The 71,941-nt window shown below is 41.7% G+C and overlaps 3 protein-coding genes and 1 pseudogene across 7 annotated transcripts in view; 3 read left to right on the forward strand and 1 right to left on the reverse strand.

Annotated features, from left to right (window-relative positions):
* Positions 1-1,669, forward strand: part of LOC135116074 (uncharacterized) — a 32,645-nt gene extending 30,976 nt beyond the window's left edge. The window contains exons 26-28 of the mRNA XM_064033285.1: positions 144-262; positions 360-500; positions 596-1,669. Of these exons, the coding sequence (XP_063889355.1) occupies positions 144-262; positions 360-500; positions 596-774 (439 nt within the window). The 3' untranslated portion in view covers positions 775-1,669. The remainder of the gene's footprint in view (positions 1-143; positions 263-359; positions 501-595) is intronic.
* Positions 1,670-27,742: 26,073 nt separating this feature from the next.
* LOC135116227 (cytochrome P450 2C15-like) lies at positions 27,743-41,021 on the forward strand. Of its 4 annotated transcripts, none has more exons than XM_064033584.1 (12): positions 27,750-27,807; positions 28,983-29,171; positions 31,731-31,859; positions 32,011-32,134; positions 32,722-32,852; positions 33,402-33,571; positions 34,055-34,285; positions 38,245-38,350; positions 38,706-38,886; positions 39,684-39,802; positions 39,901-40,041; positions 40,505-41,021. In XM_064033584.1, exons 3-12 carry the CDS (start codon positions 31,733-31,735, stop codon positions 40,687-40,689), a joined length of 1,515 nt encoding a protein of 504 aa, XP_063889654.1. In that variant the 5' UTR covers positions 27,750-27,807; positions 28,983-29,171; positions 31,731-31,732; the 3' UTR covers positions 40,690-41,021. The 4 variants fall into 4 exon arrangements, with proteins under 4 accessions (XP_063889653.1, XP_063889654.1, XP_063889655.1 ...); XM_064033585.1 differs by having other exon boundaries at positions 28,983-29,115; XM_064033583.1 differs by lacking the exon at positions 28,983-29,171 and having other exon boundaries at positions 27,743-27,807.
* Positions 41,022-41,160: 139 nt separating this feature from the next.
* LOC135116075 (cytochrome P450 2C15-like) lies at positions 41,161-54,693 on the reverse strand (annotated as a pseudogene).
* A 2,389-nt stretch (positions 54,694-57,082) lies between these two features.
* LOC135116226 (cytochrome P450 2C15-like) overlaps positions 57,083-71,941 on the forward strand; it is an 18,715-nt gene continuing 3,856 nt past the window's right edge. Inside the window, exons 1-6 of one of the 2 annotated variants that reach the window (XM_064033581.1) lie at positions 57,083-57,399; positions 64,483-64,611; positions 64,760-64,883; positions 65,539-65,669; positions 66,216-66,385; positions 66,843-67,073. In XM_064033581.1, the coding sequence (XP_063889651.1) occupies positions 57,378-57,399; positions 64,483-64,611; positions 64,760-64,883; positions 65,539-65,669; positions 66,216-66,385; positions 66,843-67,073 (807 nt within the window). In that variant the 5' untranslated portion in view covers positions 57,083-57,377. The remainder of the gene's footprint in view (positions 57,400-64,482; positions 64,612-64,759; positions 64,884-65,538; positions 65,670-66,215; positions 66,386-66,842; positions 67,074-71,941) is intronic. The other variant, XM_064033582.1, reaches the window with a different exon arrangement.

The following is a 71,941-nucleotide window of genomic DNA, read 5'->3' on the forward strand; positions in this document are numbered from 1 at the left end:
GAGTGGATACAGATTAAAATTAGTTGTACCTGTCTGTCCCGACAAGGACTAGTGATCCGCCAAAACCGCTGCCCACTGCGCCTATGAGGCATCACCGCGAGGGTTTCATTCACTTCCTTTGGTAACAGTTTTTTTCTCCGCAGGTTGCCTTACGTGCAGGCCACCATTCATGAGGTGCAGAGAGTACTCAGCCTAGCTAAGTTTGCCGTCCCGCATATGACCAGTGAGGACTGCAAACTTGGCGGCTACGACATCCCCAAAGGTAGTGTATTGCCTGATGGCCGAATGCTGTCTGATATAAACACCAGGAGTGAGAGGACGAAAGCTGCATCCCACTGACCCTCTCGTCTACTCTACAGGAACCTGGCTCATGGCGAATCTGGACGACGCCCTCAAAAATTCTGAGTATTGGAAGAACGCTCGGGAGTTCGATCCTCAAAACTTCCTTGATGAAAATGGGAAGTACAAGAGGAACAATGCCTTCATGCCCTTCGGAGTGGGTGAGTGTCCGATGTGAGGCTGCTCGACAGGGTAAAAGATGGTTAATAAATTCAGTCTTATTTTAATGATTGGATAACATGAATGACTCCTTCAGGTAAACGTGCGTGCGCCGGAGAGCCCCTGGCCAGGCTGGAGCTCTTCCTATTCTTCACTCACCTGTTTCAGCGGTTCACCTTCACACTGGTGGAGGAACAAAAGCCAATTATAGAAACGAACCCAACTTTTAACGCTGCACCAGAATACACTGCCAGTGTAAAGTGCCGTCCTAAATAAGCCTTGATGCGACCAAAGTAAGCAGGATACCCTCATAAATGTAATTGTCTTGTAATAAGCTTGAAGATAGACTAAGGCACATTTAGGCAGTGTAGTTCATTAGTAATAATATATGTTACTGATATCTCATGGTTATTTGGTATCTATTGATCTTTTATATTTATATTCTGTAGTTTCGTTTACTTATTAACTTTTGTCAAGAAAATTAGGGTGAATGTACTCCTATGAATAGAGACAAGTAAAATATTTTGTGTCATCTGTAATCAAGTATGAAAAACTGTTACACACTAAACCAGCATTTCATGTGAAATAACATACAATACACGAAGGTAGCTTTAGTCCCACAAATGCCATGCACATCTTCCATCCTCTCACACCCTACAAAAAAAAAAAAAATCACATGACACACTTTCCTTCACAGGCACGGAATAAATGTTTTGCCGAGTGTACTGGGAGATACGCGTATACAGCGTTGTTGTTCAATCATCAAATCGAAAGCCATTAAAAAAAAAATTTTAAAAATGACATAGTTGTATATAACAACTTATAATTTTTAAATAATTAAAGCAAAGGACTACAATATGAGCGAGAGAGGGAGATCATCATGTGCCTGAAGACTGTGAATGTGACAGCAATGCGGGACAGGAACAACCAACATCCTGAGTATCAAGTTAGGCAGGATTCTTATGTTCTTATGTTCTTAAGTGGCAAGAAGTCAATTTGCCCAATTCCATTTTTTATGCTTTCTGGGAGGCCTTAAACAAAACGTGCTCCTTGAGTTGTATGTGTCGCCGCGACGCAAGATCGGCGTTAGCTGACTGTCAATAGTCTTGTATCTGTCCCTCGAGGCTTAAAAAAACCTTCCTCTGGACACACGTAAAACATAACACCTAAAGTTAAGTTTTTTTTCTTTTTATTATGTAAGAGGGTCACTGGCCAAGAGAAGCAAAACCGGAGGAAAAAAATCACACTTAGGCGCTAGTCCAAGAAGAGACGTCAAGAGAGTCATCGAAAATTGAAGGATAAGTGTCTTGAAACCTCCCTCTTGAAAGAGTTCAAGTCATAGGAATGAGGAAATACAGAAGCAGGCAGGGAGTTCCAGAGTTTACCAGAGAAAGAGATGAATGATTGAGAATACTGGTTAACTCTTGCATTAGAGAGGTGGACGGAATAGGGATGAGAGAAAAAAGAGTCTTGTGCAGCGAGGCCGCGGGAGGAGAGGAGGCATGCAGTTAGCAAGATCAGAAAACACAGTTAGCATGAAAATAGCGGTAGAAGATAGCAAGAGATGCAACATTGCGGCGATGAGAAAGAGGCTGAAGACAGTTAGTTACAGGAGAGGAATTGATAAGACGAAAAGCTTTTGATTCCGCTTTGCCTAAAATGGCAGTACGAGTGGAACACCCCATACATGTGAAGCATACTCCATACATGAGTGGATAAGGCTCCTGTACAGAGTTAGCATTTAGGGGGAGGGGAGTGAGAAAAACTGGCAGAGACGATTCAGAATACCTAACTTCATAGAAGTTGTTTCCAGTTTAGATTGTAAGTAAAGGACAGACTGACGATGTTCAATGTAGAAGATGGGGACAGTTGAGTGAGTATATATATATATATATATATATATATATATATATATATATATATATATATATATATATATATATATATATATATATATATATATATATATATATATATACCTTTTTTATGTAGGAGGCACACTGGCCAAGGGCAACAAAAATCCAATAAATAAAAAAAAGCCCTCTAAGATGCCAGTCCCATAAAAGGGACCAAAGCGGTAGTCAAAAATTGAAGGATAAGTGTCTTGAAACCTCCCTCTTGAAGGAATTCAAGTCATAGGAAGGTGGAAATACAGAAGCAGACAGGGAGTTCCAAAGTTTACCAGAGAAAGGGATGAATGATTGAAAATACTGGTTAACTCTTGCATTAGAGAGGTGGACAGAATAGGGATAAGAGAAAGAAGAAAGTCCTGTGCAGCGAGGCCGCGGGAGGGGAGGCATGCAGTTAGCAAGATCAGAAGAGCAGTTAGCATGAAAATAGCGGTAGAAGACAGTTAGAGATGCAACATTGCGGCGATGAGAGAGAAGCTGAAGATGGTCAGTTTGAGGAGAGGAATTGATGAGACGAAAAGCTTTTGATTCCACCCTGTCTAGAAGAGCAGTATGAGTGGAACCCCCCCAGACATGTGAAGCATACTCCATACATGGACGGAAAAGGCCTTTGTACAATTAGCAGCTGAGGGGGAGAGAAAAACTGGCGGAGACGTCTCAGAATGCCTAACTTCATAGAAGCTGTTTTAGCTAGAAATCAGACGTGAAGTTTCCAGTTCAGATTATAAGTAAAGGACAGACCAAGGATGTTCAGTGTAGAAGAGGAGGACAGTTGAGTGTCATTGAAGAAGAGATAATAGTTGTCTGGAAGGTTGTGTCGAGTTGATAAATGGAGGAATTGAGTTTTTGAGGCATTGAACAATACCAAATTTGCTCTGCCCCAGTCAGACATTTTAGAAAGATCAGAAGTCAGGCGTTCTGTGGCTTCCCTACGTGGTCATGTTTACTTCCTGAAGGGTTGGACGTCTATGAAAAGACGTGGAAAGGTGTATGTTGGTATCATCAGCGTAGGAGTGGACAGGACAAGAAGTTTGGCTTAGAAGATCATTGATGAATAATAGAAAGCGAGTGGTTAACAGGATAGAACCCTGAGGAACACCACTGTTAATAGATTTAGGAGAAGAACAGTGACTGTCTACCACAGCAACAACAGAACGGTCAGAAAGGAAACTTGAGATGAAGTTACAAAGAGAAGGATAGAAGCCGTAGGAGGGTAGTTTAGAAATCAAAGCTTTGTGCCAGACTCTATCAAAAGCTTTTGATATGTCCAAGGCAACAGCGAAAGTTTCACCAAAATCTCTAAAAGAGGATGACCACGAGTCAGTAAGGAAAGCCAGAAGATCACCAGTAAAGCGGCCTTGACGGAACCCATACTGGCGATCAGATAGAAGGTTGTGAAGTGATAGATGTTTAAAAATCTTCCTGTTGAGGATAGATTCAAAAACTTTAGATAGGCAGGAAATTAAAGCAATAGAACGGTAGTTTCAGGGATCAGAACGGTCACCTTTTTTAGGAACAGGCTGAATGTAGGCAAGCTTCCAGCAAGAAGGAAAGGTAGATGTTGACAGACAGAGGTGAAAGAGTTTGACTAGGTGGAAGGTGGAAGCACGGAGGCACAGTTTCGGTGAACAATAGGAGGGACCCCATCAGATCCAAAAGCCTTCTGAGGGTTTAGGCCAGCGAGGGCATGGAAAATCATTACGAAGAATTATAATAGGTAGCATGAAGTAGTCAGAGGGTGGAGGAGAGGGAGGAACAAGCCCAGAATCGTCCAAGGTAGAGTTTTTAGCAAAGGTTTGAGCGAAGAGTTCAGCTTTAGAAATAGATGTGATAGCAGTGGTGTCATCTGCTTGAAATAAAGGAGGAAAAGAAGAAGAAGCAAAGTTATTGGAGATATTTTTGGCTTGATGCCAGAAGTTACGAGGGGAGTTAGATCTTGAAAGATTTTGACACTTTCTGTTAATGAAGGAGTTTTTGGCTAGTTGGAAGACAGACTTGGCATGGTTCCGGGCAGAAATATAAAGTGCATGAGATTCTGGTGATGGAAGGCTTAAGCACCTTTTGTGGGCCACCTCTCTCTCATGTATAGCACGAGAACAAGCTGTGTTAAACCAAGGTTTGGAAGGTTCAGGTCGAGAAAAAGAGTGAGGAATGTACTAGTAGAGGCAAAACGCCAGTGACACCTTCGCTTAGGGGGATACTGAGGAGGGATTGGAGCAATAGGACAAGATACAGATATGAGATTGTGGTCGGAGGAGCCCAACCGAGAAGAAAGGGTGACAGCATAAGCAGAAGGATTAGAGGTCAGGAAAAGGTCAAGAATGTTGGGCATATCTCCAAGACGGTCAGGAATACGAGTGGGGCGCTGCACCAATTGCTCTAGGTCATGGAGGATAGCAAAGTTGAAGGCTAGTTCACCAGGATGGTCAATGAAGGGAGAGGAAAGCCAAAGCTGGTGGTGAACATTGAAGTCTCCAAGAATGGAGATCTCTGCAAAAGGGAAGAGAGTCAGAATGTGTTCCATTTTGGAAGTTAAGTAGTGTGTGTGTGTATATATATATATATATATATATATATATATATATATATATATATATATATATATATATATATATATATATATATATATATATATAAGGATAAACATTTGAGAACTGACAGCCTATAAACATACAAAATTATTTATTTAGAAATAAACACAAAGGCGAACAACACACAGAAACAAGTAAAATGTTAATCACTCGTCAGTGGTTCTTAACGAGTGAAGGTGGGTAGCGGACACACTCCCGGGGGACGTGAGCACTGGACGGGAGAGAAAAAAATCACGGAAAATCACGGATTCACTGGCTGTTAGTACAAGGGAGATGTAGCTGTTATGTCCTCCGGGATATTCTCCCCTTGTAGGAAAATTAAGAAAAGGAGTAGAAGGAGAAGAAAGAGAAGGAGGAGAAGGAGGAGAAGGAAGGAGAGAAAGAAGAAGAGGAAAAGGAAGAGAAGGAGGAAAAGGAAGAAAAGGAGGAGAGAGAGAGAGAGAGAGAGAGAGAGAGAGAGAGAGAGAGAGAGAGAGAGAGAGAGAGAGAGAGAGAGAGAGAGAGAGAGAGAGAGAGAGAGAGAGAGAGATTCCCCTCTTGTAGGAGGAGAAGGAAGAAGAGGAGTTACATATAGTTACATAGAAAAACAGGCCACAGCATATCTTGCGGTCCTCACGAGGTGACCTGACCTTGGACGACTAAGGTGATAGTAGAAGAAAGGAACAGGAAAGCAGAAGGCTCTCTCCCCACTCTCCACTCCCTCCAATATAAGCAGTACAGGAAAACAGGTCGGAAAGAAATACCTTACGTGGTTAAAGAAGAAAAAAAACCGAAGGAAATTTTATAAGAAAGAAAGAAAATAGATGAATTGAGGTGCCTCCTTTTCCTGAAGGCAAGGAAGTTAATCACTAACAAAGAAACGCTGTTAGACGCGGATTGCAAGCAAGATATTTATCAAGACCGAATTTAAAAGTCTCAACGGTGTTGCAGTCTATCACGTCTCGAGGAATCCCATTCCATAGATATACTACTCGATGGATTTTTTTTTTTTTTATTTATTTATTTTTTTATTTATTTATTTATTTTTTTTTTTTTTTATTCGTTAGAGTTGAAGGGCTTCTCAATAATTATGCAACCGTTTCCTCGCGTGTAATTTGAAGAGTCTATCGTGAAATATTTACTGCAGTCCATGCTATCAATGCCTTTGATGGTTTTAAACTGAATCAAGTCGCCTCTTAGTCTTCTTTATTTTGATAGGAATAGATTTCATTCTTTAAGACGCTCTTCGTATGATTTGTTTCTTAGGTTTGGTATCATTTTTGTTACTCTACGCTGAAGTCTTTCTAATTTATCAATGTCTTTTTGGTAGTAGGGGCATCATGATTTAACGCAATATTCCAAAAGATGACGGATTAAAGACTTATACAAAGTGAGGATTGTCTCCTTTGATTTATAATCAAAAGATCTGCCGACTAAGCCAATTATTCGCTTTCTTTACGACTTCTGAACATTGTTGGCTAGGTTTTAAGCTACTCGATGTTGTCACTCCTAAATCAGTTTCGTTGTCAACACTTTTAAGTTGGGTACCATTTGAAAATATACTTTGATTTATCGTTTTTATACCCTATATGAAGCACTTTGCACTTATCTTCATTAAAGCTCATTTGTCAAGTTTGCCCCCCTCTGTCAATTTATCGAGATTTTTCTGCATTTCTATTACTTGTTCGTTAAAGATTAAGGAATTCGCTATTTTAGTGTCATTAGCAAACTTCGATATTATACTGGTAACGATTAACGATCTATGTCGTTAATATAAACAAAGAAGAGAACAGGTCCTAAGACTGATCCCTGTGGTACCCCGCTGATTACGTTAGTCCACTTGGATGCTTTTCCATTTATTTTTATTCTTTGTTTACGGTTGTTTAGCCAGTTTTCAACCGATCGCAACACGTCACCTTGGATACCATGTGATTTTCGTCTAATCAGTAAACGTTTGTGGGGGATTTTGTCGAAGGCTTTTTGAAAATCAAGATATATTATATCTACCGCTTTACTCTTGTCATACTGGTTTAGAATATCATAGAAGAAGTCTAAGAGGTTCGTCAAACAAAAACTTTTGTTCCGGAAGCCGCGCTGAGTAATTTCAGGTAAGTTGTTTTCTTCTAAGTGATTAACGAGTCTATCTCTCATTAGTGCCTCAAGCATTTTGCATACAACTGAGGTTAAGCTAATTCGCCGGTAATTACATGGTAAAGATTTATTGCATTTTTTTTTAAATCGGAGTTAACGTTAGCAAGCTTCCATTCATCAGGCATTGTACAGGACTGCAAGGATTTATTGAACAATACAGTTAGTGGCTTAACTTATTCGGATTTCGCTTGTTTTAAGATGCGGGATGAGATCGCGTCAGGCCCGGGTGACTTGCTAACTTTAAGTTTATCGATGCATTTTGACACGTCACTTTCTGTTATATTGGTGCTGCTTAGGACGTCGTTGTTATTACTTTGAACTGCTGTGTTAGTAATTTGGACTGCTGAGTAGGAAGAGGAGAAAAAAGAGAAGGAAGAGAAGAAGGAGAAGAAAGGAGAGAAGGAAAAAGAAGAGAAGGAAGAGGAGGAGGAAAAAGAAGAGAGAGAGAGAGAGAGAGAGAGAGGGGGGTGGGGGGGCGGCCGAAGCGTGGGGACGCACAGGGAGCCTCGTGGTGGGATCTCCATAGGTGGTAGTTTGTGTGTGTGTGTGTGTGTGTGAAAGGGTGGGGGGCTGGGGAGTAACATGACGTTATGAGCTCAGAGTAGGGGTGGGCAGGAACCAATAACTTAAGTATCACGGAATCGATTCCTTGGGCTGGCGGATCCGTCGAAACCTGTTCCGGAACCAGTTCCGCGGAGAATCGTGTAGAGCGCGGGGCCGGTGCCAGAGTGAATACCAGAGTCTTGGAGCCACCAGCGCGCTGCTCAGACGATTCCCACTAGTGTGTAGCGGTTCCAGGACTCATGTAGAATACTGGCAGAGATTATTACAAGCTCCTCGTTAGAAAGACATTAGTTTTCCCCAGATAGCAGAGAGTGTGTTACATGGTCATGTTGCTCTAAATATCGTTCCATCATGTAGTATGTAGAATTCCATCTAGTTTCTATATCATGAATAAGTTTTTTTTTTTTTTTAAGCTGCTTGTGCTGCTCTTGCACCTGCATGAGCTTATTAGAAGCCTTCACGCTGTGATGGAAAAAAATATTACAATAGACTATTTTTTCTTTTAGTTTCTGGACATCCTCAGTGGGGTGCAGGATGACTCATCACCGCCAACTCAACACCACCGACTCAACGCTAGGACAACTGAAGGTTAGGACAACTCAACGGCATGCAAACTATGAAACTATTTCGTCGACTTTTTAAAAACAAATAAAAGTAATTTATTAATGTTAATTTTGAAACAAAAACTTTTTAAAGTGAATAAAAGTAATTTACAAAGGATCAATTTTTAATACATGACAAATTTTAATTTTGAAATTTACTGAAAATTGTATGCAGTTCCTCTTAAATATTCAGTGGGAGATCGTTGTGAAAAAGAGGAAACAATCTGCAAAATTTTATCATCTGCCTTCATATACTTATTCAGTTTAAGGGAAGGGGGATGATCTCCAATTAACTGCTCGAAAAATGTATCATGGTTTGTTTGCCCCTTCTGTAACCCGTAATGGATCTCCCGTAATGAATTGTGGGGTGCTCCATCTCCAGCTTTGTTTGCAGTCTTCTATTTGCTGCTTCAGCATGGTTATTTGTCCGATCTTCCTTGTGCAACATTCTCTCGTAAAGATTCCACATTTCAAGGGGGAAAGAGAGGAGGTCTTCTACTAGTTCCACGTCAATTTGGTCTTCCAGTTTAGTTATCTTCGAACCAATGCTGCAAGTTCTTCAAGTACATAAGAATCTAAGAAATAAGGGAAGCTGCAAGAAGCCACCAGGTTTACACGTGGCAGTCGCTGTATGAAATATACCTACCTATTTCCACCTATCGTCCCCATCCATAAACTCGTCTAATCTTCTCTTAAAGTTCCCTAATGTCTTAGCATTAACATGATTGCTGAGTATTTTCCATTCATCTACCACTCTATTTGAGAACCAATTTCTTCCTATCTCTTTCTTAAACCTAAATTTTTCAAGCTTGAACCCATTATTTCTTGTTCTGTCCTGGTTGTTGATGCTAAGAATTTTGCTTATGTCCCCCCTTGTTACAACTTTATACCACTTAAAGACTTGTATCAGGTCCCATCTTAACCTACGTCTCTCTAAAGAATGTATAGTATGTTCGCAGAGAGGGCGTCAATGTAAGTATCAATATGTGGAAGAGGAACAAATGCTAAACTTAATATAATTTTGGCTTCTAGTGCAAAGCTGGCATCGTTGTTGTACATACGAGTAGAAGTGTAACCCATGGCAACTATCTTTTTGTGCATATTTTGTGATAAATGGAAAAAACATCATGAAAGAAGCATTTGCTTTTTTCATAGATGCTTTGGAAATGCTTTTTTCATGGCTGTAAAGGCTGCCTGTTCAAAGTCGCAAATAATAGATGTTGGGTTTAGTGTAGGCATTGAGCATTTCAAACATATTTGCATAAGTTGATCGCTGCTTGTTAGGCAAAAGAGCATAGATAATCGAGATAACTCCATCGAATTTCTTTGCGAGAATAATGTAAACCTGCGAAAATAATCTTGGTGCTATTTTAAAAGTTCCATCGGTATACCAAGTATCAGATGAATATAAATTTTGCAACCAACTTTTTCTTCCAAAAGGCAAAATTCTGTGTAATCCAGGGCCACTGTCGCCGATCAGAAAATCTTTTCTTCCTTCTTCTGGAATGTAAATTTTGTATTGGTGTGGCAACTCTAACTCTTGAAGATCTACAGGATTCGGAGGGGGAGCGCTTACGGCTTTCCTTGTGCGTTTATATTTATCGTTTTCCTTATAGCTGAAGCATCTGGCAATGATCCCAGCGTAGCCTGAGACATATTTGTTAATACTTCACTTATTACTGCAGTTGGCCTTTCAACGGTATCTTTGGTACGACGTTTCAAGGCTGTGTGCACTTTAGCCATTTCTATATTGGCTGCTGACGAATTGTGAGAATGCTCGTTTACTTCCTTGGTAACTGCTCCAAACTTTGTATGAACCCTTGCATTGCACCTAGAGCCTTGGTCACAACGCCAAAATCTTATGTTGGTGTCTCTTTTACTAAATTCATCAAATACAAATAAATGGCCTTCGTGTGCAAATTTTTCTTTTCCTCTTTGACTCTTTACTCTATTTCCATTTTGGGATTGATGAAAAAAAAAAAAAAGTCTAAAAGCCGATCTAGGAGATATACACACTATGACAGCCAACACCGGTATGAAGCTATGAGTTCTCAGTATATCGAGAATTCTTTCTGCGAATCATCTGAAACGATCTAAATAGTTTCGACACCAGCGGTGGTTTGTCAGCCGAATTCCTTCTACGAATCATTTGAAACTGCCAAATTTCACTAAATGACAACATTAAACGGTGCACAAGTTGAGGCTGATCATGAATCAAACAAAACGTTCAATAGCGTTGAGTTGTCCCGGAGATGAGTTGTCCGGCGTTGAGTTGCCCTAGCGTTGAGTTGACCCGGCGGTGTTGAGTCGGTGGTGTTAAGTTGGTGACGTTGAGCTGTCCCTTTCCCTCTCAATGTTCTTAATGGAGTCCTGAACAACTAGATTCAAAGTCTGTGCAAAGCACGGGATATAGCGAACATTCATTTCTTTTATTGCTTCAGTAATGTTAGTAGCATTGTCAATCACAACTGAGTGAATTTTATCTAAAATGTTCCATCTATTGCAGACAAGACTTATCTTTTCTGCAGTATTATCTGCTGCATGGGACTTAACCCTACGAAAAGTATTAAGCAAAGCAGACTTGAGGACCCACTCTTGGTCCTCAAGTGAGCTGTCACTGTGATGAATGCTTTTGTTTGTCGGGATGTCCATATGTCTGTTGTTAAAGCAATACGCTTAGCTTTCTTCAGCTCTTGACGGACTCTCTCTACTTCTCTGTTGTAAATAGAAGGTAAGAGAGTCCTATCTATCCATTTATTAATCTCTTGAACCCCTTGCCTTCAACAACAAATAGTGGTCGTAAGTCTTCCACTATCATTCTGACAACCAGAGCGTCAAGTTCTTTCTTTTTATTCGAGTAATTCTTAGAGGGCTGAGCCCTAGTGATGGCCTCGATCAGTGTTGGTTGAGCAGAGGTGGATGATCTGGGGTGTTTGGCAGCAATTTCCATATCTGCATCCTCCATGAACTCCGCATATTCAATGGGATATCTGGTGCGCAGGTGTTTCATCATGTTCGATGTACTTCCACCGTACTTCAGCTTATCTCTACACACCAAGCATACAACGATGTCAGACGACGTCTGTTCCATGTACGTCCACACTGGAGCTGTTCTATTCCGCTTGGATGCCATTGTTTTTTTTTACGTTAAATTTGGGCTTAATAAGTGAGATGTATACCTCCGTTTTCTATGCTCTGACGCTGCAAAGTAGGTACATTCAAGGATTGGTGAAGGACATAGGCGTTACGAGGCGCTGCGTGGTGGAGTCGAGTCGTTGTATTCTTGGTGAAGGTGTGGGACTTGCTGGGAGGCCCTACCTAGTAATTGTAATATTGTGAGAGAGAGTTGTTGACAGGGGAAGGGAGAGGACGTGCGTGCAATCACTGAAGGTTTCAAGGTTATTTCGGCGTGTGGTAGAGATATAAAGGGAGAGGATTTACTTCTTATGTAACTGTAAGCGTGAGACAGACACAAACCCAGCTACTCCCTGTTTGTCTGCCCTCACCCCTCCCACGGTGTGTTGGGGGAAGCGGAAAGGGTCGTGACTTTGTTAATTTAGTGATCTTAAAGTAGATGGAAGGACCTTGGCAGTTTTATTAAGTCAATATTATTATACCTCGCTATTAAGAAGGGTGGATGTCGAAGTCTTGTCCTTACCCGTTCATCTTAATAAAGATTTATTTACTTGAAAAACCCACACAGCCTTTTTAAAGACTAACTCTACAAAGTCTTTTAAGGACTATCTTCAGCCCTAGTTACCCATCTCAACCCTAGTCAATTATTTTTTTTTTTTAACTGCTAGGCTTGCACTTAGCCTTCTACCCCTCTGCCTACTAAGCTATTCTCTCAACATAACATCCCACCCACCCCCACACACACAAACTGACACGCACACATCGATAAATCATAAACTTTATTGAAAACACAACTGAATAAGCCACATCTAAATTATTTCACAACCAAAAAAAATAGAGAAATATCTCGTGAGGAAAACCACCAAGGTAACTGAGGCATCACCAGCTTCAAAAAAGCCCAAGCTTCGAAAGTACAATGAGACGTACCTGCAGTTTGGATCTACAGTCACGGATGATCAAAGACCTCAATGTGTAGTGTGTGCCGAGGTGCTGGTAAACGACAGCATGAAGCCATGTAAACCTAAAAGGCACCTCGAAACTAAGCATGCTGACTTTAGAGACTATTTTAAACAAACACTTGATGGCATCCATCAGCAACAATCAACCATTACAATTCACAGAATCTGGAGGCATCTTATGCAGTGGCTAAAAGAACTGCTAAACTGGGTAAAGCACATGCAATTGCTGAGACTCATTTTGCCGGCCGCGCAGGACATCTGTAGAATAATGATAGGAGAGAGTGCAGCAGCCAAACTCGGTAAAGTACCACTGTCCAATGACGGCCTCTTCAGTCGCGCACTACAGAATCCATCTTCAGTGTTCTCGATATGCTTGTCATTGAAAATGGTCTGGCTTGGGATACGCACGGATGGTGCGCGAGCAATGACGGGCTGTGAGCGTTGCCTAGTTGTTCGTGTTCAGTAAGTAGCTCCACTTGTGAAATGGACACATTGCATGGTCCATCGCGAAGCACTAGCTGATAAAAAAAAAATGCCGGTTGTCTGTGACTTCGTGCTTAAATATAAATCAAGTACTAGAAAATATAAACTTCTAGTACTGTGTAGAGGTGGTGGTCAAGGAAACACGATTGTAGAGAACGTATATTAATTTAATAAAATTGTGCAATATAAATAAAGTGAGTCGCCAGGGGCCGCTCGTCCAGATCCAAGGCTGGCCGGGTGAGGATTCTGATGCAGTAGTGGTTGCTGGGCCTACCGGCTCAGGTCAGGCTGGTCATAAGGTCGTGAGGTGAAGCGAGGTCACGCGGCCAGAAAGGTAAAGGGCTTGTGATGTCCTGGGAACCCACCCGGCTGAGGCACAGCTGCTAACAAAGGAGTGAGGCTTGACCTCACTCCTACGTGGTGGTGGTCGGGGCGGCCAGAGAATGGGTCAGGTTCCAAGGGAAGGGCGGGGTGAATAGAATGTGAGGTGGGCAAGGCGTCCCGCCACAGTCACGTAAGGTGTTTTCAGTAGTGTCACCGACAAGTCGAACGCTTTACTCGCAAGGCAAACGGAAGCATGCGTTTGCAGAGCATAGCGTTTGCCTTTCCATGCCCAAAAAGTAAACTAATCAGCGAGTAGTAGAATATCAGAACACTGTTTAAGTTCCCATATGAATGTATTTTGAAGAACAAAATATAGCATATAATGCTTTTTGAGACCGAGAAAGTTAGTATTGTATAAAGAAATATTTCTTTTCTTGCCATTTCACATTAAAAAGAACCTGAAACTACGTTTTCTGGTGATATTTCGCATCTTTTCGCGTATTGTTTGACTATTTCGTGGCTGTGACTTTAATCCTGGAGCAGTGCTTTTTTTTATGTGTGTGTGTGTGTGATAGAGCGTTTCTTGCATAATCTCTTAACATAATCATGTACGCACGGGGATAAATATTTTTTTTGCAATATCATAGTTGACATGAAGCTTAAGCAGGGAAAAAATTATAGTTGGCTAAGAACTCATACGTACGAAATCTAAACACGAGTGCATGCTGCCGCCACACACCTCACATGCCTCTCCTCTGCTCTGTCTGCTGCTGCCTTGAAGAGCTCCTCTTCCCAAGAAAACAGACCGAGAATCTTAAGAAATAGAAGAGTCTATTAATACTTCTTCCCGTATCTTATGGAATTGCTACTTAAGTCAACTGAGTGATGCACACGACAGCTTTTACCAAGAGTAGTGGCGCCTGTCATCTGGCAGCGGGGCTGTAAATCCTGTTCAGTAGAAAATCAAACACTGTATGCTGTGCCGGACCATTTCTGAAAGCACTTATAAAATAACGGCTGCTAAACTCTCGCTTGTCTGAGGTCCTTTCCCAGGAGATGGGATCAGGGCACGAACAGCTGCTTCTGCAAAATTTGCTGGCACTACAGGGGCGGGTGTTACGACGGTTTTAAGAGCTTAGAGGGAAGGTGAAGTTGTTTTTGACAGAAATCAAATCAGGTTTGAAGCATCTGGATGACACTATGTGGTTTACGTCTCTGTTCTATTTGGTCGATATATTTGACCGCTTGAATGGCCTAAGCCTGTCTTTGCAAGGCCGCGAATCTCATATTTTGCTCCTCGCAGACAGAGTATTGTATGCATGTGTAAGTATAGAGTAATGTAAGTATATGTATTACAAGCTAAACACACACACACACACACACACACACACACACACACACACACACACGATAAGGACAACTGATAAATTATCAACTCGAGACAATCTTCCGGATGACTATCCCCTCTTGTTCAAGGACACTAAACTGTCCCCTTCTACACTGAACATCCTCGGCCTGTCCTTCACTTACTATCTAAACTGTAAACCACTTTTCATCTCTAGCTAAAACTTCTTTTATGAAATTAGACTTAATGAGTCGTCTCCGCCAGTTTTCCTCATCTCTCCGGCTGCTAACTCTGTAAAGGGGCTTTTTCCGTTCATGTATGGAGTATGTTTCACATATATGGTGGGGGGCGTTCCACTCATACTGCTCTTTTAGAAATGTTGGAATCAAAAGTTTTTCGTCTTATCATCTTTTCTCCTCTAACTGATTGTCTTCAGCCTCTCCAGCATCTTGGCAATGATTCATCTCTTGCTATCCTCTACTTCTATTTTCACGCTAACTGCTCGCTAACTGCGTAAATATTGTCAAAGTGCGAAGAGTGTAGGAGAAAAAGAAAGGAGGTAGAGGAGGAAGAGGAGAGATGAGGGAGGAGGGATCGGAGGGGAGGAATGACTGGAGGACGAAGATAATGAGAGAGTAGGGGAGGAGGAAGAAGAATGAAAATAGATAAAAAGTGTGTGTGTGTCTGTGTGTGTGTGTGTGTAATATATATATATATATATATATATATATATATATATATATATATATATATATATATATATATATATATATATATGTGTGTGTGTGTGTGTGTGTGTGTGTGTGTGTGTGTGTGTGTGTGTGTGTGTGTGTGTGTGTGTGTGTGTGTGTGTGTGTGTGTGTGTTTAGTGCCCTCTAAGGGGTGTGATGTTCCCTTGTGGCACACGATAATTACAAATCCTATCACTGGATTAAGAGAAATACAAATACTGACACTTTTATGATTTTTAATAAATAATGGAATAATCCGAAATAATAATAATAAAAAGAAAGCAATTCAGAAATACAAAATAAATGGTAGCGTACTCTTCAGTTACATAATTCAGAAATACAAAATAAATGATAGCTTACTCTTCAGTTACATAATTCAGAAATACAAAATAAATGGTAGCGTATTCTTCAATTACATAAAAACTACGATGGAGATATTTTCGCGACTACTGAGTTGTGGGGGAGACCAGAGAATAAATAAATAAATAACAAATATATACCCAAAAAGTATGTATAGACCTGAGGACAGTCTCACACGGTGATCTCGAACCAGGTGGTTTCACTAGTCCCGTGGAGAAAACCAACAAAAACAGAACGAAAAAAGAAAATGCGAATATCTATCCACTCAGAAAACAGTTTATCATCAGGAATATCTGAGGAGAATCCAAGAGGGTCTGAGGAGAATCCGAGAGAGACTGGCTTTAGTAAAATTATTGTTAAATAAACACTTACTTAATATTACAGGAATGGAGGGGGAGACTATCAGACTGCATGCTCACCTGAGGAGAATCCGAGAGAGACTGGCTTTGCTTGTGAGGAAATCGGCGGGAAACTAAGGATAAAGGTTTCCAATGGGGAAATTTATTAAGTTATAATTTTGTTTTTAGTGGGGGGGGGGCGACTAGGTTGTGAGTTCAGGGATGAAAAAATATGAATAATTAAGTTACTGTTTACTTTATAGTTGTTACTTTAAGAAGTTTAATTCAATGGACTTTTGAAATCAATTGGGGAATTAGTCAAAGTCTGGTACCTCTTCCCGGCTTGCGTAGCAACAGGAGTGACAGGGTAGCGAAGCAAAGAAGACTTATCAGATTCGTCAACCTCATTGGCGCGGCGTAATTATCTGGGATTTGTTTGAGCTGGTTTAAGACCTTACCATTATAGAATTAATTTTATCGTATTAAGGGCTCCCCATTCTCTGGGATTAGGTGAAAAATTCGCCTCTATAACCTGGCCAAGCAGGAGAAATTACGTTTATTCACGGGGTAAATTTGTTATAGAAGTGGTCAACACAGTGACGCTGAGAGGGGGGGGAAAAAAGCAAGGACAAAAGGACACTGAGGAGAGGAGGGGAAGGGGGGGGGTTAGTCACATGGTACTGAGATTCTGGTCCCCCCCGCACACTACATGGGCCCTAGGAAAGAAAAGAAAAAAAAAAAATAGAAATATACATAATTAATTTCCCAGCACTACATGTGTGTAAACAGTAGCAGAAAACGAAGGACACAAAGAAAAATATTATTCTCGTCTATAACACTTTACTTGAATGATTACCTTTCCAGTAATTTCAGCACTTAAATACCATGTTGATGCATAAATTATTATTTTATAAAATATTGTATAGAGGCCAAAAAAATCAAGCAAATCGGGTATTAGATTACTTATTAGAAGTGTTAAATGTAAATTTGCAATAGTCAATCCTCATTTAGATTATGCTGTGGAGTTCTGGTCCCCATATACCCCCCGCATTCTTGACCTTTTCCTAACTCTCTAATCCTTCTGCTTATGCTGTTAGCTTTTCTTCTTCGTTGGGCTCCTCCGATCACAATCTCATATCTGTATCTTGTCCTATCGTTCCAATCCCTCCTCAGGATCCCCCTAAGCGAAGGTGCCTCTGGCGTTTTGCCTCTGCTAGTTAGGGGGACCTGAGGAGGTATTGTGTTGATTTTCCTTGGAATGACTACTGCTTCTGTGTCTCTTTGTGCCGAGTGCATAACAGAAGTGATAGTGTCTGGCATGCAGGCGTACATTCCTCACTCTTTTTCTCGACTTTAACTTTCCAAACCTTGGTTAACACAGCCTGTACGTATCGAATTTCCTTTATGTTCCCTAATTCTATGAGTTAGATTACTCTTGGTTTCTCCGAGTCTTGCAACTCGAACAAGTAAATTCATAAATGATGTTAGAGATAGGTCCAATAGGAATACTCTTTGAATTAAAAAAAAAGAAAAAGAAAAAAAAGTAGGCAATAGTGAATGTATTGGTGAAAATTAAAATGAACTTGGTGTCTGGGTATTGTGTTCTAAGTATGGTAGTGTCTTTAATCATATGGCTAAGATGGCCGTAGTAAGGTCATTCTATGTATTTCTTATGTGTCGTCTGCGCGTCATAAAAGGAAACCTGAATAAGTTTGTTTTCTGAAAAATTGTAGATGGTATTATTAATGTTGCTTGACGGAAAACCGTTATTATGGAAAAATGTCCTTAAAAAGTTAACATACTAGCAATTCTCCCATGCTTCCTCCTCAGTCCCACTAGAAACGTTCTTCGGGGTCTGCTGAGTTCCTAGACTCGACAGACATTGCCCTAGAAAGATCCCTTTAGCTGCGTCAGATAACCCTGAGCCAGACGTTATTAATCAAAGTGATTCCTCAACATCCGAAATGGACATAGGGGGTTTCTCTGCCCATCTTCCCCAATAGGTCCTCCTCCAAGAACGTACCAATCCGTCTTTGTCGAGGAATCCTCCTTTATCCACCTCCACTATCTATTGTTGAAGACAAGGGGTTCAACAGATTAGTAAATGGACTCAAGCCCAGATATGACTTGCCAAGCTGCAGAGAGAGGACTCTCTTACCTTCTATTTACAATAGAGAAGTAGAGAGAGTCCGTCAATAGCTGGAGAAAGCTAGGTGTATTGCTTTAACAACAGAGGAGGAGGTAATAGACACCTGCCGAAACGATAATTACTCCCAGTGAGGTCTAAAGCACTGTTCAGGGGGCGCTGTGAACTTATCATTAAACCCAGCTGTGACCTCACTGAACGTTTCCCTTTGTGTCTCACAACACAAGGGGGCAGTCACAGCCTGCCCTCTAAAAACAACTCTCTTCCTCCACACAAAACAACAAGCACCTAATAACACACACACCCTTCACTCAAAAATTTTAAAATCATGGCTACTCCAACACCCGCCTCGGAGTCCCCATCTGGGGAGGGGACCATAAATGTCCCCAGCTCGGGCTGTCTATCTGTCGACGACCCTAAGTGTCTTGACACCGCACTCAACTTTTTCTTCATTAACTTCTGCAACATTCGCGGTCTAAGATCTAATTTTCAATCTGTAGAACACCACCTCTCCTCTTCTAAACCTCATCTTCTTTTCCTCACTGAAACTCAGGTGTCTGAGGCAACTGACAGTAGCCTCTTTTCTGTTCCCTCCTACTTTCTCTATCCTCATTTTCGATCCAAAGCTGGATGCTGCGTTTATGTGCGCAATGACTTAACCTGCTCTCGTGCCCACGCTCTTGAATCTTCCGAGTTTTCCACCATCTGGCTACGACTACAGAGTCATTCTCATACTAAATTTATCTGTGCTGTATACCTCTCTCCTAACTCCTCTGACTATAAGAAATTCTTTGACTACTTAACTTCCAAAGTGGAGCACATTCTGACCCTCTTCCCTTTTGCAGAGATCTCAATTCTTGGAGACTTCAATGTTCACCACCAGCTTTGGCTTTCCTCTCCCTTCACTGACCATCCTGGTGAACTAGCCTACAACTTTGCTATCCTCCATGACCTAGAGCAATTGGTGCAACACCCTACTCGTATTCCTGACCGTCTTGGAGATACGCCCAACATTCTTGACCTTTTCCTGACCTCTAATCCTTCTGCTTATGCTGTCACCCTTTCTTCTCTGTTGGGCTCCTCCGATCACAATCTCATATCTTTATCTTGTCCTATCACTCCAATCCCTCCTCAGGATCCCCCTAAGCGAAGGTGCCTCTGTCGTTTTGCCTCTGCTAGTTGGGGGGACCTGAGGAGGTATTTTGCTGATTTTCCTTTGAATGACTATTGCTTCCGTGTCAGAGACCCGTCTTTGTGTGCTGAGCGCATAACAGAGGTGATAGTGTCTGGCATGGAGGAGTACATTCCTCACTCTTTTTCTCGTCCTAAACCTTCTAAACCTTAGTTTAACACAGCTTGTTCTCGTGCTATACATGATAGAGAGGTGGCCCACAAAAGGTACTTAAGCCTTCCATCACCAGAATCTCATGCACTTTATATTTCTGCCTGGAACCATGCCAAGTCTGTTCTCCAACTAGCCAAAAACTCCTTCATTAACAGAAAATGTCAAAACCTTTCAAGATCTAACTCCCCACGTGATTTCTGGCATCTAGCCAAAAATATCTCCAATAACTTTGCTTCTTCTTCTTTCCCTCCTCTACTTCAACCAGATGGCACCATTGCTATCACATCTATTTCTAAAGCTGAACTCTTTGCTCAAACCTTTGCTAAAAACTCTACCTTGGACGATTCTGGGCTTGTTCCTCCCTCTCCTCCACCCTCTGACTACTTCATGCCACCTATTAAAATTCTTCGCAATGATGTTTTCCATGCCCTCGCTGGCCTAAACCCTCGGAAGGCTTATGGACCTGATGGGGTCCCTCCTATTGTTCTCCGAAACTGTGCCTCCGTGCTTGCACCTTGCTTAGTCAAACTCTTTCACCTCTGTCTGTCAACATCTACCTTTCCTTCTTGCTGGAAGTTTGCCTACATTCAACCTGTTCCTAAAAAGGGTGACCGCTCTAATCCCTCAAACTACCGTCCTATTGCTTTAATTTCCTGCTTATCTAAAGTTTTTGAATCTATCCTCAACAGAAAGATTCTTAAACATCTATCACTTCACAACCTTCTATCTGATCGCCAGTATGGGTTCCGTCAAGGCCGCTCTACTGGTGATCTTCTGGCTTTCCTTACTGAGTCTTAGTCATCCTCTTTTAGAGATTTTGGTGAAACTTTTGCTATTGCCTTGGACATATCAAAACCCTTTGATGGAGTCTGGCACAAAGCTTTGATTTCCAAACTACCCTCTTACGGTTTCTATCCTTCTCTCTGTAACTTCATCTCAAGTTTCCTTTCTGACCGTTCTATTACTGCTGTGGTAGACGGTCACTGTTCTTCTCCTAAATTCTATTAACAGTGGTGTTCCTCAGGGTTCTGTCCTGTCACCCACTCTCTTCTTATTATTCATTAATGATCTTCTAAACCAAACTTCTTGTCCTATCCACTCCTACGCTGATGATACCACCCTGCACTTTTCCACGTTTTTTCATAGACGTCCAACCCTTCAGGAGGTAAACATATCACGCAGGGAAGCCACAGAATGCCTGACTTCTGATCTTTCTAAAATTTCTGATTAGGGCAGAGCAAACTTGGTATTGTTCAATGCCTCAAAAACTCAATTCCTCCATCTATCAACTCGACACAACCTTCCAGACAACTATCCCCTCTTCTTCAATGACACTCAACTGTCCCCCTCTTCTACACTGAACATCCTCGGTCTGTCCTTTACTTGTAATCTGAACTGGAAACTTCACATCTCATCTCTAACTAAAACAGCTTCTATGAAGTTAGGTGTTCTGAGACGTCTCCGCCAGTTTTTCTCACCCCCCCAGCTGCTAACTCTGTACAAGGGCCTTATCCGTCCATGTATGGAGTATGCTTCACATGTCTGGGGGGGTTCCACTCATACTGCTCTTCTAGACAGGGTGACAAAGAGACGAAAGCTTTTCGTCTCATCAACTCCTCTCCTCTAACTGACTGTCTTCAGCCTCTCTCTCACCGCCGCAATGTTGCATATCTAGCTGTCTTCTACCGCTATTTTCATGCTAACTGCTCTTTTGATCTTGCTAACTGCATGCCTCCCCTCCTTCCGCGGCCTCGCTGCACAAGACTTTCTTCTTTCTCTCACCCCTATTCTCTCCACCTCTCTAACGCAAGAGTTAACCAGTATTCTCAATCATTCATCCCTTTCTCTGGTAAACTCTGGAACTCCCTGCCTGCTTCTGTATTTCCACCTTCCTATGACTTGAATTCCTTCAAGAGGGAGGTTTCAAGACACTTATCCACCAATTTTTGACCATTGCTTTGACCCTTTTATGGGACTGGCATTTCAGTGGGCATTTTTTTTATTAGATTTTTGTTGCCCTTGGCCAGTATCCTTCCTACATAAAAAAAAAAAAAAAGACATATTATGGACATCCCAACAAACAAAAGCATTCATCACAGTAACAGCTCATTGCATATCCCCAGAGTGGGTCCTCAAGTCTGCTGTGCTTGATACTGTTCGTATGGTTAAGTCCGATACAGCAGATAATATTGCAGAAGAGATAAGACTTGTCTACAATAAATGGAATATTTTAGATAAAATTCACTCAATTGTGACTGACAATGCTGCTAACATGACTGCAGCAATAAAACAAGCGAATGTTCGCCATAACCCGTGCTTTGCACACACTTTGAATCTAGTTGTTCAGGACTCCATTAAGAACACTGAGGATTTTCAGAAGCTAAAAGAAAAAATAAAGTCTATTGTAAATTTTTTCCATCACAGCGTGAAGGCTTCTGATAAGCTTATGCAGGTGCAAGACCATCACAAGCAGCCTTCAAAGACACTTATTCATGATGTAGAAACTAGATGGAATTCTACATACTACATGATGGAACAATATTTAGAGCAATATGACCACGTAACACACTCTCTGCTATCTGGGGAAAACTAATATGTGTCTGTCTAACGAGGAGCTCGTAATAATCTCTGCCAGTATTTTAGATGAGTCCTGGAACCGCTACACACTAGTGGTAACCGTCTGAGGAGCGCGCTGGCGGCTACAAGACTGTCACCACGCGCACTGTACACGATTCCCCACGGAACCGATTCCGCAACCGGCTCCGCCTGGTAATCGTCTGAGCAGCGCGCTGGCGGCTCCAGGACTGGTACTCACCCCACGGGCTGGCGGTTCCAAGACTCTGGTACCGGCCCCACGCGCACTACTGTACACGCGGTCACCATTTTTATGCGCTAGTTAAGTCTGGTGCTAGTACTGAGTATAGGTGGTCAAACAAACACGGTAGTAAAGCTGCTGCGCTATATTAATAAAAACTGTACAATATGACAAATATGTGGAGCTGCCCGCTTGTCGTATGTCTACCACTGAGGCCAGGAGAACACGCACTACTCATATCCGCCAGTAAGGCTGGGCGGACACAGACTGGAGATGTAGGGGGTGGTTCCTGGCCGGGTAAGGTCACGGCCAGGGGTGGCATCCGGAGACAAAGGGTGAGGGTTGACCTCACCCTTTGTAATAGGCAGGCGACAGGAGGCTGGCGTCAGGTCCCATGGGACCGGAAAATGGAATGCGGGCGTCGAGCGAAGCGTCCCGCCACATACACACTGCCACATACAGCGCCTCCGCACTCGGGCAAACCAGGGCTAGGTCATCCGCATATGAAAAATTATTTGCTGCCACACCCGTAATATGACAGCCAACACGAGAGCGATTCAGCATTACGTTGATGTAGTCCACTTATAGGCTGAACAGGTGCTGGTTTAGTACGGATCCCTGCCTTATTCCATTGTCCATGAGGAAGGGCGCTGACATTGCGCCACCCCACCTCACCAGTCCACCATCATGTAGGTCAGAAGGAAATGAACTCATTGTTGATATTATTTAGTACCTCTAGATCTATCAACAACAGCCAAGTTTCCAGGAGAAATATAAGATCTGCCTTGCTACACAAATCATTGATAATAGGCAGTTTGTTTTTAGCATCAGAACAGTTGAGAGATGTAACACGAATATGTTGTGCCATTGTTCTTATATTATATACAGAAACAAGCGCGATTGACACTATAGCAACACCATACACTCACGGTCGCGTCGGCCCCTACGGGCACCACCTGTCCATAAAACGGACGGATGATAAGACCCTTCCCCCACGCATCTGGGTCAAGGAGCCCATCCTCGTGGGAGAGAGAGAGAGAGAGAGAGAGAGAGAGAGAGAGAGAGAGAGAGAGAGAGAGAGAGAGAGAGAGAGAGAGTACAGCGCCAAGCAGTTCTTCAAGAGGTATGTGATAAGCATTTTTCGTCTGCCCTGAAGATTTATCTTGTCAGGCCATTAAGTTACAAGCCATTTATCTTTTGAAAAGCTGTGCGGAGTAATGTCTAACTGATATTTTTTTCCCAATAACTGACAGTCCGTATCTTATCTCATATTGAAGACCCTACGCTGATGGCGCTGCTCGGTATAACAGGTCTAATGAATCCCAGTCAAACATGGAATCATATAAATTAAACACTTAATACCATAAACATATTGTTTTCTTTACCATTATGTTTTTATTATTAGTTTCAGCTGCTCCTTATAAATTTCATTATGCTCTATCTACTGCACATTTAATCTATTGTACACTTACGTATTGGGAGCTTTGTAAGTGAGCGTGAGCAATGGGTGTACAAAGCAGGTCCGTGTGTGGTGGTGGCAATCTCCCTCCTGCCGTTAGGAATATCGTGAGCACCACAACACCCGACCACCACAAGGGTTTCATTATGTACCTATCCTATAGGTCAGCATCTTTTAGTGTAAACATCGTCATCTCCACCCTCACTAACCTTCATAATTTCTGAGGCAGAATTTCATAAGTAACAATAACGACTGCCTCCTTTTGGGTTTCAAACTCGGCATAGGTCTTGTTTTCGGTGGCGAAGCGATGGTATGTATTTACGTAGTCAATGTTTCCAGAACAGGTTAGCCAGGTACTGAGCATACCTCCACTGCCTGCGGATGGTGATTGCATTTTCCCTCATTTGAGACTCACTGTCGTTAATAAAGGATTCATGAGTATCCCCAAGGTGTATCAGGTGCGTTGGCATAAGTGACCGTAGATCACTTGGGTGGTTTGACAATAGAGTTAACACTCCGCTGTTTACAATAGCCTCTGCCTTAGAGAAAAATGTATGTAACCTCTCATCGTGCAGCAGTTGATTGCCCACAACAACCCTCATGACCTTGCGTACAGTCGGTATTTGGCGCTCCCAAACTCCACCCATATGGGATGCCCTCAATGGGTTAAATTTCCACTCTACTCCCATCTTGCATAAAGTTCCGTGTGTTGCGTGTGTCTCTTTCCAATCGTTGCATGGCCGTCTTCAGTTCTTTTTCCGCTGCAGTCATGTTCGTCCCCTTTTCTGTACTAACAGTCTCCAGCAAACTTCGTCGAGCTCCAAATCGTATGATTGCGTTCAAGAACGCATCAGCGTTGAGTGATGTCAGCACCTCTAGATGGACCACTCGTGTAGCCATGCACGTGAAGAGGCAACCCCAACGTTTCACTCTGCTTCTGAAGCAATCCACTCTACTTGATGAGAATGGTGTCAGCATGGGGGTTACTGGGTCCTTAGGCAGGGGTACTAGTCACTGTAGTTTAGGCGTCTAGTTGTTGCGACGACACACCGTGCATGACTTGATGAATTCATGCAACAGCCTGTGACAGTTTGGAGTCCAATAATTGTGGCATAACATAGCCAGCTAGAGTGTGCTCTCCTCTTGGGTGACTTACCAAATTTTCATGCACCACTCATAAAATCAGTTTTGTGATAGGATGATCTCTTGGTATGAGGATGGGATACCGACTTGTATCGGTGCTTGATCAAGCCTTCCTCCCACATGGATTAATCCATCCTTACCCATAAAGGATTCCAATCGACAGATCAAGCACTTCCTCTGTATTTTTATTTATTTATTTTTTTTATTTATTTATTTATTTATTTTTTTTTTTTTTTTTTTTTTTTGACTCCAGAATGTTCATCTCCTCTTCGTGCATTGTGCTTTGAGGAGTTCTTATTGTCACCATCTTAGCCTGTCTGAGCTCATGTGCCTGAAGCCATGGCGGCTGCATTTGACTATTTTTATGACCATGCTTCAGTCAAAGGATGAATCTTCTAATCTGGGTCAGTGCTTTAAGATGGCAATACCATAAAGAGCAATGGTTCCACAGAACTTGTAATACGTCGGATGGGCGTCATCTGCATGATAAGCTCTATTCGATGGTTGTCAGGCTGAGAATCTCTGGATAGTGGGTCCAGTTTTAACCATCTTTACTCTGACACGGTCACTCGTGTTCCCATTTCCACAGAAACGATGGTTCCTGTGTCCAACGACAATCTGCAGATATCTTCGCAGTAGATAGGCCTCTAGAAGCATTGTCAGCTGGATTTAGTGATGAGTTCACATATCTCCATTGTTCTGATGTCATCCACTCTTTGATCAACACAGTGCTGTTCGCTACGAAGGTGCGAAACAGGTTCTCTGAGTTCCTTATATACTGTAGCACTTTAGTGCTATCTGTCCAGAATATCGATTTCTTCAGAGGAACGTCCAGCTGTTCCTTCAGCTGTCTATCAAGTTTCACCGCGAGAACTGCAGCGGTGAGCTTGAGACGAAGTATAGTGAGCTGTCTCAAGGGAGTTAGCTTTGCTTTGCCGTACATTATACAACAGTGCCTTTTCCCATTTCCACCTGTCATGCACAAATATAACACCGCTTCATATGCCTTCTGGGAGGCGTCGCTGAAGTGATGCAGTTGGTAAATGATAACATTCCCCATGTCCTCTCACCTGTAGCACCGGGGAGCTTGAAAGACTTAAGGGGGAGGTTATACGATCCGGACCTAAAAAAAAAAAAAATTTTTTTCTTCTTTTAGAATTTTCTGCATTTTTCCCGCTTCTTTTGATATATGTAACGTTTTGTTAAAAATTTCTCCCCCTTATGTAATGAGATCTGTCATGAAATTCCACGGTTTCACCCGCCGAGACACATGCATGATCTTTTTTTTTCACATAAATTTCTGACATACCCGTTTTTCTTTATCCCCCCATGAAAATTTACGTTTCTCTCACTGCGTACAATATTAAACAGCGCAAAATTTTAAGTCTAACTATTTTTCTTAGATTTATTTACAAAAAATAAAATTAGGTATACAATTATATTTTTCGTAAATCCAGCAAATAATCAATGTATCTGCATCAGATTTCTTTAGCATTAACATGTTATTTATTTTAAACAGTTTAAAACTGCTTTTTACTTAGAAATATGGCGAAATATAGCAAAAATTGTTTTCGAACCCCCCCTTAACCTCCCCCCTGCTAATTAAGCGTGAAATCGTGAATCGCTCTCGGCCTATGTACAAAACTAACTGGAATAACTACATGAAACTACGTCTGCTTTTTCAACATATTCTGATGTATATATCATGTGAATTTCAAGTCCCTAGCTGCAATAACTGAATTATAATCACCCCCTTAAAATTTATGACGTGATTTTGGAATATAAAAATTATCTCCTCCGTTGTTATTCCTGTTACACATATATGGGCAGCTTATGAATTTATGAGAAGTGAACAAAGTCTGCTATCGAAATTTTTGTTGGAGTTGATTTTCATTTTTGACATCGAACAAAAAAAAATTATTATCGTACAAGAAAAAACTATATCAGACATTGTTATCCTATCATTCCTGATTAAAATGCTTTTTAATTTAAAGAAATTGATCAATAAATAAAGGAGAAGATACAAGTTGAACATAGACGATTTAGGAATAGGAATAGGAATAGGGATTTTACAAACCCCCCCCCACCTTTATTAACTCCTCTAGCCAAGCTAACCATGCCCTGTGGTGTACAGTCGATACCAGAAGATCAGTCCGACCCGGAGACATCCGTGGTCTCCTCCCCAGACGGGGACTCCGAGGATTAGGATATTCACCTGACTGCCTTGCTTATAGCTATGGAATGAGACATTACGGTGAATATCATTCTACTGAACCACCAGGTACAACAGAAGAATATTTACTCAGACTGCCTCACTTCATAGCTATAGGTATGCGGTCAATAAATGGCTCATTTCTTAAGATCACTAGTTTGCTAATGAGAGTATAGCAATGTACAAGTACAAAAGGTTTTTATTTACAAATAGATCACTTGAAATGTTGTGTACACTGCCCCGCTGCACAAGACTTCTTCTTTCTCTCACCAAGATTTTGTCCACGTCTCTAATGCAAGAGTTAACCGGTATTCTCAATCATTCATCCCTTTCTCTAGTAAACTTTTGAACTTCCTGCCTGCTTCTGTATTTCCTCCTTCCTATATCTTAAACTTTTTCAAGAAGGAGGTTTCAAGACACTTATCCTCTGCTATGATCATTCTATTTGGCACTATCTGGGAACTGCCTTTTAAGTGAGATTTTTATTTATTTATTTATTTTCTATATATATTTTTTTGTTACCTTTGGCCAGTGACTCTCTTACATTTAAAAAAAAAAAAATACATATAAAAAAACGAAGGTAAGATGGATATCACAAAGCATCCGTGATAGATAAAATCTGTTATTGACAAAACCACTTGTCTTATCACATGTGTCTCAGTCAACTTTACGCATCAGTCATATTACAATCCACTTCCTTTGAGTTCCGACAGTAAGGTAACATTTCACATTCTTGTTTATCACACCTCTCACTGCGCAAAGGTAGAAAATTGAGATCCACCTTATTTATTTCGTTTTTTTTTTTTTTTTTTCTTTATGTAGGATGGGCACCGGCCAAAGAGGAGACACTAGGCACCTGTCGAAACGATCATTACTTCCAGTGAGGTCTAAAGCACTGGCTCAAAGGTTGCTGTGAACTTATCATTAAACCCAGCTGTGACCTCACTGAACGTTTCCCTTTGTGTCTCTTAACACGAGGGGGCAGTCACAGCCTACCCTCTAAAGACAACTCTCATCCTTCACACAAAATTACAAGTACCTAATTACACACACACACACACACACACACACACACACACACCCTTCACTCAAAATTCAAAATTATCATGGCGATTCCTACACCAGCCTCTGAGTCTCTATCTGGGGGGGAACCACAGATGTCCCCAGGTCGGACTGCTCTTCTGGTATCTACCCTGTGTGTCTTGACTCCCCAACCCCCCTTCTCAATTTTTTCTTCATTAATTTCTTCAACATTCGCGGTTTTAGATCTAATTCTCAATCTGTAGAATACCACCTCTCCTTTACTAAACCTCATCTTTTCCTCACTGAAACACAGGTGTCTGAGGGAACTGACAGTAGCCCTTTTTCTGTTCCTCCTACTTTCTCTATCCTCATTTTCAATCCAAAGATGCATGTTACGTTTATGTGCGCAACGACTTAACCTGCTTCCTAGTTTTCCACCATCTGACTACGACTACAGAGTCACTCTCAAACTAAATTTATCTGTGCTGTATACCTCTCACCCAACTCTTCTGACTTTAAGAAATTATTTGAGTACTTAACTTCCAATGTGGAGCACACTCTGACTCTCTTCCCCTTTGTGGAGATCTCCATTCTTGGATATTTCAATGTTCACCACCAGCTTTGGCTTTCCTCTCCCTTCACTGACCATCCTGGTGAACTAGCCTTCAATTTTGCCATTCTCCACAACCTAGAGCAATTGATGCAACAACGTACTTGTATTCCTGACCGTCTAGGAGGTACGCCCAACATTCTTGACCTTTTTCTAACCTCTAATCCTTTTGCTTATGATGTTACCCTCTTCTCCGTTGAACTCTTCCAATCACAATCTCATATCTGTATTTTGTCCTATCGCTCCAATCCTTCTTCAGGATCTCCCCAGAACGGAGGTGCCTCTGGCGTTTTGCCTCTGCTAGTTTGGGGGACCTGAGGAGGTATTTTGCTGATTTTCCTTGGAAAGGCTACTGCTTCCGTGTCAAGAGACTTGTCTCTGTGTGCCAAGAGGTGTGTTTATCTACTCGACTGTTTGTCACGCCAGTGGCAAGAACATTTGATTTAAGGTAACGTGATATAAGTAGGCTTGAAAGAAAGTTGGAATCAAGTCAATAATTTATTTACACCAACGACAGAAGAGTTCACTCGTTACAGGATATTGTAGTAACGTGGTGGTGTTAGGTCTCAGGTTACTGGAGAAGCTAGGAATACGTCACTGTGCTTTGTTATCAGTTAAATAGTGATATCACTTCACTTAGTTTTAGGGTTTATTTAGAGTTTTTGCACACACTAAAGCTGCAGCCCTCCGTCAGTCGGCAGGGCTCGCATGACTCGGCTACTTGCAGCGAGTGTCACTCTCTCTCTCTCTCTCTTCTCTGCCTCGGGAGGTGCCGCCGGCTAATATATAGTGGATGTACAGTAGACGTAACATCAGCATTTGCATCAGCACCACGTGATCAGAATGGGGCCTGCTATTGTGTTAGTTGGCGATATTTGTTCAGACGAACAACAAAGAAGTGTCCTGTACAAGATAAACAAAGGACAATTTCCGTGATGTTTAACAAAGAGTCTGTTCCTACCTATCCTTACCTACCTATGGGTACAGGTGATAGTGTCTGGCATGGAAGCATACATTCCTCACTCTTTTTCTCGATCTAAACCTTCCAAAACTTGGTTTAACACAGCTTGTTCTCGTGCTATACATGATAGACAGGTGGTCCATAGAAGGTACTTGAGCCTTCCATTACCAGAATCTCATGCACTTAACATTTCTGCCCGGAACCATGCCAAGTCTGTTCTCCAACTAGTCAAAACTCCTTCATTAATAGAAAGTGTCAAAATTTCTCGAGACCTAACTCACCTCGTGACTTTTGGCATCTAGCCAAAAACACTTCCAGTAACTTTGTTCTTTCCCTCCTTTATTTCAACCAGATGTCACTGCTGCCATCACTTATATCTCTAAAGTTGAAGTCCTAGCTCGAACCTTTAATAAAAACTCTACCTTGGACGATTAAGAGCTTGTTCCTCCTTCTTCTCCACCCTCTGATTACTTCATGCTACCTATTAAAATTCTTCGTAATGATGTTTTCCATTCCCTTGCTGGCCTAAACGCTCAGAAGGCTTATGAACCTGATGGGGTCCCTCCTACTGTTCTCCGAAACTGCGCCTCTGTGCTTGCACTTTGTCTAGTCAAACTCTTTCAATTCTGTCTGTCAACATCTACCTTTTCTTCTTGCTGTAAGTTTGCCTACATTCAGCGTGTTCTTAAAAAGAGTGACCGTTCTAATTCTTCAAGCTACCGTCATTTTGCTTTAATTTCTTGCCTATCTAAAGTTTTGGAATCTATCCTCAACAGGAAGATTCTTAAATATCTATCACTTCACAATCTTCTATCTGATTGCCAGTATGGGTTCTGTCAAGGCCACTCTACTGGTGACCTAGCTTCCTTACAGGAAGTCCAACGGAGAAGATAGATTGACAGCATAAGCAGAAGGATTAGAGGTTAGGGAAAGATCAAAAATGTTGGCTGTACCTCCTAGACGGTCAGGAATACGCTTAGGGTGTTGCACCAGTTGCTCTAGATCGTAGAGAATAGCAAAGCTGAAGGCTAGCTCATCACCAGGATGGTCACTGAAGGGAGAGGAAACCCAAAGCTAGTGGTGAACAGTGAAGTCTCCGCAAAAGGGAAGAGAATCAGAATGTGCTCCACTTTGGAATTTAAGTAGTCAAAGAATTTCTTATAGTCAGAGAAGTTAGGTGAGAGGTATACAACACAGATAAATTTAGTTTGAGTGACTGCATTCGTAGCCAGATGATGGAAAATTCAGAAGATTTAAGATAGTGGCCAAAAGAGCAGGTTAAGTCGCTGCGCACAAAGACGCAACATACAGCTATGAATTGAAAATGAGGATAAAGGAACTAGGAGGGAACAGAAAAGGAGCTACTGTCATTTGTCTCAGACACCTGTACTTCAGTGAGGGAAAGAAGATGAGGTTTGGTAGAAGAGAGGTGGTACTTTACTGATTGAAAATTAGATCTAAGACTGCGAATGTTGCAGAAGTTAATGAAGAAAAAGTTGACGTGGGTGTCAAGACACTTAGGATCGATACCAAAAGATTAGTCCGATCTGGGGACTTTTGTAGACCCCTCCCCAGATGGGGAGGCTGGTGCTGGTGCTGGTGCTGGTGTCGCCATAGTATTTAGTATTTTGAGTGAAGGGTGTGTGGGTAATTAGGTGCATGTGTGAAGAAAGAGTTTTCTTAAGAAGGACAGGCTGTCTTCCCCATCATGTTGTAAGACACAAAGGGAAATGCTGAGTGAGGTCATAGCTGGGTTATTAATAAGTTCACAGCTCCCCCTGACCCAGTGCTTCAGACCTCGCTGGGTAATTATCGTTTCGGCAATATTAATGATTTTTTTTTTTTATTGTCACTGGAAGATAAAATAATGCACTGAATAGAGTGTAAAAAAATGCTTAGGTTTGAGAAAGATCTTATTCTTACTTTACGATGAATGCAGTATGTATGGAACAATTGAATAATAATATCACATAGTAGGAAATTTGAGGGTTACTTTACATGCGGTGGGTTCAACCGTTCACCTCCTAATGAAAGAACTTTGTGTAGATATGTCCAACATCCTCGCCTGGGTTGAGGGGTTGGTGGGACCATGGCTTCCCACTTTCCTGCTGGTTCTGTTCACGACCCTTCTCATCATCAACGTCTTTGAAGGGCGACCCAAGAACTTTCCTCCTGGTGAGTGACGCTACAGGTGCGTGAGGCACTCTGAGTAACAGGTGATCGAAAGTCAGGGTGCGTTACGCGTGGACATTGAGTCGTAATGTCAACAGCAAGCTTTATATTTTACTCGTGAATACTTTTAGTGATGTGGTGACTCTGTTGACAGGAATGATGATCCTGCCCGTGGTGGGTTCCCTCCTGTCGATGCCGTTCGGGCCCAGCGTGGAGATGCTGCGTGGCCTGAGGAAGAAATACGGCGACATAGCAAGCTTTGCAATATTCGGCAACAGGTAACATAAAGACATATTGTTTGCTAGATTGATAGGTTCATTTTCTGTTCTGAAATAAATTGTTCATATGGCGTCATGTTAGATTCCAACTTATTGCCCCTTCCTATATGACTTATGTTCTTATGTTCGTCATTAAAACAACACATGACACACCAAGAATTTGTTGGTAGGATGAAATCATAAAGTGACCATCTTTATGGCAATACCTGATATTTCATACTCACTCATGTGATAGTGCACTTATCACACGACACAGCGTCTGAGTTTAATGTTGACCTCCATGATGTTTGCTGCCCAACGGCAAGGAAAGTTAACCAGTTAATCTCTCTCTCTCTGTCTCTCTCTCTCTCTCTCTCTCTGTCTCTCTCTCTCTCTCTCTGTCTCTCTCTCTCTGTCTCTCTCTCTCTCTCTCTCTCTCTCTCTCTCTCTCTCTCTCTCTCTCTCTCTCTCTCTCTGGCGTTCAGGCAGCTTCGGATTTATTGTACTATAGTTCCTTTAAGTTTTCTTCTGTGATTTAAACAAACTTAAGAAAGTTGCACGAAAATCTTCATCGTCGGTGATAATAATGAGAGCCTGGGTTTTGAAAGGGTGGTGATGGTGAGCGGCCCCAAGCTCATCAAAGAGACCTTTTCTAGCAAGAGCACTGCCAACCATCCTGATCTTCTCTTCGGCAGTGCCAGGAACATCATGATTACGAACGGCCGCACACCTAATATCGGTAAGTCCAGGTGTCGGAACGTGGCTGCTTCAAGACTGTTGGATCATCGATTTGAAGCAGATTACTCATATAGGATTGCTGGACGACATACAGCAAGGCTGCACAGGTTTTGGGCCACTAGGGTCACATGACCATACTTACAACTGATGATCACAACATTTAAAGCAGTCAAAATTAAGGAGTTCAAAACCTAGGAAGACTGCATACCAATCATGTTGTCAAATAATTACTTATGGCTACCTGTCATCCACAACACGATTCCTTCAATGTGAATTTGACAATTTGACTCAAAAACAAGCCTCCTGGTGTTGAGAGAGATAAAAATTTGTAGTTTCCATTACCGAAGCTTTAAATTTTCGCCGTTTCACTATATCGAATGTTAGACAGGTGTCTGATCTGCACATTAAATGTTTCTCCCTGTATATATAAACTTAAAACCAAATAAGCTTGCATACTTTTTGCAAATACACTAATCTCCAAGTCCATGTGCGTGACGTCACCCCCCATGCGTAAATGGATGCATATTACACATATTTACCTTCTTCACAGGTATTATAGCAACGAATGGACAGTTGTGGCAGGAGCAGCAGAGATTTTTCCTTCGCCATCTCAGCGGCTTGGGCTTCGGCAAAAGTAGTTACGAGTCCCTCACTACTGATGAGATCGCAGAGTTCATTGATGTCCTGGTGAAGGAAGGAGGTCGCCCCATAGAAATGAGTGTGAGTTCCTTGTCTTACCTGTACGCTCCTCATGTTTAAATGACGCACTCTACACTATGCCAAGAGTTGCTGATTACAAGCAATTGTTTTTGTTTTACATTTGATCTCCGTTGTTGTTATTGTTGTTGTTGTTGTCTTTGTTGTTGTTCCTGTTGTTTTTATTGTTGTTGTTGTTGCTGACCTGTTCTTGTCTTGGTCACAATAATAGCAATATGTTTTCCTCTTCTGAGGCGATATGGTACTGTCTTTATGAAACCCTACTACTAACATTCTTTGAGTACAGTGGAAGTAACGCCATATTCAGATTGAGGTGGTCGTTGTAGTAGTATAGTGCAAGTCAAGTACTAGGCTTAGAATTGAGATGATGATATAGACGTGGAAAAGTAGTAGAAGCAAAACAAAATTTGTAGATGTTGAGTGAGAAAATATACTTAAATAACTTAATCTTACAAGATTTCACCGGTTTTTTTTTTTTTTTTCCAGCATCTGTTTCACCGCTCAATCATCAATGTACTGTGGGCACTGGTCATGGGGAAGCGTTACCCGTACAACCACGCCAGGTTTAACGAAATGGTGGAGGACTTCTTTGTGCCAGCTGATTTCAATCCTCTCTCCCCCGACCAACACATTCCACACATATTTAAAGTAATAGAGTACATTCCCACTCACAGAAATGGCCTCAAGAGCCTCAAGAAGATTTGCTCTTTTATCAAGGTATGGATTAGCTTGCTTTCGTGACCTGTGTATTGTGTGGAGTGGTAGTAAAACACAAGGGATCTAGAGAACAATCACCCATGAGAACGTTTTGGAAGATTTGTTTCACAAGAAAACTTTCACTCTTGTGCAAACTGTTTTGGCTTTGAATATGACGTCCCGTCCTGTGGTATAATGGTTACCGTATTCACCTCACAACCAAGATATCCCGAAATAAGATCTTCAACCTTTGAATAGATCAGATACTGGTTCTTTTTAGTTGAATCTAAGGTAATACAAAACTATTTATACAGTCAATATACTACAGGAAGATGTGATAATATTTTCATATTCTTATCTATATGCTTCTCAACACATGAAACACCGTCTTTCACTCTTGAGATATGCAAACATATCTCATCTAATCTCTCAGAAAATGGCAAATGCAAAACATCTTAGTCCGTTATTATTACAGTTATACATAATAGTGTAGATTCTAAGGCGCAGCATTCATTACACAGATTCTATTTGAAAAGAAAAAGAAATAATAGAATACTTTTAAATCTAAACTACAATAATCACTGAGCACATTAGATCCAAAACGATGATATATATTTTTTTTCTAGTTTTATATTTCTGTATTTTGTTTATAATTATTTGTTTACTTATTTATTTATTTTATTTATTTATTTATTGTTTATGTAGAAAGGGCACCACCCAAGGGCAACGAAACTGAAAAAATAAATAAAAAAAAGAGGTCCACTGAGGTGCCGGTCCCCGAAAAGAGTCAAAAGCGGTAGTCAAAAATTTCAGGATAAGTGTCTTGAAACCTCCCTCTTGAAAGAATTCAAGTCCGAAGCAAGTGAAAATACAGAAGCAGGCAGGGAATTCCAGAGTTTAACAAAGAAAGGGATAAATGGTTGAGAATACTAGTTAACTTCTGCTTTAGAGATGGACAGAAAAGAGGTGAGAGAAAGAAAAAAGTCTTGTGCAGCGAGGCTGCGGGAGGAGGGGAGGCATACAGTTAGCAAGATCAGAAGAGCAGTTAGCATGAAAATAGCGATAGAAGATATCAAAAGATGCAACATTTAGGCGATGAGAAAGTGGCTGAAGACAGCCAGTTAGAGGAGTGGAGTTGATAAGACGAAAAGCTTTTGATTCCACTTTGTCAAAAAGACCAGTATGAGTGGAACTATTCCCTCCCCCCCACCACAATACATGTGAAGCATACTCCATACATGGAGATATAAGGCCCCTGTACAGAGTTAGCAGCTGTGGAGAGAGGTAAGAAAAATTAGCGCAGACGACTCAGAACACCTAAATTCATAAAAGCTGTTTTAGCTAGAGATGAGATGTGAAGTTTCCAGTTTAGATTATAAGTAAAGGACAGACCCAAGATGTTCAGTGTAGAAGAGGGGGATAGATGAGTGTCAATGAAAAAGAGGGGATAGCTGTCTAGAAGGTTGTGTCAAGTTAATTGATGGAGGAATTGAGTTTTTGAGGCATTGAACAATACTAAGTTTGCTCTGCCGCAATCAGAGATTTTACAGAGATCAAAAGTCAAGTGTTATGTGGCTTCCCTGCGTGAACTGTTTACTTCCTGAAACGTTGGACATCTACGAAAAGATGTGGAAAAGTGCAGGGTGGTATCATCAGCGTGGAAGTGGATAGGTCAAGAAGTTTGGTTTAGAAAATCATTGATGAATAATAAGAAGATAGTGGATAACAGAACAGAAACCTGAGGAACACCACTTTTAATAGATTTAGGAGAAGAGTGACCGTCTACCACAGCAGCAACAGAACGGTCAGAAAGGAAACTTGAGATGAAGTTACAGAGAGAAGAATAGAAGCCATAGGAGGATAGTTTGGAAATCAAAGCTTCGTGCCAGACTCTAAGTTCTAAGTTAATGTCTAAGTTTCACCAAAATCTCTAAAAGAAGATAACCAAGACTCATTAAGGAAAGCCAGATCACCAGTAAAGTGACCTTGACGAAACCCATACTCGCGATCAGATTATTCATCAGGTTCTAAAGTGACAGATATTTAAGAATCTTCCTGTTGAGGATAGATTAAAAACTTTAGACAGGCAGGAAATTAAAACAATAGGATGGTAGTTTGAGGGATTAAAACTGTCACCCTTTTTATGAACAAGCTGAATGTAAGCAAACTTCCAGCAAGAAGGAAAGGTAGATGTTGACAGACCGAAATGAAAGAGTGACTAGGCAAAGTGCAAGCACGGAGATGCAGTTTCGGAGAAGAATAAGAGGGACCCCATCAGGTCCATAAGCCTTCCGTGGATTTAGGCCAGCGATAGGACAAGATACAGATATGAGATTGTGATCGGAGGAGCCAAAAGGAGAAGAGAGGGTAACAGCATGACCAGGATTAGAGGTTAGGAAAAGGTCAAGAATGTTGGTTGTATCTCCTAGACGGTCAGAAATACGAGTAGGGTGTTGCACCAATTCATTTAGGTCGTGGAGGATAGCAAAGTTAAAGGCTAGTTCACTAGTATGGTCAGTGAAGGGAGAGGAAAGCCAAAGCTGGTGGTAAACATTGAAGTCTCCAAGAATGGAGATCCCCGCAAAAGGAAAGAATTTAAGAATGTGCTCCACTTTGGAAGTTAAGTATTCAAAGAATTTCTTACAGTCAGGGGAGTTAGGGGAGAGAGCATAGATAAATTTAGTTTGAGAGTGACTGTAGTCGTAGCCAGATGGTGGAAAACTCGGAAGATTCGAGAGCGTGAGCACGAGAGCAAGTTAAGTCGTTGTGCACATTGACGCAACATCCAGCTTTGGATTGAAAATGAGGATAGAGAAAGTAGGAGGGAACAGAAAAGAGGCTACTGTCAGTTGCCTCACGTACCTGTGTTTTAGTGAGGAAAAGAAGATGAGGTTTAGTAGAGGAGAGTTGGTGTTCTACAGACTGAAAATTAGATCAAAGGCCGCGAATGTTGCAGAAATTAATGTAGAAAAAGTTGATGTGGGTGTCAAGACACTTAGGATCGATACCGGAAGAGCAGTCCGAACTGGAGACATTTGTGGTCACCCTCCCCAGATGGGGACTCCATGGCTGGTGTAGGAGTCGCCATATTACTTTAGATTATTGAGTGAAGTTTGTGTATGTAATTAGGTCCATGTAGTTTTGTGTGAAGGAATAGAGTTGTCTTTAGAGGGCAGGCTATGACTACCCTCTTGTGTTGTGAGTCACAAAAGGAAAACGTTCAGTGAGATCACAGCTGGGTTATGATAAGTTCGCAGCACATGCTGAACCAGTGTTTCATACCTCACTGGAAGTAATTATCATTTTTGCAGGTGCCTACTATTTCCTCCAAATTTATTAACAGGTCCCGTTATATGAGTATTCGTTACACGATTAGATCGTGACACGAGTTCAGGAAACTAAAGAGAAAGTTCTTATACGAGCAAAGGCGGTCAGATGATACATGAATGCGAGGGATGGTAATGGGCAGGGCAAGTTCAAAACGCGCGCCTTGCTGCACTCTTCCACAGACGTATGTGGACTGTGCAGGGATGTCCGATGATTCATATGCGCAGAAACGAGAGTAAGCACTTGAAAGAAGCCACCCACCCATCTCCTGTTCCATTCTTGTCTTGTATAATTTTCCTCCATCTTTCTAAACTCGGCGTCTTCTTACATTGAAATTTTGGATGCAAATGATGCAAATACATGCTCACTGTATTTACAGTCCAAGGATACAACGCTATGTTTTATGTGATTCATTGTATGCATATCTGTTACTCTTGGACTACAGAAACGTGTTATGTAATACTGTACTAATGTTATTGCATGGTTGAAAAATTACCTTTGACGAAATCATGTAACCCATCACTTATTTTTGGCGCTGTTTCATTATAAGAGTGAATAAAAGGTCATCATCATCATCATCATCATCATCATCATCAATCACATTTGCAATCATGTCACTGCCAAGTTAACACAGTTCCTCATGACCTGTTCAGGAGGAGATCAAGGAGTTCATGACCAACGAAGAACTCAAGAATGGCGATAACTTCACAGCACTTTACCTGAAGGAGATTGAGAAGAAAGAGAATCCCAACTTCAACTGTAAGAATCAATTTTGTCTTTGTCTTAGATTGTGACAGGAAAGTGGCAGGGAGTAGGGAAGATAAGGATTATTAATCAGCAGACGTGGCCTGTGCTTGTATGATTGTCAGGTTTGGAATGTGACCTAATAAAGCACAGGATAGGGAATATGTTCTATATAATTGTGAGTGTGATAGTAAGGAAGGAAGATGAATGCGAACATTAGGGAAGTGAATGACAAGAGACATATTGGTGAATAATCAGCACTTTTCTCTGAAGAATAAGCACAATTTTTGCCAGTAAAAACCCAAAGACTGTCGTGAAGCTCATGTGAATTTATACAGATTCTTAATAAACTTACGTTTCTCACTTCAAGTGGACATGATGGAAGGTGTGATCGTTGACATGTTCATAGCTGGCATGGAACCCACCTCGAGCACCCTCACAACAGCTATGTACCTGTTGGCCAAGCACCCGCACGTGCAGCGCCGCGTGCACGAAGAGCTGGATGAGGTCGTCGGCAAGGAACGCCGTCCTTCCTTCTACGACATGGAATCGTAAGATACCCCTTCTTCCAAACTTAATACTTTACCTTGTCATGACATTGGCCAAACTAACACACCCTGCCATATCCCTACTGTCTGTCAGCCTTTTACTAATTATGAACATGTAGATTTCTTAAATTGAAAAACATGAAATCGCTAAGTCTGACTTTTAGTCGAATTTTCATTCTTGGAGAAGGAAAGTCCTTCACCAAATGTATCTTAGAGTTACATTTTCCTGTTAGTATTCATCCTCACATTACAGAGAGCAGCAGTACATAAGCGACTCGCTGTTTTAAGGATTCGCGTGTTCAGCTCACATTCGAATGGTCCCATATCTATATACGTGGCTAGGAAGAAACAACTGAACTGTCTTCTTCCACACTGAAGCAGTGAATAGTTACTGAACGAAAGCCAAGGAGTTTAGGCCTTAACTTTCAGGGAAGAACGAAAGGCTACGAATTCTTTTATCTTGTGTATTTTACGAGCTTGTACAAAAGACCTGAAAGGTGATTTGTGCCACACCATAAGTGATAAACAAGGCGAGGTACGCAGAAACTTATTGCATCAATGCACAAAGTAAAACAACTGAGCAGCACACCATCAACTGCCAGTACACACGTGTGTGTTGGGTGGATTGGGAACAATGCATTTCTCAAAAAGTCTTTATCCTGGGATAAACGAGTTGCTGCAGCATTCGATCTCATAGTTTCTTTGGTGGCTGATAGTGTTCCTAAAGCTACGAATCCCGCTTTCTCCGGCAGGACTGCTGACCACCACACCACTGAGGCATTATTCCCTTCCTTCCGTAGGTTGCCATACGTGCAGGCCACCATTCAAGAGGTGCAAAGAGCATTCAACTTGCCTAAGTTTTCTCTCCCACATATTACCAACGAGGACTGCAAGATTGGCGGCTACGACATACCCAAAGGTACTGTATTCTTTGATAGCCGAAGCAGTGTCACATATAAACACCTGTAGTTAGAGAACGAAAGCTGCATCGCACTGATCCTGTCACCCTCCCTGCAGGAACCTGGCTGCTGACCAACCTGGACGACTCCCACAAAAATCCTGAGTACTGGAAGAACAGTAATGAGTTCGATCCTCAGAATTTCCTTGATGAAAATGGAAAGTACAAGTGGAATAACGCCTTCATGCCCTTCGGAACAGGTAAGTGTCCGATGGAAGACTGCTCATAGAGAATTTTAGCGAAAATATAGCATCACTATGGAGGCACTGAGGAGTATTGCAATGCAGGTAACTGAAGGAGGAATGACCAGTATGAGAGGTCATGGAAAAGAAAAATGCAATAAAGTAGTTAGTGAATGGTGGGAGCTGAGTCAAACTGCTACTGGCTACTGCCCTTCCTGCGCCTCACCTTCACATACATTTCATCTCTCTCTTCTTAGTCTCTTCACATGTTCCACCACTTACCAACCTTCCTTATTGTATTCTTTTATCATTCGCTCTGTAATCCGATCCCTCATCTAGGATAATAATTTCTGCCCCTGATATTTCTCATCTAAATTTCGTCAAGGATTGACTGTGGTCATCATTCTAATGGGCACACTTCATAAATTCAATTTAAGCCTAGAAGGCCACAAACCCATTATACCCATGCTTTCCATTTCAGGTAAGCGGATATGTACTGGGGAACAAGTGGCCAAACAAACCCTCTTCCTGTTCTTCACTCACATGATGCAAAAGTTCAACGTCACGCTTGTCAAGGAGCACAGCCCTATCGACGATACCAGTCCATTATTCACCCGCCCACCGCGATATACTGCCAGTTTTACATGCCGCTCAACTTGTGACTAAGAGTCTAGCACAGACCCTGAACCTTATTAAATCACACTGTTCTCTTCAATGGGCTTCTCCGGTCACAGTCTTATTTCTGCATCCTTGCCTATGGCTCCAGTACTCCCTCTGGATGCATCAGAGCGAAGGTGCTTTTGGCACTCCAGATCAGCAAGATGAAAGGAACTTATTTTCTTTTTTGTGCCCTTGTCAAGATTCCTTAGAGCATAAAAATGCACAATAAGTAAAAAAATAAATAAATAATAATAATAATAATAAGGGTGATAATAATAATAATAATAATAATAATAATAATAATAATAATAATAATAATAATAATAATAATAATAATATAGAGGTATTCAGTGTATGTAGATAGATTGACTATTATCAAATTATCATTAAAAGATTACGTTGTACATGATGTAACAGTATATCACCTATAGTGATGTGTATAATACAAGTTAAAGAGTTTAAAATAAATAGCACATGATGGGTCGCCAATCACTCGGAGTTGTCACGTGCTGCACGGAATGCTTCTTGCCACATCAGAACAACGCAGGACACCGCTGAGGAAAATATAAGCATTCTTTGTTCACCGTCTGTCTGCACAGATGGTTAACAACAATTGTGAAGGAAGACCCATACACAGGAAACTGTTAATCAATAAGAATGTATTGGGAGTCAATAGCAGAAATGCTTCCTGTTCGCTCATCTTGATGTAGATTCTCTTGTTGAGAGGTTTACATGAAACCCTCACAACTCTGGAGTCAAGAGTGACTTCACCAATATATTACTAAGTTTCGTGGCTTTGTCCCTATATTTGTTCGCATGTCCACATTTCCCTTTTCATCTTAGATCACTACTCTAGGCGACTCTAGTTATTCCTAAGTTCGAAATATACGAGTACAGTGTGAACAATATAAATAGTTGCTAAATAAACAGCATATATTAGCAAGATATTTTCTCTTATACCGATACTGTACATGTGTTGCAGGTTTATTATCAGGCTGCTACTTAAAAATGAATAAGAAGAAATTGAGAGAGAGAGAGAGAGAGAGAGAGAGAGAGAGAGAGAGAGAGAGAGAGAGAGAGAGAGAGAGAGAGAGAGAGAGAGAGAGAGAGAGAGAGAGAGATTAATTCTTCCTCTACGGTGGTTTACGAGTACCAGTGACTACTTATAATGAGGATGATACAGGAGAAAGAAAGAAATAGTCTCGTGTACTTTGAGCTTCATTCGTGGTTACATTAATGAAAGCATCCTGCTTAATTGGTCACGTGGAGGCTTATTTAGTGCGGCACTTTGCTCTGGCAGTCTACTCCCGCGGGGCGTTGAACATTGCGTTGGTTTCTAGGAGGGATTTCTCTTCCTCCACCAGTATGAAGGTGAACCGCTGAAACAGGTGAGTGAAGATGAGAAAGAGCTCGAGTCTGCCTAGGGGCTCGCCGGAGCACACACGCTTACCTGAAGGAGTAGATGGAGGTGACGCGGTCATATATTCATCCTTAAACATTCATATTTACTCATATAACATGTACTCATTTACTCATATAACATTTCTTCAAGGGCACAATGACTAGAAGTGAGAGAGACGAGGAAGATAAGTTTTTGGCACTACACGCTGATGCTTGAAAGCAGTGTCCCTGTAACCAACACAGAAGATTAGCAGTGTCCAATTCATTTTGATTTTCACCAGCCCTCCTCCATCAGATACTTACCCACTCCGAAGGGCATGAAGGCGTTGTTCTTCTTGTACTTTCATTTTCATCAAGAAAGTTCTGAGGATCGAACGCATTAGCGTTCTTCCAATACTCAGAGTTTCTGTGGGCGTCGTCCAGATTAGCCATGAGCCAGGTTCCTGTAGAGTAGACACAAGATCAGTGGGATGCAGCTTTCGTTCTCTCACTCTCGGTGTTTATATCAGACACCGTTTCGACCATCAGGCAATACAGTACCCTTGGGGATGTCTTAGCCGCCAAGTTTGCAGTCCTCACTGGCCATATGTGGGATGGAGAATTTGACCAAGTTCAGTATTCTCAGCGCCTTGTGAATGGTGGCCTGCATGTAGTGCAAACTAAGAAAATGGAGAGAAAACTCACACTGTTGTGTGAGAGTTGGCTCTACATGCAAGACCAAGTTACTTGTGGGGAATTAGATATGGCATATCTACCACAAGTACAGGTGTAAACAGGAGACGTCATATACTGTGACCATTAGTGAAGACAGTCTTCCAGAGTTTTGTTGGGGCCACTAATAGACAAAGACGCCGAGGTAGGAAATATGCAGAAAAATGTGTTTATTTGCAGCCCCGTTTGATGTAACAAAACATAGTTCAGTAATCTGAGCTGTGTTTTATCGTTCCATGTCAGAGAAGGAAGGGAGGCGGTCTCTACTCACCACCTCATCCAGCTCTTCCTGCACGTGGCGCTGCACGTGTGGGTGTTTGGCCATCAGGTTGACGGCTGTATTGAGGCTGCTGGAGGTGGTCTCCATGCCGGCCACAAACAGGTCAAAGATCACGCATGTCAACGGTTCCACTTGAGAAGAGCAAACCTTGCTGAGGATCTCTACAAGGACGATTCAACTCCTTTCGTGCTCATCAAATTATATGAATTGGCGTTCACGGTAATTATCTTTGGCTTCCTACTAAGTCATGTGATCTCTTGAAGAGATCTTAGTTGTTGCTTGCAAGGAACACTAGTTAGTCCCTGAAACAAGGCAGTTACTTGAGAGAACCTGAACGGGAAGTAAGCTTACAATATAACCCATATGTTGTTCCACGTTCTGTCGTTCTGTCTGTAGCAATTGTAGTATGTAACCAGGTGAAGAGTGCTGCTGGCCTAAACCTGACTACAAGAGATGCTGAAATACCCATACAGGTAGAAACTATAACTGATGATGGTTGATGAATGTTGATCTAGCGTCATCGTGGCTTTTTTTTTTTTTTTTACCTTTGGTTATATCAAATTCCTTATAATACAGCATTCAACACTACATTTCACATCCTTAGTACTCAGTCACATTCCAAACCTGACATTCACATAAACACAGGCCACATTTGCTGATTAATAATCCTTATCTTCCCTACTCCCTGCCACTTTCCTCTGTCACACTCAGAGACAAAGACAAAAAACGACTCTTACTGTTGAAGTTGGAATTCTCTTTCTTCTCAATCTCCTTCACGTAAAGTGCTGTGAACTTATCGCCATTCTTGAGTTCTTTGTTGGCCATGAACTCCTTGATCTCCTCCTGAACAGGTCATGAAGAACTGTGTTAACATGGCAGTAACATGAGGCCAAAAGTGACTGATGATGATGATAATGATGATGATGATGATGATATTTGTGATGACGATGATGATGAAGGAGAAGAGAGGAGGAGGAGGAGGAGTAGGAGAAGGATGACAGTGATGATAGCGATGCTGCTGAACTGAGTAATGAGACACCCACATCAGACGCAGCATAAAACAGTGCTGGTCGCCTCTAAAAGAAAAGTACTACTGATATTGTACTAAGTCCTAAGTCCTAATACGTTGTGCTGTCATATGATTCACCATCCTTAGATTACACTTATCAGTAATTTAGATCATTTCCATCTTTAATGAAAGTGTGATGCTGTTATGATAGTTATAAGATTAGTAAAATTAAGTACAAAAGTAATAAGGCACCTACATGTATAAACACGAGCGCGGCACAAAGGCTCTCATAGACGCTGCAAAGAAAAAGAGACAGCAAAGGTAGTATAGTGTCCGAGGTGGTTTGGCTCCTTTTTAGCTTTCCCCTCCAGTGTAAAGGCCTCAATGCACAGGAAACAGGAAGTGAACTCATACCTTAAGGAAACAGTGCATGTCTCTGATTCCCTTGATAGCATGTTTATTAAAGAAGATGTATTTCATGGCTTTCAGGATGTATGGCAGGTGGTACAGGGGGATAGAGGTCGTTGAAGTCCACGGGTTTAATTAAGATCGCCATCAGTTTGTCAAGTTTGCCGTGGCCGTGGCCCCATCACCATCCCCAAGAGGATGTTGATCACAGACCGGTCGAAGAGGTGCTGCGTAGGATGGACAGTTCATAAAGGGACTGCCACGTAAGTCTGATGGCTTCTTGGTGCTGCCCTTTTTTTTTATGTTCTTATATTTCTCTCTCTCTCTCTCTCTCTCTCTCTCTCTCTCTCTCTCTCTCTCTCTCTCTCTCTCTCTCTCTCTCTCTCTCTCTCTCTCTCTCTCCATTTTGTGGCTTTTGCCAGCTTACTTGACGTATAAAAAAAATAACAAAAATAGATAAGTACAAATGTAAGAAACTGACCTTCATTTGCAAGGAACGACCTTCTTCCTTCGCCAGGCAGACCAACAACTCTACGATCTCCTCCACCATGACGGGCTCGTAGCTACTCTTGCCAAAGCCTAAATCACGCAGGTGATGAAGCATGAAGCGACGCTGCTCTTCCCACACCCGGCCATTAGTTCCAATGACACCTGCGGAGGGAAATTATTGTATATAAAATGCGTTTGCCAAATGTTTATCATTTATGTCATAAGCTTCAACATGACGTCAGTAGTTGACTATTACTGAAGGCGAAACGCTATGTTAAAAGAGCAAGTCACGAACGAAGAGGCAAATGTGCTCAGCAGGAGGGTCATGAAGGTGTGGTTAGTGTGGGACCAGACCTTGGTATTGCATCAACAGGGAGCTGGTTAAAGCACAAGAGGTCGGAAGTCAGGTTATAAAGATCACACACTTTGAACATATTGAAATAAATCCATCAAGTTAGTCGAAAGCAGTCTACAGCCCATGGAAGGTTGTGGCTGATAGTGCAACATCCTCAACAAAGATAATGGAACAGAAGGATGGGCACAATATACAGCATTCCTTATTGTATTACTCCCCATACTAAGCGTGTCGTCATAACTAAATGCTCGTGGTGTAAGTTCCCTTTGATTTGACGAACAGAACTGTACCAGCGTAACTACAATACCAGTGTATGTGTAACGATTATACAGTGAAACCTTTGAGTGAGAAACTCAGAAACCTAACTGGGATCTGGTCCAGGCTGATTCCTTTATTTTATTTACGTTGTGATATAATTTCATACTATGTAAAAGCACTCTGGTAATATCATTACCAATAACCCTTGAACCAGTCACGTGACATGTCACAGAGATTTACCAATATCCGACATGTGGTTGTCTGTTAGGATTGTTCCTCACAGTGGTGAACACCATTTCTGGGCGGTCAGCCGTAGTCCTCAAGGCAAACACCTCCTTCAGTAGGCTGACGCTGCTCACTACCACCACCCTAATGAAACACCGATATCCATTACACCGCAGACTTAGATGGATCTTTTTTTTTTTCTATTTCTTTTTTTCCATGTCACAAATTATGAAGTGTTCTAAGCCACGTGTGTTATGAATTTCGAATGTCAATTTCTGGCTGAACGCAAAGAGGAAAGTGCGTTTGTCAACAGAAAACGAACTCAAAAGAAAAATAGAAAAATATATATGCAAGCAAGTTAGATTGGTGCCGAGACGTTTACTCCACAGACAGTGACAATCGCATCCCTGGAAACCTGATGAGGAACCTATCAAGAGTTCTTTACAAGAGCTTTTTTTCACTTAAATCTGTACTTAAATCAAATATCTGTACAGAATTCTTTAAAACTGTACAGTGGATAAATGGCTATATATATATATATATATATATATATATATATATATATATATATATATATATATATATATATATATATATATATATATATATATATATATATATATATATATATATATATATATATATATATATATATATATATATATATTTTTTTTTTTTTTTTTTTTTTTTTTTTTTTTTTTTTTTTTTTAATGTAGGAAGGACACTGGCCAAGGGCAACAAAAATCCAATTAAAAAAATGCCCACTGAAATGCCAGTCCCATAAAAGGGTCAAAACAGTAGTCAAAAATTGATGAATAAGTGTCTTGAAACCTCCCTCTTGAAGGAATTCAAGTCATTGGAAGGTGGAAATACAGAAACAGGCAGGGAGTTCCAGAGTTTACCAGAGAAAGGGATGAATGATTGAGAATACTGGTTAACTCTTGCGTTAGAGAGGTGGACAGAATAGGGGTGAGAGAAAGAAGAAAGTCTTGTGCAGCGAGGCCGCGGAAGGAGGGGAGACATGCAGTTAGCAAGATCAGAAGAGCAGTTAGCATGAAAATAGTGGTAGAAGACAGCTAGATATGCAACATTGCAGCGGTGAGAGAGAGGCTGAAGACAGTCAGTTAGAGGAGAGGAGATGATGAGACGAAAAGCTTTTAATTCCACCCTGTCTAGAAGAGCAGTATGAGCGGAACCCTCCCAGACATGTGAAGCATACTCCATACATGGACGGATAAGGCCCTTGTACAGAGTTAGCAGCTGGGGGGTGAGAAAAACTGGCGGAGACGTCTCAGAACACCTAACTTCATAGAAGCTGTTTTAGCTAGAGATGAGATGTGAATTTTCCGGTTCAGATTATAAGTAAAGGACAGACCGAGGATGTTCATTGTAGAAGAGGGGGACAGTTGAGTGTCACTGAAGAAGAGGGAACAGTTGTCTGGAAGGTTGTGTAGAGTTGATAGATGGAGGAATTGAGTTTTTGAGGCATTAAACAATACCAAGTTTGCTCTGCCCCAATCAGAAATTTTAGAAAGATCAGAAGTCAAGCGTTCTGTGGCTTCCCTGCGTGATATGTTTACCTCCTGAAGGGTTGGACGTCTTTGAAAAGACGTGGAAAAGTGCAGGGTGGTATCATCAGCGTAGGAGTGGATAGGACAAGAAGTTTGGTTTAGATCATTAATGAATAATAAGAAGAGAGTGGGTGACAGGACAGAACCCTGAGAAACACCACTGTTAATAGATTTACAAGAAGAACAGTGACTGTCTACCACAGCAGCAATAGAACGGTCAGAAAGGATACTTGAGATGAAGTTACAGAGAGAAGGATAGAAACCGTAGGAGGGTACTTTGGAAATCTAAGCTTTGTGCCAGACTCTATCAAAAGCTTTTGATATGTCCAAGGCAACAGCAAAAGTTTCACCAAAATCTCTAAAAGAGGATGACCAAGACTCAGTAAGGAAAGCCAGAAGATCACCAGTAGAGCGGCCTTGACGGAACCCATACTGGCGATCAGATAGAAGGTTGTGAAGTGATAGATGTTTAAGAATCTTCCTGTTGAGGATAGATTCAAAAACTTTAGATAGGCAGGAAATTAAAGCAATAGGACGGTAGTTTGAGGGATTAGAGCGGTCACCCTTTTTAGGAACAGGTTGAATGTAGGCAAACTTCCAGCAAGAAGGAAAGGTAGATGTTAACAGACAGAGCTGAAAGAGTTTGACTAGGCAAGGTGCAAGCACGGAGGCACAGTTTCGGAGAACAATAGGAGGGACCCCATCAGGTCCGAGGGTTTAGGCCAGCGAGGGCATGGAAAACATCATTGCGAAGAATTTTAATAGGTGGCATGAAGTAGTCAGAGGATGGAGGAGAGGGAGGAACAAGCCCAGAATCGTCCAAGGTAGAGTTTTTAGCAAAGGTTTGAGCAAAGAGTTCAGCTTTAGAAATAGATGTGATAGCAGTGGTGTCATCTGGTTAAAGTAGAGGAGGGAAAGAAGAAGAAGCAAAGTTATTAGAGATGTTTTTTGCTAGATGCCAGAAATCACGAGGGGAGTTAGATCTTGAAAGGTTTTGACATTTTCTGTTAATGAAGGAGTTTTTGGCTAGTTAGAGAACAGACTTGGCATGGTTCCAGGCAGAAATATAAAGTGCATGAGATTCTGGTGATGGAAGGCTTAAGTACCTTTTGTGGGCCACCTCTCTATCATGTATAGCACGAGAACAAGCTGTGTTAAACCAAAGTTTAGAAGATTTAGGACGAGAAAAAGAGTGAGGAATGTACGCCTCCATGCCAGACACTATCAACTCAGCAAACAAAGACGGGTCTCTGACACGGAAGCAGTAGTCATTCAAAGGAAAATCAGCGAAATACCTCCTCAGGTCTCCCCAACTAGCAGAGGTAAAACACCAGAGGCACCTTCGCTTAGGGGGATCCTGAGGAGGGATTGGAGCGATAGGACAAGATAAAGATATGAGATTGTGATCGGAGGAGCCCAACGGAGAAGAAAGGGTGACAGCATAAGCAGAAGGATTAGAGGTCAGGAAAAGGTCAAGAATGTTGGGCGTATCTCCAAGACGGTCAGGAATACGAGTAGGGTGTTGCACCATTTCCTCTAGGTCAAAGTTGTAGGCTAGTTCACTAGGATAATCAGTGAAGGGAGAGGAAAGCCAAAGCTGGTGGTGAACATTGAAGTCTCCAAGAATGGAGATCTCTGCAAAAGGGAAGAGGGTCAGAATGTGCTCCACTTTGGAAGTTAAGTAGTCAAAGAATTTCTTATAGTCAGAGGAGTTAGGTGAGAGGTATACAGCACAGATAAATTTAGTATGAGAGAAACTCTGTAGTCGTAGCCAGATGGTGGAAAACTCGGAAGATTCAAGAGCGTGGGCACGAGAGCAGGTTAAGTCATTGCGCACATAAACGCAGCATCCAGCTTTGGATCGAAAATGAGGATAGAGAAAGTAGGAGGGAACAGAAAAGGGGCTACTGTCAGTTGCCTCATACACCTGAGTTTTAGTGAGGAAAAGAAGATGAGGTTTAGAAGAGGAGAGGTGGTGTTCTACAGATTGAAAATTAAATCTTAAACCGCGAATGTTGCAGAAGTTAATGAAGAAAAAGTTGAGGGGGGTGTCAAGACACTTAGGGTCGTCGAGAGAAAGGCAGTCCGACCTGGGGACATTTATGGTCCCCTCCCCAGATGGGGACTCCGAGGCTGGTGTAGGAGTCGCCATGATGATTTTAAAATTTTTGAGTGAAGGGTGTGTGTGTTATTAGGTGCTTGTAGTTTTGTGTGGAGGAAGAGAGTTGTCTTTAGAGGGCAGGCTGTGACTGCCTCCTTGTGTTGTGAGACACAAAGGGAAACGTTCAGTGAGGTCACAGCTGGTTTTAATGATAAGTTCACAGCACCCCCTGAACAGTGCTTTAGACCTCACTGGGAGTAATTATCGTTTCGGCAGGTGCCTCTAGATGCATGATCTGCTGGGTTATACTGTGTCTCTACAAATTTCCACTGATGTAGTGAACTGTGATCTCTAATTGTTTCTACTCTATTTGCAACATATACATGGAATCTCTTTGCTTCATTTGCAATGTAACCAAGGATTACTTTGCTGTCTGTCCAAAATACTTTTTCCACATTATTATACTGAAGTTCTCCCTTCAAGAGTTTATGGATTCTAACTGACACCACTGCTGGTGCTAGTTCTAGTCTGAGAATTGTCATGGTTTTTAGAGGTGTGACACGTGACTTTGCCATTACTAATGCACAATGAATTTGGCCAGTCTTGCTGATTAATCTAATATATGAGCACTGGCCATATCCCTCTTGGCAGGCATCTGAAAAATGGAGTTCAACCTTTTCTACTTCCCCAAAGTCATCAGGTTCGTAACATCTAGGTACTTTTAGCTGATCTAGTTTGTGCAGCTCATCCTTCCATTTTATCCATTTAGATTTGACATAATCTGGCACCTCATCATCCCATTCAACTGCATTCTTACATAATTCTTGTAAAATTTGCTTTCCATTCAGTATGAGAGGTGACACTAAACCTAATGGATCATTAATAGAGCTCACTGTTGACAGAATGCCTCTCCTGGTGAGTGGCTTGTCTTTCAGCTTTATTCTAAATTGAAATGTGTCAGATTCTATGCACTACTCAACTCCCAAAGTTCTTTCTGTAGGCAATGTGTCTTCATTCTTACTGAAATCCAAACTTTTAATTCCATCTGCTCTCTCGTGAGGAGAAATTGCAGCTAATACATCTTTGTTGTTTTACAAGAACTTGTGAAGGTTAAAACCTCCCTTGTAACATAATTCTTTGCTCTGCTGAATAAGAGTGACAGCTTCATCCATTGTAGCTACTGACTTCAAACCATCATCAACATAAAAGTTGTTTCTTACAAACTTGGCTGCATCAGATACACATCTGTAGTCATCTGCAGCTTTCTTAAGTGCAAAGTTAGCTACACTTGGAGATGATGTAGCTCCAAACAGGTGAGCTGTCATCCTGTATTCAGCTATCTCATTATTAAGGTCACCATTTTTCCACTAAATGAAACTTAACATGTCTTTGTGTTCTGGGTTGACCTTCACTTGATGGTACATTGCTTCTATATCACATACAAGTGCAATGCTTTCTTGCCTAAACCTACACAACACTCCAACAAGTTTGTTGGTAAAGTCTGGACCTTGTAACAGGTGACTGTTTAGTGACTGGTTCCTGTAGTTTGCACAACAGTCAAAGACAACTCTCAACTTCTTTGGCTTTCTCGGATGACAGACTCCATGATGTGGAATGTACCAGACCTTACCATCATTCCTAACTAAATCCTTTGTTAGTACAACCTCTGCATAACCTTTGGTAATCATATCATCCATAAACACTTTGTAATCACCTTTGTGTTGATTATCCTCAAGTTTAGCTCTTAACTTCTTGAGTCTCTGTTCTGCTAATAGTTTGTGGTTTGGAAGCTTGACATTATCATTTTTAAGAGGAAGGGGCAACTCATAATGGCCATTCTTCAGCTGATGTACTCCTCCTTTCATTTTACTCATAAACCTTTTATCTTCATATGATAATTTAGTGTCAGCTGACTTTCTATCATTGAAGTCAAGTTCAAACATATCTCTCACTTGAGAAGGATTAATCATCTCTTTGGTTTTAGTAGGAACCACTAAGAAATTAATCCTCTTTTCTTCATTGATTTCTACTTCTTGTCACTGTTCTGTAGACTACCACTGTATCCTCCACTGAACTTGAATGGGGTGAGATTCTACCAATGATCCCCCAACCTAGCTCTGTCGTACGAGCATAGGGATGCTTCTTGCTATCACCTGCTATTTGCTCTTTTGCCATAATGGCTTCTGCACAATCAAAACCAATGAGGAGTCCTATGTCAAGATTTGGGTCATATTTCATTAGTTTGTCAGAGATTGCCTTTAAGTGGGACCAGTCACAAGCACTCTCGGGCCTTCGTATCTGACTCCGTCCAGCTGAAATGTTTTCTGTGGAATATGCTGAAGGGACTGATATTTCCACTTCTTCATTATAACCTCTCACTTTAATTCGATGAATTTTGATAGAATCAGTGATTCGTTTTCCACTTATTGTGTGGATATTAAGTGACACTGATGGCCCACTAACTCCCAACTTATTCAGAGTGCTTTCCTTGATGAATGAAGCATCAGACTACTCATCCAGCAGGGCATACACTAAAACTTTATTCTCCATTACTAACATGATGTAACCATATAGGAACTATCATGGTGTGCATGTGATGTGTCACTGATTCTGTCACTTTGACTTTATTTGCTACTACTGTGGGTTTATCACCTTTAGGCTGAGTTGCTTGTTCTGGCACCCTTTGGCTCTCAGTTCTTGTCATGTCATCATTGTGAAGAGCTGTGAGATGGTATCTCTGACATACTTTACATACTTTCCTTCTTCTACAATCCTTTCCCTTGTGGCCCATTTTTAAACACCTTGTACATAACCATTTTTCTTTGGCAAATTTGCACCTAGTATTACCATCAAGTTTGGCAAATTGCTTGCAATCATCTAAATCATGATCCTTTGTACAGTAGTGACAGAACCGTCCTCTCCTTTCCTGCTCTTTGGGATGCTGTTTGTTGGCTTGTACATTTACTTTACTTTGGAATGACCACATTGTTTTTTTCTCAATTGATTTAGGGAGTTTTTCTCCCTCTATTTTTTGTCATGATGTTTCATTCTCTTGGTTTCCAATTGGCTGCTTTTGTTTTAAGTTTTGATCCAATCATTTACTTCCCTATTTACTGAATCCCAGTAAACAAAGGGATTGCTTGCTCCTTTTGCTTCCTTCTGGATAAATCCACAAAAACATTTCAAAGGGTGAGTGGTGCTCTTCATCACTACTAGGAGTGTTGTTATTACTGTTAGTATCAAGATATGTCATAACTTGCTTTCTCCAGTCATGAACAATATGGTCAGGGAGTTTTGCTAGCACCTTTCTCTGCTCTCTAGGGTCGTTCAGAAATGACAAATGAGAAGTGTGTTTCATTGCAGCTAGACAGCACTTCAAAAAATCTGAGAATGCTGTTAATGCTGGACCGTTATGCGGAGAGATTGGTAGCCAATTCATTAACTTTTTTGTGTAAGCATCAGCTATGATACTTTTGTTTCTAAATCTATCCCTAAGAATTTTCTTTGCTTGCACATAGTCAGCATCACAGTTAAAGTGCATTAACATTTTAATGGCATCCTTTGCCTCACCAGTTGTATACCTGTCAAAGTAGGCAAGTCTCTATCTATTAATAGAAGTTCTAGATTCTACATAAGTTTCAAAGTTTTTCAACCAACTTGGAAACTCCATGGGTTCTCCATCAAAAATATTAGGTTCTGTTGGAGGAAGGCTCCACTTGGGATCAGGTATGTTAATTGCAGAGGTTCCCCCAGGATGGGAAAAGAATTGATGATTCTGTCTCACATTATTAGGCATGTTGACATTATGAGTGTGTCTACGAGAATTTGGTACAAGACTTTGAGCTGTAGGGTTGAGATTTATTGCTTGAGGTTCACTATTTGTCCATCTACTTTATTTGTCATCAATTCATTATCTCTATTGCAAGAAGGTTCCTGTGGGTCATGGAATGTAACATATTTGTGAGGCATGGCATTATCACTTTGTTGATTTGCAATTGCTTGTGCTTTCATTTCATTGTGTGACTCTATGTATTGTTGAAGATAACTTTGTTTCCCTACACTTTCATCATTACCTGGAAGCATTTTTACTTCTTCAACTAAGCTAAGAGCATTAAGTTCTGCACTAGCGACTGCTAAATCTCTCTCTTTGTTTTTCTTTGCGAACATTGCCTGGTCTCTAGCTAACCTAACTTCTGCCTCTTCTTTTGTCTTAGCTAACATAACTTCTGCATCTGCCTTTGTCTTAGCTAACCTAACTTCTGCCTCTTCTAAACTATTGTGATAATCCATTTCCTTTCTAAGTCTGACTACCTTTGCTGCTGCTTCTTGCTTTTTTTGTGCTGATGAATGTGATGAAGTAGATGAGACTCTAGAATGCCTAGACCGTTTGCTAGAATAAACTGATCCTTTATCACTCTTTAACTCTTTTCTTTTACATTCTATACTTTCTAATATTTCATGGTGAACTCGTTGGTTGTGTTGCAGCTCTTCATTTAGCTCCTCTGACTTTTCTGGGTCTAGTTCCACCAATCTTGTGTTTTCCACATAATACTGATGAAATGCCTCTATTACTTCACTTGACATGGGCCCTAATTCAAAGGGGGGTTAATTACAGCTAATGAAGTCCTTTCTTAATTTTGCTGGTAACACTGCTCCATTTACGCTTACAGGACTCTGTTCTTCCCTTGGTTACACTGACATGATATTCCCTTCCTTTGTCGGTCAGCACTCGTCCCCTGACACTAACTTCTTCATTACAGGCTTGATCCTCACCTTCCCTAACGCCATCTACGGCATTAATTTCCTCAGTATCTAACAACTTAATTGTGTCAATACTGAGACACTGAAAGGGCAATTAAAATTACCACTCTAATACTAGCTAATTGTGGGTAATTTTCGTTCACTTAGGTTACTCAATTCAGTGCACATACATACTTTCTTGCCTGTGACCATGGGTTCTACAAAATGGTGGCGAGGCACTGTGGGTAGAAGGGAGTGGTTGCCGTCAAGGGTAGAGCTGACCCTGGGGCCTCAGAGGTCAACCTATAGGCTTACTTCAGCGTCCCCTCGTCCCGTGACTCACTCTTGCTACGGTTTCACGTGGAGCCAATTTCTTGCTTGTAGGTAGAGTTCTTACTGTAGCTGCACCAGCAGGGCTTCATTAGCTCTCATGTGATCTGTTTTACTGATCACACCCATCATCGTAGGGTCGAGGAAAGGCAGTTCTCTCTCTCTGACGTCTATTCATGAGGTAAGCATGATCGTAAGAACTGCGAACAAGTTATCGGTCTCACTTTCTTACAAAATAACATTATACACTGATATCAAACACTTTCAACATATTACAGTATTCATTAACAATACATGCAATCAAGTTGGGACTATGACAATCAGATTTTACCGCAAAATTAAAGTATTTACCTTGGTCACCATCCTGCCCGTCTTTGAACGCGACTTGGCCGTGAGTGACGCCCGCAGGCGACCAGTTAACCACACTCTACTAACAAGTGAGCATCGGCTTTGGTGCTTCATATAGCATTGAATACTGATAATTACACATATTACACGTTTTCATACAAATAGAAAACTATTGAATATTTCACTTATGATTACCGAGGAATAATGACGTAAGGTACATACGCTTTACGTACAGTAACATTGCAGGATTCCTTGTATCATTTAATCTACAAGGGTGTCTTCATCACCATATCGCCCTTCAAGCAGTTCGAGAGCTCGTCCAAATCCAGTGTTAGGCTCTTCGATCTTCATACATGCCCAGACCTTAACTCTAATCTGTCCGGTGTAAGCAGAAATTAGTGTCTCTAGCTTGCTTAAATTCCCAAATTCAAAACAGTTGCCTTCACTAAATGTGGGTGTCACTCTCTTGGAGAGTTGTAAGCTACTAAGGAGCTTGGCAGATCCATCACCCTGTGATTCTTCTTCAGCTTCGTTGTCTTATTCAGCCCTTTGTGCTCCCCCTTCTGAAGCACTCAAGACAAGACATCAATCGTGTCTACTGAGGATTCTTTATCCTCTCCCTAGTTTACCTGATCCGGTTCAGGCTTAATCTCTACGAGTTCCTGAGGTAATGTTCTTCGGGCAACCTTATCGATCCCTTTGCCGGATTCACCTTGTTCCGCCTTATTTTCGGTCAGGAGAGTCGTTACTGATTGTTGTATCCTTTGGACTGTGTCAAAAAGAGAATCCACCTTGTGCTCCAAACCTGGTGATGCTGAAGAGAGGGTAGTGGTGTTACCCTCCTCACCACTCTTGAGTGAGCCATTGTCATCATCATCATCTTTCCCCTGAAGTGTCTCCGCTTCCTCTTGGCGATCCATGCTGGCCAGCTACGTTGGACAAACTTGTGCGTTTCGCCTCAGCGCTAATGTATGTACTCCACGATGTTGTCCCGCCAGTGCGAAGACACGGCCACTACACGGGGTCTCGCCTGCGCGAGGACAGTCATTCTTCACAGTGTCTCGCCAGCGCGAGGACACAGTCACTATAGTGTCTCGCCTGCTCGAGGACACAGCCACTCTACGGTGTCCCGCCTGCGAGAGGGCACAGTCACTATACGGTGTCTGTCTCGCCAGCGCGAGGACATAGTCACTACACAGTGTCTCGCCAGCGTGAGGACACAGTCACTTCACAGTGTCTCGGCAGCGCGAGGACAGTTACTATACAGTGTCCCGCCAGCGGGAGGACACAGTCACTACACTGTCCCGCCAGCGTGAGGACACAGTCACTACGCAGTGTCTCGCCAGCGCGAGGACACAGTCACTACGCAGTGTCTCGCCAGCGCGAGGACACAGTCACTACGCAGTGTCTCGCCAGCGCGAGGACACAGTCACTACACAGTGTCTCGTCAGCGCGAGGACACAGTCACTACGCAGTGTCTCGTCAGCGCGAGGACACAGTCACTACGCAGTGTCTCGTCAGCGCGAGGACACAGTCACTACGCAGTGTCTCGTCAGCGCGAGGACACAGTCACTACGCAGTGTCTCGTCAGCGCGAGGACACAGTCACTATACACTACAGTGTCTCGCCTGCGCGAGGACACAGGCACTACAAAGAGTCTCGCCAGCGTGAGGACACAGGCACTACAAAGAGTCTCGCCTGCGCGAGGACACAGTCACTACACAGTGTCTCGCCAGCGCGAGGACACAGGCACTAAATGGCGTCTCGCCAGCGCGAGGACACAGTTCTCAGACAGTGTCTCGACAGCGCGGGGGCACGGGTGCTGCACACAGTGTCTCGTCAGAGGACACGGGCACTCCACACGGTGACCTCTGGGAGGGCACAGACTAGAAAACAAACATTAAACTCAGCCTTTGTAACTCCGCATATAATAGGCAAGGGGAACATTTAACCTTGAATCAAAGAAGACTTTGTTAGCTCACCGAAGCATTCACGTCCGGCTATCTAGATACATTTCCCTTGTCCTTATGTATGCATATTAAACTTTATCTTGCAACTATATAACTGGGATTTTCCAGTAGTTAGGAAAGTAAAGGGCGTATATCCGTACGTGTGTACATACGTGGGACATGGGTACATGTCCCTACCCCTTCCTGTCAACTAAGTTCTGCTTGCGAGTCCTGGCAACCGTCTCACTTCGTGGCCGTCAGGGAAGGCGCAGGGCGTCAGGCATCTCTCCTCTGGTCGGCTGTTTCACCAGTGCCCGCAGGCGAGATAAGGCATCAGCCTGTCACAGCTACCACTTATCACCAGCAAGCAACTGCTCGCTCGGCCGTCCTCCCAGCACCGTGCCCTACTGGGCCTGCTCACCCACAGTCCCGCTCCTGTTCTCCTCGTAGAGGTGCACAGTCCATCCACGGCGTCCGACCCTTTCTTAGTGTCCACCGTGTTACGTTTTCCCCCTGTGCATGTCTTTATTCTTAGTTATAAGTTAGTATGAGGCTTATCTACTCATTTTATTTCATGTAGTATTATTCTCTTCGTAATTTAAGTTATTTATATGTATGTATATGTAAGGGAAGAGGTGAGGTGTATTTGAGGTGGAATGTGTTGAAGCAAGAGGCGATAAGTATTTGGGGTTTGTAATGACTCAACAAATTCTTAAGACAGAGAGACGGAGGCCCTGAGGGAAAACAGAAGGTTATTGTCTCGGGGGATAAATCTGGGTGTGGTATTTTGATGGAGTGTGTGTGTGTGTGGAGGTATTAGTGGTGTGGCGGTGTAACCCTGATATCCAGGATCAGGTTGGTGAATCTTTTGTGGTATCAAGAGCTTTTGTCCGCTGAATTTTCGTTGGTGAATTGTGTTGGTAATGTAACCGTCGAGGTGAGAGGCAGCCATTTTGTGGTTGGGGCTGCGATGGTGTTGTGGCGTCATTGGTGTCTTTGGGGGTGGTGTTGTGGTGCTATTGGTGTCTTTGGGGATGGTGTTATGGTGTTATAGGTGATCTATGGTGATGGTGGTGATGTCTTACGAAGGTGGTATTGTGGTGTTACTGGTCTTTGGGGATGGTGTTATGGTGTTATATGTGATGTATGGTGATGGTGGTGATGTCTTACGAAGTTTGAGGGGGTAAAATACGGGAATTGTTATTTGGTGACGCAGTGACAGCATCTGGGGAAATACCCGCAGCTGAGGAAAATATTTCAGCTGCGTATGGAGGGGTAAAAGGGTTTTAATGGTTTGTGAAGCGACGGGAATGTCATATATTGGTGTGTATAGTCTCTGAGCAATAAGGGAGACGATATAAGAGCCTGAGAAAAAGAGGGGAATCTTTTGTGAGTGAGTGGGGGAATTATCCTGTGTTGGTCTAGGGTAGAAATTTGTTCCCTAATTATGTGTACTACCTCAATTTATTTTTGAGTTAACATTATTATTAATATATCTTGTTATTATATAGAATAATTGTGTTTTCTACCCCAACATTGATCTGGCATTATAGTGATTCCTGGCGTGCTGTACCAAGGTAAGGATTTTGTGAGAAGGTTTAATAGCTGGCGATTTCGGATAGGCCGGGTAGGTATTCGAGGCCTTTAAAAATCCAGACCTTAAAGCCTTCTGGGATCAGTGTAACGTTCACTTTCTTGGAAAGATAACCGGGATCGCGACAGAAATGTGGGCCCGTCTGAGATTGTGAATGTGAATATTTGTGGGGTGTAATGAGTGTTACACGGTAATTATCACTGAGAGGAATTTACCTGTGTGAAATATTTCTTTAAACCATGTATGTATCATTTTATGGTGCCGGTATTGGTGTGTGAAGGTGTATTTTATCGGTTCAAATATTAATAATAAATAATAATGGTGTAAATTTTTGAGGAATATTTTGTGGTGTAGTGATTGTAATCATGGCGGCTAAATGTGTTGAGGTGTTCCTTCTGTCAAGGAGTGTGCATGCCTTGCACCCGCTAACCAAGGAGGAATTGTGTTTAGTGACTGAGAAGTTCCGAGTTGAAATTCAAGAAAAAGGAGGAAATGCAGGTGGAGTTGAAAAATGCTCTCGTGGAGAGGAGTTAGTTTAAAAATGATGATGAAAGTGAGGGTGATGATGGAGAGAGTGTAGAGGGAGTTGCTGGGTTAAGTGAGATAAATCTGGGTGCACTTGGCAGAACGGATGGCCTTTCTAGTAGTGAAAACTTTGAATTAATGAAACCAGTTGCAAATGCAGAAAGAAGTGGAGATGCAGAGGGAGCAGTTGCAAATGCAGAAGGAGTTAGAAATAGAAAAGATAAAGGCAGAAAACGGAATTAAATTAACAGAGGCATAAAAGCAGAAAACGGAATTAAATTAACAGAGGCCAGAGCAGGAAACGGTGCTCAAGGAAACGGGGATGTAGAGAGAAATGTAATCTATGTGCCTAAATCTGTAGAAGGGGAGAAAGAAGGTTTCTTCCTTCTGTTTGAAAAAACTGTAAAGTTGATGGGATGGAATGAAAATGAGTGAGCATTGCTGGTCCAGTCTAAATTTGAAGGAAAGGCCAGGGAGGCATATGCGAGTTTGAGTGAGCGAGAGGCGAGTGATTATAAAGTGATAAAGGAAGTGGCGTTGGGATCAACCCGTGTAAGTCCGGAAGTGTACCGGGAAAGGTTCCGCAGGATCAGAAAACGCCCAAGTACCACTTATCTCGAGATGGCTCGAGAGTGCTGTCTTAAACTGAAACGGTGGAAGTTACTACGGTCGAGGTGGTAAAAGGAGTTCTGCTGATGGAACAATTTATGGACCAAGTGCCCCCAGTTTAAAATATGAGCCCAGATCATATAATGGGAAAGATGTGATGGAAGTTGGATGCAGGGCTGACAGTTATTGTGAAGTCCATGGGCTGAGTAGATGTGAATATCATGGAGGGAGAAACTCACTCTCCAGCAAAAGTGATGGTCATCAGAGATATAGGAATGACCACCAGATGAACTTGAGATCATTCCACAGGCCAAACCAGCCCCGCCCGAACAACTATAATTTTTCCAATTACAACATGCCCCCGCCACAACCTGAGGTCTATGCCACAAAGGATTGGGCCAGGAAGTGCTACCTACCACAAGAAGAGTAGTGGTGATGAAGGTGCTGTTAAGTGCCTTGGATGTGGGAGAAGTGGGCATAGGAAGTACTAGTGTCTGAAGGGAAGGCCAAAGCCAGTGGGAGTGTAGCGGGACACAAGTCACCGCTCCTAGCACTCCGTTTTCTGTTATATTTTCACCCTTCCGTTTTCACTCTCTCTACTGCACAGGCTTTTGTCTTTCATCTCTTCTGTCCTCACTTTATACATTTTCTTACTTGTACACATTCTGTGCACGCTCTTTCACACATGTGTTACACATCTTCTCAACACATCTTATTACTCCTTTCTTCACACAGACATACACACACACATACACTCTCTTTTTCTATAATTTTGTGCGTTTCGTTTGTTGTGTTAAGTAATTGTTGTATATATTGTTCATGTTTTTTGCTGAAACAAAAACAGAGAATACTCAGGCTAAGTTTCCTTTGCCATAGTTATACTGTTAAGACACTGGAAACTGTTACCCTTCATGGACTAAACACTACTATGACCAAGAGTCATAGTTGGGAGCCTACACTTCTCGCTTGAGCAACTTCCGGGCGGCCAAGTAGCACTTCACCTTCGCTACAGGAGCAGTAGCCGCCCAAGGAGACCTTGCTGGTGAAGTACGTGGAGAATATGAATGCACAGATAACAGAGGAGCCACAGAAGGATGAGGGCTTTGAGTATTTCACCAGTGAAGGCACGGTGAAAGTGGAGGGAAGCCCACTCCATATATTTCTTAGCATGCCGATCTTCTTCCATTCTCATATCATGTCCAAACCATCTCAGTCTTGCTCTATCAACATCCTCCAGTAGCGGCCTCATTCCCAACTCTTCTCTTATTTAAACATTTCTCATCTTGTCCCTTCTTGTAACACCCCTGATTATTCTGAGCACTCGCATTTCGGCTGCCTGAATCTCCGATTCTAGTTTTGTAGTTAAAGTCCAGCATGATGTCAATTATGTCATAAAAACTCAGGGAGGAAGAAAAAGAACCAGTTGCATCACAAAAATATGTTGAAACCTTTCCATGAAAAGGAAGGAGAAAGGGAAATTTGAATGATAAACTGGGACAAATGGAGTTAGAAAAGAAGGAAAAGATTAGGGAGATCATTGAAAAATTTAGTTCTTTGTTCCCTGATGCACCTAGAAAAACAAATATGGTGGTACATGACGTAGATGTTGGGGAGGCTGAACCCATCAAACAACATCCTTACAGAGTTAACCCACAGAAAAGAGAAATCATGAGAGAGGAAATGGAGTATATGTTGAAGCATGACTTGATTGAGCCCTGTGAAAGTCCATGGAGCTCACCATGTGTATTAGTGCCCAAACATGGTCAAGAAAGTTTCCGTTTTTGTACAGATTATAGGGAGATTAACATGGTGACAAAACCTGAAGCTATGCATAAAGTTGATGATTATATAGATTATGTGAGTGATGCAAACTTCATAACAAAAATTGATTTCTTGAAAGGGTACTGTCAAGTAGGACTTACTGAGAGGGCAAAAGCCATATCAGCTTTTGTCACCATGGATGGATTGTATCAGTACAAAGTTCTTTCGTATGGGATGAAGAACAGTGGTAGTTCTTTTCAGAGATTGATGAACAGAGTACTAAAAGGATTGCAGGGATGTTATGTGTATATAGATGATATTTTGCTATACACTGAGAGTTGGGAGGAACATGTGCAGTTACTGGAGGAAATATTCAGGAGGTTGGATGATGCCAATCTCACTAAAATTGATGAAAGTCATTTTGTGCAATGTAGAATACTTGGGTTTCAAGGTAGGGAAAGGTGAAGTGAGAACTGTGGAAGCCAAGGTTAAAGACATTGTAGATCTCCCTCTACCCACCAACAGGAAGGATATATTGAGATTTTTAGGGGTAAATAGATATTATAGGCGTTTTTGTAAACATTTTTCAGATGTTGCCATGCCCCTGACCAAGTTACCGAGTAAAAAAGTCAAAATTTTGTTGGGATAAACATTGTGAGAAAGCTTTCGTGGAAATTAAGAAAATGTTAATCAGTACCCCAGTGCTGCGCATGCCTGATTATGGAAAACCCTTTGTGTTATATGTGGATGCCAGTCAGAATGGTGTGGGTGGTGTGTTAATGCAGGATCATAAGCACCCTATAGGCTATTATTCTAAGAAGTTGCTGCCATATCAGAAGGCTTACAGCACTATTGAGAAAGAGGCTTTGGGACTTGTGCTGAGTTTGAGTTATTTTGAAATATATGTCAAAGGGACAGGGCAGCATGTGCAGGCCTTCACTGACCATAGCCCCCTGATCGTCAAGCATATAGTGAAAAACACCAATGAAAGGTTCATGAGATGGTATCTGGTCTTCCAGGATTATGACCTAGAGATGCACCATGTAAAAGGCAGTGAGAAGATTATTGGTGATGCCTTGTCTTGCGCCCCAGCTAGTCGGGAGGCATCCTAATCAGGAACCTCACGCCTTTTTTGGAAAGGGGATGTCATGTTATTGGCCGAGTTTACCCTGAAAAGGAACACGTTTTCTTCCTGTGCATGTATTTATTCTTAGTTATAAGTTAGTATGAGGCTTATTTACTCATTTTATTTCATGTAGTATTATTCTCTTCGTAATTTAAGTTCTTTATATGTATCTATATGTAAGGGAAGAGGTGAGGTGTATTTGAGGTGGAATGTGTTGATGCAAGAGGCGATAGCTGTTTGGGGTTTGTAATGATTCAGCAAATTCTTAAGACAGGGCGTCGGAGGCCCTGAGGGAGAACAGAGGGTTGACATGTCTCGGAGAATAAATTCGGGTGCGGTGGTGGTGTGTGTGTGTGGAGGTATTACTGATGTGGCTGTGTAACCCTGATATCCAGGATCAGGTTGGTGAGTCTTTTGTGATATCAAGAGCTCTTGTCCGCTGAAATTTGGTTGGGGAGTTGTGTTGGTTATGTAACGATGAGGGGCAACATCGGGGTGAGAGGCAGCCATTTTGTGGATGGGGCTGCAATGGTGTTGCGGCGTCATTGGTGTCTTTGGAGGTGGTGTTGTTATTGATGTCTTTGGGGATGGTGTTATGGTGTTATAGGTGATCTATGGTGATGGTGGTGATGTCTTATGAGGTCTGAGGAGGTAAAATATGGGAAATGCTATTTGGTAACGCAGTGATGGCGTCTGGGAAAATTCCCGCAGCTGGGAAAATATTTCAGCGGCCTATGGAGGAGTAAAAGGGTTTTAATGCTTTGTGAAGTGACGGGAATGTCAAAACGCCAGAGGTATCTCCGCTCTGAGGGATCCTCAGGAGGGATTGGAGCAATAGGACAAGATACAAATACAGATATGAGATTGTAATCGGAGATTGTAATCGGAGGAGTCCAACGGAGAAGATAGATTGACAGCATAAGCAGAAAGATTAGAGGTTAAGAAAAGATCAAGAATGTCGGCCGTATCTCCTAGACGGTCAGGAATGCGAGTATAGTGTTGCACCAGTTGTTCTAGGTCGTGGAGAATAGCAAAATTGGAGGCTAGTTCACCAGGATGGTCAGTGAAGGGAGAGGAAAGACAAAGCTAGTGGTGAACATTGAAGTCTCCAAGAATGAAGGGAAGAGAATCAGAATGTGCTCCACATTGGAATTTAAGTAGTCAAAGAATTTCTTATAGTCAGAGAAGTTAGGTGAGGGATATCCAGATGATGAAAACTCAGAAGATTCAAGATCGTGGCCAAAAGAGCAAGTTAAGTCTCTGAGCACATACACGCATCATCCAGCTGTAGAGTGAAAATGAGGATAGAGGAAGTAGGAGGGAACAGGAAAGGAGCTACTGTCAGTTGTCTCAGACATCTATGTTTCAGTGAGGGAAAGAAGATGAGGTTTAGTAGAGGAGAGGTGGTGCTTTACTGATTGAAAATTAGATCTAAGACCGCGAATGTTGCAGAAGTTAATGAAGAAAATAATGAAAAATAATGAAAAAAAAAATCTGTCCGACCTGGGGACATTTGTAGTCCCCTCCCCAGATAGGGAGGCTGGTGCTGGTGTTGCATTATTACTGTAATATTCTGAGTGAAGGGTGTGTGGGTAATTAGGTGCATGTAGTTTTGTGTGAAGGAAGAGGACGGGTTGTGTCTGCCCCATCGTGTTGTGAGAGACAAAGGGAAACGTTGAGTGAGGTCACAGTTGGGTTATTAATAAGTTCACAGCACCCCCTGACCCAATGCTTCAGACCTCACTGGAAATAATTATCATTTCGACAATACTAATGAAATTTATTTTATTTTATTTTATTTTATTTTATTTATTTATTATTTTATTTATTTTTATAATAGAATGTGAAAAAAATCCTTAGGTTTGAGAATGACCTTATTGTTATTTTACAATGAATGTAATATGTATGGAACAATTGAATAATAATATATCATAATAGGAAATTTGACAGAGTTACTTTACATGCGGCGGGTTCAGCCGCTCATCTTCTAATAAAAGAACTCTGTGCAGGAATGTCCAATGTGCTCGCCTGGGATGTGGGGCTGGTGGGGGCGTGGTTCCCTACTTTCATGCTGGTTCTGTTTACGACCCTCCTCGTCCTCAGAGTTTTTCAAGGGCGACCCAAGAACTTTCCTCCTGGTGAGTGACGCTGCAGGTGCATGAGGCACTGAGTAATAGGTGATCGAAAGTTAGAGTGCATTAGACGTGGACACTGAGTCGTAATGTCAACAGCAAGCTTTACATTTCAACCGTGAACACTTGATTGATGTGGCGACTCTGTTGACAGGAATGATGATCCTTCCCGTGGTGGGTTCCCTCCTGTCCATGCCGTTCGGGCCCAGCGTGGAGATGCTGCGTGGCCTGAGGAAGAAATACGGTGATGTAGCAAGCTTTGCAATATTCGGCAACAGGTAACATAAAGACATGTTTGCTAGATTGGTTGGTTGATTTTCTGTTCTAAAGTATAAATAGTTCATATGGCGTCATGTTAGATTGCAACTTATTGCACCTTCTTATGACTTGTGTTCTTATGTTAGTCATTAAAACAACACATGGCACACCAGGAATTTGTTGGTTGGATGAAATCGTAAAGTGACCATCTTTTTGGTATTACCTGATATTTCATACTCACTCATGTAATAGTGCACTTCTCACACGACACAGCGTCTGAGTTTAATGTTGACCTTCATGATGTTTGCTGCCCAACGGCAAGGAAAGTTAACCAGTTAATCTCTCTCTCTCTCTCTCTCTCTCTCTCTCTCTCTCTCTCTCTCTCTCTCTCTCTCTCTCTCTCTCTCTCTCTCTCTCTCTCTCTGGGTGATCATCCTTCTGTTGTACTCGCACACAGTACACCTTACGTCCCCATTCACTTCCTCAGTTTGAGTGAACTATTAATGAATTAACTCTGACTTATTCTTTCTCATTCAGTTATAGTTTGGCGTTCACGCAGATTCGGATTTATTATGCTATAGTTCCTTTAAGTTTTCTTCTTTGATTTAAACACAATGAAGAATGCTGCACCAAAATCATCGTCGGTGATAATAATGAGAGCCTGGGTTTTGAAAGGGTGGTGATGGTGAGCGGCCCCAAGCTCATCAAGGAGACCTTTAGTCGCAAGAACACTGCCGACCATCCTGATTTCATGTTCGGCAGTGGCAAGAACATCATACTTACGAACGGCCGCACACCTAATATCGGTAAGTCCAGGTGTCGGAACGTGGCTGCTTCAAGACTGATGGATCATCGATTTGAAGCAGATTACTCATATAGGATTGCTGGACGACATACAGCAAGGCTGCACAGGTTTTGGGCCACTAGGGCCACATGACCATACCTACAACTGATGACCACAACATTTAAAGCAGTCAAAATTAAGGAGTTCAAAACCTAGGAAGACTGCATACCAATCGTGTTGTCAAATAATTACTTATGGCTACCTGTCATCCACAAACAATTCCTTTAATGTGAATTTGACAATTTGTCTCAGAAACAAGCCTCCTGGTGTTGAGAGAGATAAAAATTTGTAGTTTCCATTACCGAAGCTTCAAATTTTGCGGTTTACTATGTCGAATGTTAGATAGGTGTCTGATCTGTACATTAAATGTTTCATACTGTATATATAAACTTAAAACCAAATAAGCTTGCATACATTTTGCAAATACACTAATTTCTTAAGTCCATGCGCCTGATGTCACCCCCATGCGTAAATGGATGCGTATTACTCATATTTACCTTTTTCACAGGTATTATAGCAACGAATGGACAGTTGTGGCAGGAGCAGCAGAGATTCTTCCTACGCCATCTCAGCGGCTTGGGCTTCGGCAAAAGTAGTTTCGAGTCCCTCACTACTGATGAGATCGCAGAGTTCATTGATGTCCTGGTGAAGGAAGGAGGTCGCCCCATAGAAATGAGTGTGAGTTCCTTGTCTTACCTGTACGCTCCTCATGTTTAAATGACGCACTCTACATTATGCCAAGAGTTGCTGATTACAATCAATTGTTTTTGTTTTACATTTAATCTCCGTTGTTGTTGTTGTTGTTCTTGTTGTTGTTGACCTATTTCTGTCAGGTTAACAATAATACAAATATATATGTTTTCCGGCTGACCTCTTCTGAGGCGATAGGGTACTGTCTTTATGAAACCCTATCACTAACATTCGTTGAGACTACAATGGAAGCAACGGCATATTCAGATTATGGTGGTCGTGAGAGATGGTATTGTAGTAGTATAGTGCAAGTCAAGTACTAGGCTTACAATTGAGACATGATGATATGGCCATGGAAAAGTAGAAGCAAAACAAAATTTGTAGATGTTAAGTGAGAAAATATACATAAATAACTTAATCTTACAAGATTTCGCGTTTTTTCCAGCATCTGTTTCACCGCTCAGTCATCAATGTACTGTGGACACTGGTCATGGGGAAGCGCTACCCGTACAGCCACGCCAGGTTTAACGAAATGGTGAAGGACTTCTTTGTACCAGCTGATTTCAATCCTCTCTCCCCCGACCAACACATTCCACACATATTTAAAGTAATAGAGTACATTCCCACTCACAGAAACGGCCTCAAGAGCCTCAAGAAGATGTGCTCTTTTATCAAGGTATGGATTAGCTTGCTTCTGTGACCTGTGTATTGTGTGGAGTGGTAGTAAAACACATGGGATCTAGAGAACAATCATCCATGATAACATTTTGGAAGATTTGTTTCACAAGAAAACTTTCACTCTTGTGCAAACTGTTTAGGCTGTGAATATGACGTCCCGTCCTGTGGTATAATGGTTACCGTATTCACCCCACAACCAAGGTATCCCGAATTGAAATTTTCAGCCTTTAAATAGATCAGATACTGGCTCTTTTTAGTTGAATCTAAGGTAGTACAAAACTATTTATAGAGTCAATATACTACAGGAAGATGTGAGAATATTCATATTCTTATCTATATGCTTCTCAACACATGAAGCACCGTCTTTCACTCTTGAGATATGCAAACATATCTCATCTAATCTCTCTGAAAATGATAAATGTAAAATATCTTAGTCCGTTGTTATTATTGTTATACATAATAGTGTAGATTCTAAGGTGTAGCATTCATTACACAGATACTATTTGATAAGAAAAAGAAATAATAGAATACTTTTAAAACTAAACTACAATAGTCACTGAGCACATTAGATCCAGAACGATATGAATCTTTTTTTTATTTTATATCTCTTTATTTTATTTATTATTATTTGTTTATTTATTTATTTATTTATTTATTTCATATATTTACTTATTTTTTTATGTAGAAAGGGCACCACCCAAGGGCAACGAAACTGCAATAAAAAAAAAAAGAGAGGCCCACTGAAGTAGCGGTCCCCGAACAAAATCGAAAGCGGTAGTCAAAAATTACAGGATAAAGTGTCTTGAAACCTCCCTCTTGAAAGAGTTCAAGTCCTAGGAAGGTGAAAATACAGAAGCAGGCAGAGAATTCCAGATTTTACCAGAAAAAGGAATAAATGATTGAGAATACTAGTTAACTTTTCCTTTTAGAGATGGACAGAATAGGGGTGAGAGAAAGAAGAAAGTCTTGTGCAGCGAGGCCATGGGAGGAGGGGAGGCGTGCAGTTAGCAAGATCAGAATAGCAGATAGCGTGAAAATAGCGATAGAAGATACCAAGAGATGCAACACTGCGGCGATGAGAAAGTGGCTGAAGACAGTCATTTCGAGGAGAGGAGTTCATTCCACTTTGTCTAAAAGAGCAGAATGAGTGGAACCCCCCAACCTCCATACATGTGAAGGACATGACATATACAAGGACAGATAAGGCCCCTGTACAGAGTTAGCAGCTGTGGAGAGAGATGAGAAAAATTGGGGCAGACGACTCAGAACACCTAACTTCATAGAAGCTGTTTTAGCTAGAGATGAGATGTGAAGTTTCCAATTTAGATTATAAGTAAAGTACAGATGGAGGATGTTCAGCGTAAAAGAGAGGGACAGATGAGTGTCATTGAAGAAGTGTTAGATACTTACCTGGAAGGCTGTGTCGGGTTGATAGATGGACAAATTGAGTTTTTGAGGTATTGAACAAAATTAAGTTTGCTCTGCCGCAATCAGAGATTTTAGAAAGATCAGAAGTCAGGTGTTCTGTGGCTTCCCTGCGTGAACTGTTTACTTCCTGAAGCGCTGGACGTCTAAGAAAAGAGGTGGAAAAGTGCAGTATAGTATCATCACCGTAGGAGTGGATAGGACAAGAAGTTTGGTTTAGAAGATCATTGATGAATAATAGGAAGAGAGTGGATGACAGGACAGAAGCATGAGGAATACAACTGTTAATAGATTTAGGAGAAGAGTGGCCGTCTACCACAGCAGCAACAGAACGGTCAGAAAGGAAACTTGAGAAGAGTAACCGTCTACCACAGCAGCAACAGAACGGTCAGAAAGGAAACTTGAGATGAAGTTACAGAGAGAAGAATAGAAGCCATAGGAGAGTAGTTTGGAAATCAAAGCTTTATACCAGACTCTATCAAAAGCTTTTGATATGTCTTAGGCAACAGCAAAAGTTTCACCAAAATCCCTAAAAGAGGATAACCAAGACTCATTGAGGAAAGCCAGGTCATCAGCAGAGCGGTCTTGACGGAACCCGTACTGGCAATCAGATGGAAGGTTGTGAAGTGATAGATATTTAAGAATCTTGCTTTTGAGAATACATTAAAAAACTTTAGATAGACAAGAAATTTAAATAATAGGACGGAAGTTTGAAGAATTAAAACTGTCACCCTTTTTATGAAAAAGCTGAATGAAGGCAAACTTCCAGCAAGAAGAAAAAGTAGATATTGACATAGAACTGAAAGAGTCACTAGGCAAGGTGCAAACACGGAGGTGCAGTTTCGGAGAACAATAGGAAGGACCCCATCAGGTCCATAAGCCTTCCGAAGGTTTAGGCCAGTTAGGGCACGGAAAACATCATTGTGACAAAGTGTCCATCAAAGTGGACAAAGTGGATTGAGGTGCAGTTTCGGAGAACAATAGGAAGGACCCCATCAGGTCCATAAGCCTTCCGAAGGTTTAGGCCAGTTAGGGCACGGAAAACATCATTGTGAAGAATTTTTAATAGGTACCATGAAGTAATCATAGGGTGGAGGAGAAGGAACAAGCCCTGAATAATCCAAGGTAGACTTTTTAGCAAAGGATTGAGCGAAGAGTTCAGTTTTAGAGATAGATGTTATAGCAGTCGTGCCATCCAGTTGATATAAAGGAGGGAAAGAAGAACAGCAATGTTATTGGAGATGCTTTTTGGCTAGATGCCAAAAGTCATGAGAGGAGTTAGATCTTGAAAGATTTAGAATATTGAGTGAAGTTTGTGTGTGTGATTAGTCATAAAGGAAAACGTTCAGTAAGATCACAGCTGGGTTATGATAAGTTCACAGCACCTGATGATTTAGTGCTTCAGACCTCACTGGAAGTAATCAACATTTTTGTAGGTGTCTACTGTCTCCTACAAATTTATTAACAGGTCCCATTATATAAGTATTCGTTATATGATTAGTAGTAGAAGAGGGGGATAGTTGAGTGTCAATGAAAAAGAGGGGATAATTGTCTAGAAGGTTGTCAAATTAGTAGATGGAGGAATTGAGTTTTTGAGGCATTAAATAATACCAAGTTTGCTCTGCCACAATCAGAGATTTTAGAGAGATCAGAAGTCAAGTGTTCTGTGGCTTCCCTGCATGAACTGTTTACTTCCTGAAACGTTGCACGCTTACAAAAAGACGTGGAAAAGTGCAGGGTGGTATCATTAGCGTGGGAGTGGATAGGACAAGAAGTTTAGTTTAAAAGGTCATTGATGAATAATAAGAGTGGATGACAGAACAGAACCTGAGGAACACCACTGCTAATAGATTTAGGAGAAGAGTGACCGTGTACCACAGCAGCAACAGAACGGTCAGAAAGGAAACTTGAGATGAAGTTACAGAGAGAAGAATAGAAGCCGTAGGAGGATAGTTTAGACATCAAAGCTTCGTGCCAGATTCTACCAAAAGCTTTTGATATGTCTAAGGCAACAGCAAAAGTTTCACCAGAATCTCTAAAAGAGGATAACCAAGACTCATTAAGGAAAGCCAGAAGATCACCAGTAGAGCGGCCTTAACGGAACCCATACTGGCGATCAGATAGAAGGTTGTGAAGTGACAGATATTTAAGGATCTTCCTGTTGAAGATAGATTAGAAAAACTTTAGATAGGCAGAAAATTAAAACAATAGGATAGAAATTTGAGGGATTCAAACTGTCACCCTTTTTATAAACAAGCTGATTGTAGGCAAACTTACAGCAAGAAGGAAAGGTAGATGTTGACAGACCGAACTGAAAGAGTGACTAGGCAAGATGCAAGCACGGAGATGCAGCTTCGGAGAACAATAGAAGGGATCCCATCAGGTCCATAAGCCTTCCAAGGGTTTAGGCCAACGAGGGCACGGAAAACATTATTGAGAAGAATTTTAATAGGTAGCATGAACAAGCCCTGAATAATCCAAGGTAGACTTTTCAGGAAAGGATTGAACGAAGAGTTCAGTTTTAGAGATAGATGTGACAGCAGCGGTGCCATCTGGTTGAAATAAAGGAGGGAAAGAAGAAAAGCAAAGTTATTGGAGATGTTTTTGGCTGAATGCTAAAAGTCACGAGGTGAGTTACATCTTGAAAGATTTTGAACTTTCTGTTAATAAAGTAGTTTTTGGCTAGCTGGAGAACAGATATGGCATAGTTCCAGGCAGAAATATAAAGCGCATAAGATTCTGGTGATGGAAGGCTCAAGTACCTTTTGTGGGCCACTTCTCTATCATGTACGGCACGAAAATAGACTGTTTTAAACCAAAGTTTGGAAGGTTTAAGTTGAGATAAAGAGTGAGGAATGTACGCCTCCATGCCATAAACTATCACCTCAGTTATGCGCTAGACACACAGAGACGGGTCTCTGACACGGAAGCAGTAGTCATTCAAAGGAAAATCAGCAAAATGCCTCCTCAGGTCTCCAAAACTAGAAGAGGCAAAACGCCAGAGGCACCTCCGCTTAGGGGAATCCTGAGGAGGGATTGGAGCGATAGAACAAGATACAGACATGAGATTATGATCCGAGGAGCCAAACGGAGAAGAGAGGGTAACGGCATGATCAGAAGGATTAGAGATTAGGAAAAGGTCAAGAATATTGGTTGTATCTCCTAGACGGTCAGAAATACGAGTAGGGTGTTGCACCAATTGCTTTAGGCCGTGGAGGATAGCAAAGTTAAAGGCTAGTTCACCAGGATGGTCAGTGAAGGGAGAGGAAAGCCAAAGCTGGTGGTTAACTTTGAAGTCTCCAAGAATGGAGATCTCCGCAAAAAGGAAAAGTTTAAGAATGTGCTCCACTTTGGAAGTTAAGTATTCAAAGAATTTCGCCTTGCTGCTCTCTTCCACTGACGTATCTAGACTGTGCAGGGATGTCCGATGATTCATATGCG

The sequence above is a fragment of the Scylla paramamosain genome, chromosome 30 (genome assembly GCF_035594125.1).
Source record: "Scylla paramamosain isolate STU-SP2022 chromosome 30, ASM3559412v1, whole genome shotgun sequence".
Lineage (NCBI taxonomy): Eukaryota > Metazoa > Arthropoda > Malacostraca > Decapoda > Portunidae > Scylla > Scylla paramamosain.

Excerpts from the sequence above, each read along its gene's own strand:
- LOC135116227 (XM_064033583.1), top strand. The coding sequence starts at position 31,733 with ATGTCCAACATCCTCGCCTGGGTTGAGGGGTTGGTGGGACCATGGCTT. Across the intron at positions 33,572-34,054 it reads GTCGCCCCATAGAAATGAGT|CATCTGTTTCACCGCTCAAT; the intron begins GTGAGTTCCTTG and ends TTTTTTTTCCAG. Across the intron at positions 39,803-39,900 it reads CGGCTACGACATACCCAAAG|GAACCTGGCTGCTGACCAAC; the intron begins GTACTGTATTCT and ends CCCTCCCTGCAG.